The following is a 71,120-nucleotide window of genomic DNA, read 5'->3' on the forward strand; positions in this document are numbered from 1 at the left end:
CTGTCTCCTCTCTGTCTCTGTTTCCTCTCTGTCTCTGTCTCCTCTCTGCCTCTGTTTCCTCTCTGTCTCTGTCTCCTCTCTCCTCTCTGTCTCTGTCTCCTCTCTGTCTCTGTTTCCTCTCTGTCTCTGTTTCCTCTCTGTCTCTGTCTCCTCTCTGTCTCTGTTTCCTCTCTGTCTCTGTCTCCTCTCTGTCTCCTCTCTGTCTCTGTTTCCTCTCTGTCTCCTCTCTGTCTCCTCTCTGTCTCTGTCTCCTCTCTGTCTCTGTCGCCTCTCTGTCTCTGTTTCCTCTCTGTTTCTGTCTCCTCTCTGTCTCTGTTTCCTCTCTGTCTCCTCTCTGTCTCCTCTCTGTCTCTGTCTCCTCTCTGTCTCTGTCGCCTCTCTGTCTCTGTTTCCTCTCTGTTTCTGTCTCCTCTCTGTCTCTGTCTCCTCTCTGTCTCCTCTCTGTCTCCTCTCTGTCTCTGTCTCCTCTCTGTCTCTGTCGCCTCTCTGTCTCTGTTTCCTCTCTGTTTCTGTCTCCTCTCTGTCTCCTCTCTGTCTCTGTCTCCTCTCTGTGGTTCTCAGGAAGGTGCGTATGAACATTCACACCAACAACCAGGTGACCCGGATATACAACGTCATCGGGAGGTTACGAGGGGCCGTGGAGCCAGGTACCACTTCCCACAACCTTCTCTGAATGTTCTAGTAAGGGCCTGTTGACCGGGTTTATGGAAGCCAGGGGAGAGGACAATGGGAGACAGTTCAGAGCTGTCTGTACATCTGGAGCTTCCTCTACACAACTCAACACCAACAACTATCATCACTGTTTCGTTTCAAATACCTGGCACAACACTTGATTCACAACAGAATTAGGAGCACAGTAGATGGTGATTGTGACCCCTCTCCCCCCTCCTCTCTCCGTTGTTGGCAGACCGCTATGTGATCCTGGGGGGCCACCGGGATGCCTGGGTGTTCGGGGGGATCGACCCGGTAACGGGAGCTGCCGTGGTGCACGAGAGTGTGAGGAGCGCCGGGAAACTGCTCAGAAAAGGTGTGTGTGTGGGGGGATCAGATTAACACACACATGCATTTAAAAACACACACACACAAACCACTATGTACTGAGACAAGTCTTTATGACTACAGCTGCATCATAAAAACATAAAACAGCAGACACAGGTGTAATCTGCATGCAAAACTCTGTAAGGATGACTGTTCCCATGCTGTAGCAGACTGGAGTAGTTCTCTGTATTGTTCTAGAATGTTCCCATGCTGTAGCAGTCTGGAGTAGTTATCTGTATTGTTCTAGAATGTTCTCATACTGTAGCAGTCTGGAGTAGTTCTCTGTATTGTTCTAGAATGTTCCCATGCTGTAGCAGTCTGGAGTAGTTCTCTGTATTGTTCTAGAATGTTCCCATGCTGTAGCAGTCTGGAGTAGTTCTCTGTATTGTTCTAGAATGTTCTCATACTGTAGCAGTCTGGAGTAGTTCTCTGTATTGTTCTAGAATGTTCCCATGCTGTAGCAGTCTGGAGTAGTTCTCTGTATTGTTCTAGAATGTTCCCATGCTGTAGCAGTCTGGAGTAGTTCTCTGTATCGTTCTAGAATGTTCCCATGCTGTAGCAGTCTGGAGTAGTTCTCTGTATTGTTCTTGAATGTTCCCATGCTGTAGCAGTCTGGAGTAGTTCTCTGTATTGTTCTAGAATGTTCCCATGCTGTAGCAGTCTGGAGTAGTTCTCTGTATCGTTCTAGAATGTTCCCATGCTGTAGCAGTCTGGAGTAGTTATCTGTATTGTTGTAGAATGTTCTCATACTGTAGCAGTCTGGAGTAGTTATCTGTATTGTTCTAGAATGTTCCCATGCTGTAGCAGTCTGGAGAAGTTCTCTGTATTGTTCTAGAATGTTCTCATACTGTAGCAGTCTGGAGAAGTTCTCTGTATTGTTCTAGAATGTTCCCATGCTGTAGCAGTCTGGAGTAGTTCTCTGTATTGTTCTAGAATGTTCCCATGCTGTAGCAATCTGGAGTAGTTCTCTGTATTGTTCTAGAATGTTCTATCAGGTCTGTTTCCTCATATTATGTTTGACTCTGAGAAGTGCTGTATATTTAGAGGTTCAATGCATTTGGCCCAGTGTGTTTTCTCTGGACTTTCTGTGTGTGTGTGTGTGTGTGTGTGTGTGTGTGTGTGTGTGTGTGTGTGTGTGTGTGTGTGTGTGTGTGTGTGTGTGTGTGTGTGTGTGTGTGTGTGTGTGTGTACTATAGGCTGGAGGCCCAGGAGGTCCATAGTATTTGCCAGTTGGGATGCAGAGGAGTTTGGACTGCTGGGATCAACAGAGTGGGCTGAGGTACTACACACATTATGTGAGGTTGTGGTGAGGGAAACGTGTACTGTAGTACTCTGTTAACAGAGAGGACTGAACTCTAATCTAAATGTCTATCCTGTCTCTAACTCCTTGACAGGAAAACGCCAAAGTGCTGCAGGAGAGAGCAGTGGCTTACATCAATGCAGACTCAGCGATAGAGGGTGAGTTGGTGTGTGTGTGTGTTGGGGGGGGGGGGGGTTGTCATGTGAAAATGACACTCAGGTGTGTGTGTGTGTTTCTTTGTGTGTTGCAGGTATGTACACATTGAGGATAGACTGCACTCCCTCTCTCCACACCTTGGTGTACGACGTCACCAAACAGGTCAACTTGAATCAACTGTCTATCAACTGTCTATTAACTGTCTATCAACTGTCTATCAACTGTCTATTTCGGGATTTCACTGTGGCGCGCTGCTTTCCAAGAAGTAGCATTGTAGTTTTTGAACTTTTGAACACTTTTTGAATGGTGATGTCTTCACTGTTCCTCTACAATGTAGAAAATAGTAAAAATAAAGAAAAACCCTGGAATGAGTAGGTGTGTCCAAACTTGACTGGTACTGTAGATATTAAATGACTGCGTTTTCATGAATTTGATCAAGCCCATTCAAAAGATTAGGGGACATGATACAGAAGTAAACAGAAGAGGTGGTTATTTCACAGGGTGTAGACCAACATAGTTCCAGACTAATACCTCTCTGTGTAGGTGTCCAGTCCAGAGGAGGGAGAGGAGGGGTTGTCTCTGTATGAGAGCTGGCACAAGCGTGACAACTGGACAGATGACCGCGATGCACCCCGGTCAGACCCATTACCAACCACAACAGACTTACCACTCTGATCACATGCACTTTTATTGATTGATTTTATTTACATTTTACATTTTTGTCATTTAGCAGATGCTCTTATCCAGACTGACTTATTTGGTGTATAAAAAATAATAATTATGAACCAACCTTTTGTACCTTTTGTTGTTTTCTCTCTTTCCCTCCCTCCCTCCCTCCCTCCCTCCCTCCCTCCCTCCCTCCCTCCAGGATCAGTAAGCTGGGTTCAGGCAGTGACTTTGAGGCGTATTTTATCCGACTGGGCATCGCAGCAGGCAGGGCCCGATACACCAAGAACAGGGTGAGAGGGACATTGTTCTGGGGGGCGGACGGGTGAACCTGGAGACAGGAGCACATTGCAGATGTCCTTTTGATGCAATACAATAGCCCACCACCACCACCAATATGGGGGTCATCATTGGGCATTTGAAGTAGGTGTGTGTATTCTACTTTGTAGAAGACAGAGCGGTACAGCAGCTACCCAGTGTATCACAGTGTGTATGAGACCTTTGAGTTGGTGGAGAGGTTCTACGACCCTTCCTTCCGGAGGCTCAGAGCCGTAGCTCAGGTCAGGGGAGGCCTCATCTTCCTATTGGCTGATTCCCAGCTCCTCCCCCTGGATGCCAGCCAATACGCTGGCTCTCTGACAAAGTACGCCCACACCATCGCTCAGCTGGGACAGAAACACCCAGATGCTCTTGTGAAATACGGGGTATCATTCGGTAAGAGAAAACACACATACGTTTACATACAAAGACACTCATTCTGAATCCCCCATCACCTACAAAGTGTCATTTGTTTTTGTCCAGATTCTCTGTTCTCTGCGGTGGAGAACTTCACTGTGGCTGCTAGGGACTTTCATGAGCGTCTCAACACTCTGGACAGGACAGAGTAAGAGAGAGCGTGTGTGTGTGTGTGTGTGTGTGCTTTCTAGCGTGTCTTCATAGGTTGTGTTTATTGTTGTGGAAGTGTGTTAACAGGTGTGTTCTCCCTACTCTCTCAGCCCTATACAGGTACGCATGGTCAATGACCAGCTAATGTACCTGGAGAGATCCTTCGTGGACCCGCTAGGTTTACCTGGCCGACCATTCTACAGGTGAGAGCCAGATACAGCACATACTCAGTGTTGTGTAATGTCTTCATGATCAGTTTAGAATCAGATTTTATTTTCTCTCACCCTCTTCCCTCTCTTCAGACATGTGATCTTTGCTCCCAGCAGTCATAATAAATATGCTGGCGAGTCCTTCCCTGGCATTTATGATGCGCTGTTTGACATCGAGCGTACAGCCAATCCCAAACAGGCGTGGGATGAAGTGAGGCGACAGATCAGCATCGCTGCGTTTACCGTCCAGGCTGCCGCCATGACACTCACACCCCCTGCCTAAAAAAAGATCTCACACACACACACACACACACACACACACCACACACACACACACACACACACACACACACACACACACACACACACACACACACACACACACACACACAGCACCTGAGAAAGACACACCAGCCCTGCCTTACACTCCGTGCTTTACCTGAGCCAGTAGTCTGAAGCCACATCCTCTCCCATCGCTATCTGGCTGCTTTTAGTAAAACTGCACCATTTTGAAAATAAAAACAGACTTTTAATTAAGTAATGGTTTGTGAACTTCATCCCTCTGGTATAAAGATAGCCCATCCTGAGCAGTGTAATTACAGTGTAGGTGCAGAGTTTTATTAAGTTTGTGTGATAGCACATTGTGTGATAGCAAAGAGTGAAACTAAATCACAGATTTCAGACGTGCTGTAAAACAACCCAAAACAAAGACAGTAAAAGCACGACCATGATGAATGCTAAGGTCAGAGAACATCGTTTGACCAGTTGAATTCGCTGGAAGGCAGCTGATATCAATAAAATGCCACACACAGTCTCAAATGCACTTAACGAAGAACAGGAGGACTGATCTGTGTGTGTGTGTGTGTGTGTGTGTGTGTGTGTGTGTGTGTGTGTGTGTGTGTGTGTGTGTGCTCGAGAACTGCTGACATTCTGACTCGCTGTACCTAATTGCTCATTAGCTACAGATCCTGATGAGGGTTTCTATGGTGATACCTGCCTGAATCTCTTTTCAATTGAGAAGATAGAGGAGGTAGTAGGAAGACCTGATGGTTATTGCCCTCAGACAGTGTTTCAGTGAGAAGATAGAGGAGGTAGTAGGAAGACCTGATGGTTATTGCCCTCAGGCAGTGTTTCAGTGAGAAGATAGAGGAGGTAGTAGGAAGACCTGATGGTTATTGCCCTCAGACAGTGTTTCAGTGAGAAGATAGAGGAGGTAGTAGGAAGACCTGATGGTTATTGCCCTCAGACAGTGTTTCAGTGAGAAGATAGAGGAGGTAGTAGGAAGACCTGATGGTTATTGCCCTCAGGCAGTGTTTCAGTGAGAAGATAGAGGAGGTAGTAGGAAGACCTGATGGTTATTGCCCTCAGACAGTGTTTCAGTGAGAAGATAGAGGAGGTAGTAGGAAGACCTGATGGTTATTGCCCTCAGACAGTGTTTCAGTGAGAAGATAGAGGAGGTAGTAGGAAGACCTGATGGTTATTGCCCTCAGACAGTGTTTCAGTGAGAAGATAGAGGAGGTAGTAGGAAGACCTGATGGTTATTGCCCTCAGACAGTGTTTCAGTGCAGTGAAGTCTCTGCATTCTGAGTAGAATGGCATCGGTGTCATTAGTAGCCAGTGGAATTCTACAGCTAAATACAGAAAGCCTGTGTACATACGACATACATACTGCTATCAGCCTACCATCAACAGGGTACAGGTCCATTCAAACATATGGGAGCAGCATGTACCATGTGCTAGATTTCATTCTCTGTCTGGTTCTATGCATTCCACTTTCCATTCTCCTTCCCCCTCTCAGTGTGCGTGTCTGTGGGAGAGGGAAGGTCCAGATGGGCCCAGGTGATTGGCTCCTCCTTCCTCATGGAGATCTCCACCTTAACAGCCATCATGTTCACCACGCTGCTACTCTAGTATATCACCTAGGAGACATGAGAGGGAGATCAATTATATGAATACCACAGAGATCCTATGAAATTACTTAGTAACTTAATAAGAGATTACTTAGAGATCTAATTGGTACTTTTTTACCCCCTTTTCTTTCCAATTTGGTGATTACGGTCTGGTCTCATCGCCGCAACTCCCCAACGGGCTCGGGAGAGGTGAAGGTCAAGTCGTGCGTCCTCCGAAACATGACCCACCAAGCCGCACTTCTTAACACCCGCTCGCTTAACCCGAAAGCCAGCTGCACCAATGTGTCGGAGAAAACACCGTTCAACTGACGACCGCAGTCAGCCTGCAGGCACCTGGCCCACCACAAGGAGTCGCTAGAGCATGACGAGCCAAGTAAAGCCCCCCCCAGAGGCCTGTGTTTGGTGTGTACCGTGGTGCTGTTGGACTCTGCATAGCTGAGCTCTGGTAGAGAGTTCTTGGCATAGATAGAGAAGATGGCCTGGCTGCCAGTCTGGTGCCAATAAAACCTACACGGTACCACCTTCATCCCCATGGAGAGAGGGAGAGGGAGACAGACACAGAGAGAGAGATGGAGTGAAGAGAAAACGAAAAGCAGAGTTGAGAGAGAGAGGGAGAGAGAGAGCAGAAGACAGAGGGAGCCATCGGCACTTCTGATTGTATGTACCTAAGGCTGTCTGACTCAGTGCCTGAGCTAAACTCTGAAGGGGGTCCTGAATTTATCCTGTGGTGCAGCCCTCCTGGGCCAGGAAAACAGTAAAAAAGGCTGATGTCTTCCTCCTACAGCAGCTCCAGAACTTCATCCTGACAGACAGGGGACAGTACAGAACAGAGGCCAACAACCGTCATTGATCACACATCTATCCAGACAAACTAGACAGGAGGAGGACATATTGGCATCAGAATATCAAGTGTTTTTGGGTCTCACCACTCGTGGATGTTGGGGACTCCAGGGTGGTTGTTTACACTTCCCCTCGTTACTTCCTGGACCAGAGAAAGACTGCAACCGAGAGAAACCAGGATACACACCATAAACAATAGATCACACTAAAAAGATAATCAAACTCCTCTAAACATCTAGTCATCTCATCCCTCTACCACTGAGCTACTCTCTGAACCTTGACTGGTAACCTCCTGGTAACCTCTACACACTGGGAAATGTGGAGAATATGAACAGGAGCAGCCTCCATTCTTACAGGATGTGCCAATATTCACATCCTCCCGCCCGAGATAGAGAGAGAGAGAGCCTATGAGCCACCCACCTCTCAATCCTATCAGAGCCAGGTTAAAAGTCCATTATTACAGCAGCATACCTGTGTTCTCAAGCTGGCTGCTCTCTGCCTGCTGGAGTATCTCCAGAGCCTGTCTAAGAGAGGAGAACACCTTCTGCTGAAGTCTGACCAGGGGCTCCTCACCACTGAAACACAGACACCTTAGCTTTCTTGGGAACAGGAACAATGGTGGCCCTCTTGAAGCATGTGGGAACAGCAGACTGGGATAGGGATTGATTGAATATGTCCGTAAACACACCAGCCAGTACAGAACAGGTCTGCACATGCTCTGATGACGTGGCTAGGGATGCCGTCTGGGCCGGCAGCCTTGCGAGGGTTAACACGTTTAAATGTTTTACTCACGTTGGCTGCGGTGAAGGGAGAGCCCGCAGGTTTTGGTAGCGGGCCGTGTCGGTGGCACTGTATTGTCCCCAAAGCGAGCAAAGAAGTTGTTTCGTTTGTCTGGGAGCAAGACATCGGGGTCCGCAACGGGGCTGGTTTTCTTTTTGTACTCTGTGATTGACTGTAGACCCTGCCACATACCTCTCGGGTCTGAGCCGTTGAGTTGCGACTCTACTTTGTCTCTATACTGACGCTTAGCTTGTTTGATTGCCTTGCTGAGGGAATAGCTACACTGTTTGTATTCGGTCATGTTTCCGGTCACCTTGCTCTGATTAAAAGCAGTGGTTCATGCTTTCAGTTTTGCGCGAATGCTGCCATCAATCCACGGTTTCTGGTTGGGGAAGGTTATAATAGTCGCCGTAGGTACAACATCACCGATGCACTTGCTAATAAACTTGCTCACCGAATCAGCGTATACATCAATGTTGTTGTTCGGCGCGATCCGGAACATATCACAGTCCACGTGATCGAAGCAATCTTGAAGCTTGGAATCAGATTAGTCGGACCAGCGTTGAACAGACCTGAGCATGGGTGTTTCCTGTTTTAGTTTCTGTCTATAGGCTGGGAGCAAAAAAAAATGGAGTCGTGGTCAGATTTGCCGGAAGGAGGGAGGGCTTTGTATGCATCACGGAAGTTAGAGTAACAATGATCCAGAATTTTTCCAGCCCAGGTCGCGCATTCGATATGCTGATAGAATTTAGGGAGCCTTGTTTTCAGATTAGCCTTGTTAAAATCCCCACCTACAATAAATGCAGCCTCAGGATATGTGGTTTCCAGTTTACAAAGAGTCCAATGAAGTTCTTTCAGGGCCGTCGAGGTGTCTGCTTGGGGGGGGTATACATGACTGTGATTATAATCGAAGAGAATTCTAGGTCAGGTGAACAAAATGACTTGTTGTTATGATCACACCACGACTCGTTAATCATAAGGCATACACCCCGCCCTTCTTCTTACCAAAGAGATGTTTGTTTCTGTCAGCGCGATGCGTGAAGAAACCAGGTGGCTGTACCGACTCTGATAACGTATCCCGAGTGAGCCATGTTTCCGTGAAACAGAGAGTGTTACAATCTCTGATGTCTCGCTGGAAGGCAACCCTTGCTCGGATTTCGTCCACCTTGTTGTCAAGAGACTGGACATTGGCGAGTAGTATACTCGGGAGCGGTGGGCGATGTGCCCGTCTACGGAGCCTGACCAGAAGACCGCTCCGTCTGCCCCTTCTGCGGCGCCGTTGTTTTGGGTCGCCTGCTGGGATCCGATCCATTGTCCTGGATGGTGGACCAAACAGAGGATCCGCTTCGGGAAAGTCGTATTCCTGGTCGTAATGTTGGTAAGTTGACGTTGCTCTTATATCCAATAGTTCCTCCCGGCTGTATGTAATAAGACTTAAGATTTCCTGGGGAAACAATGTAAGAAATAATACATAAAAAAACTAAATACTGCGTAGTTTCCTAAGAACGCGAAGCGAGGCGGCTATCTCTGTCGGCGCCGGAAGACAGTCGCCCCGTAGCACTCACTTCCATCATCATGAAGTGCTTTGAGAGACTAGTCAAGGATCATATCATCTCCACCCTACCTGACAACCTGAACCCACTGCAATTTGCTTACCGCCCCAATAGGTCCACAGACGACGCAATCACACTGCACACTGCCCTAACCCATCTGGACAAGAGGAATACCTATGTAAGAATGCTGTTCATCGACTACAGCTCAGAGTTTAACACCATAGTACCCTCCAAACTCGTCATTAAGCTCGACACCCTGGGTCTCGAACCCGCCCTGTGCAACTGGGTCCTAGACTTTCTGACGGGACGCCCCCAGGTGGTGAGGGTAGGAAACAACATCTCCACCCCGCTGATCCTCAACACTGGGGCCCCACAAGGGTGCGTTCTCAGCCCTCTCCTGTACTCCCTGTTCACCCATGACTGCATGGCCATGCACGCCTCCAACTCAGTCATCAAGTTTGCAGATGACACAACAGTGGTAGGCTTGATTAACAACAACCACGAGACAACCTACAGGGAGGAGGTGAGGACCCTCGGAGTGTGGTGTCAGGTAAATAACCTCACACTCAACGTCAACAAAACAAATGAGATGAACGTGGACTTCAGGAAACAGCAGAGGGAGCACCCCCCTATCCACATTGACGGGACAGTAGTGGAGAAGGTGGAAAGTTTTAAGTTCCTCGGCGTACACATCACTGACAAACTGAAATGGTCCACCCACACAGACAGTGTGGTGAAGAAGGTGCAACAGCGCCTCTTCAACTTCAGGAGGCTGAATAAATTTGGCTTGTCACCAAAAATAGTCAAAAAAATTTACAGAGAGCATCCTGTCGGGCTGTATCACCGCCTGGTACGTAAACTGCTCCTCCTACAACCACAAGGCTCTCCAGAGGGTGGTGCGGTCTGCACAACACATCACCGGGGGCAAACTTCCTGCCCTCCAGGACACCTACACCCCCTGATGTCACAGGAAGGCCAAAAAGATCATCAAGGACAACAACCACCCGAGCCACTGCCTGTTCACCCCGCTATCATCTTGAAGGCGAGGTCAGTACAGGTGCATCAAAGCTGGGACCGAGAGACTGAAAAACAGCTTCTATCTCAAGGCCATCAGACTGTTAAACAGCCATCACTAACATTGAGTGGCTGCTGCCAACATACTGACTCAAATCTATAGCCACTTTAATAATTAAAAATTGGATGTAATAAATGTATCACTAGTCACTTTAAACAATGCCACTTTATATAATGTTTACATACCCTGCATTACTCATCTCATATGTATATACTGTACTCTATACCATCTATTGCATCTTGCCTATGCCATTCGGCCATCGCTCATCCATATATTTATATGTACATATTCTTATTCATTCCTTTACACTTGTGTGTAAAAGGTAGTTGTTGTAAAATTGTTAATTACTTGTTAGATATTACTGCATGGTCGGAACTAGAAGCACAAGCATTTGGCTACACTCGTATTAACATCTGCTAACCATGTGTATGTGACCAATACAATTTGATTTGACACACACGCGTGATCACTAAGGATAAATACAAACTGTGTGTGTATATGCGTGGGTTTGTGTGTGTTACCTCGGTCTATGTATCAGCTCCAGTGGTTTAGGAGCCTGGATGACACAGGGGTCACCCCGAGGCTTTATCTCCATTCTCTGTCCTCCCCTCTGAGCTCTTCACTTCTGGCCTGATCGGCTCTGCTGGCTTCTCTCTGTTATGGATACCTCTGCTGCAGCCCTGAGGAGAGAAACAACCTTCTAACTTCTCTCTGTTATGGATACCTCTGCTGCAGCCCTGAGGAGAGAAACAACCTTCTAACTTCTCTCTGTTATGGATACCTCTGCTGCAGCCCTGAGGAGAGAAACAACCTTCTAACTTTAGCATATCCACATTTCATCTCCACTTCTAACTTTAGCATAGGAAACTTTAGAAGGGCCTCTACTCTTCTATCTCAGAGAGGGATGCCAAGAGTGTGCAAAGCTGTCATCAAGGCAAAGGGTGGTTACTTTGAAGAATCTAAAATCAAAAATATATTTTGATTTGTTTAACACTTTTTTGGTTACTACATGATTCCATATGTGTTATTTCATAGTTTTGATGTCTGCAATGTAGAAAATAGTAAAAATAAAGAAAAACCCTTGAATGAGTAGGTGTGTCCAAACTGTTGACTGGTGCTGTATGTAGCGTTGTACTGTAACCCACTAGACTGGGTTTTCTATCTTCTTCTCCACTGACTCACATCTCATGCACAATTCTATAAAACATACATTATTACATAAACTCCCTTGTCAATTTTGCACAAAATCATTAACAATGGTACATTACAAATGAAATTGTATTTGTCACAGGGCCCGAATACAACAGTGAAATGCTTACTTACAAGCCCTTAACCAACAATGCAGTTTTAAGAAAATACCTACAAAAAAATGAAAAAATAAAGAGATAAGAATAACAAACAATTAAAGAGCAGCAGTAAATAACAAATCACGTTTTATTGGTCACATACACACGGTTAGCAGATGTTAATGCGAATGTAGTGAAATGCTTGTGCTAGTTCTGACCGTGCAGTAATATCTAACAAGTAATCTAACAATTTCACAACTACCTTTTACACACAAGTGTAATGGAATGAATAAGATTATGTACATATAAATATATGGATGAGCGATGGCCGAACGGCATAGGCAAGATGCAGTAGATGGTATAGAGTACAGTATATACATATGAGATGAGTAATGTAGGGTATGTAAACATTATATAAAGTGGCATTGTTTAAAGTGACTAGTGATACATTTATTACATCCAATTTTTTATTATTAAAGTGGCTCGAGATAGCGGGGTTATATACAGGGGTACTATATAGGGGAACTGGTACAGAGTCAATGTGCGGCGGCACAGGTGTTGAGGTAATTGAGGTAATATGTACCTGTAGGTAGAGTTATTGAAGTGACTATGCATAGATAAGAGAGTAGCAGCAGCGTAGAAAGGGGGGGGGGGGGGGGGGACAATGCAAATAGTCTGTGTAGCCATTTGATTAGATGTTCAGGAGTCTTATGGCTTGGGGGTAGAAGCTGTCTAGAAGCCCCTTGGACCTAGACTTGGCGCTCCGGTACCGCTTTCCGTGCGGTAGCAGAGAGAACAGTCTATGACTAGGGTGGCTGGAGTCTTGTTGTTACCTAACCTTACAACCTGGGGGCGGTCCGTCAGGACGTCCAGGATCCAGTTGCAGAGGGAGGTGTTTAGTCCCAGGGTCCTTAGCATAGTGATGAGCCTTGAGGGCACTATGGTGTTGAACGCTGAGCTATAGTCAATGAATAGCATTCTCACATAGGTATTCCTTTTGTCCAGGTGTGAAAGGGCAGTGTGGAGTGCAATAGAGATTGCATCATCTGTGGATCTGTTGGTGTGGTATGCAAATTGGAGTGGGTGTAGGGTTTCTGGGTTAATGGTGTTGATGTGAGCCATGACCAGCCTTTCAAAGCATTTCATGGCTACAGACGTGAGTGCTATTGGTCAGTAGTCATTTAGTCAGGTTAACTTAGTGTTCTTGTGCACAGGGACTATGTTGGTCTGCTTGAAACATGTTGGTATTACAGACAGACAGGGAGAGGTTGAAAATGTCAGTGAAGACACTTGCCAGTTGGTCAGCGCATGCTCGGAGTACACATCCTGGTAATCCGTCTGGCGCTGCGACCTTGTGAATGTTGACCTGTTTAAAGGTCTAACTCACATCGGCTGCGGAGAGCGTGATCACACAGTCATCCGGAACAGCTGATGCTCTCATGCATGTTTCAGTGTTACTTGCCTCGAAGCGAGCATAGAAGTTATTTTGCTCACCTGGTAGGCTCGTGTCACTGGTCAGCTCTCGGCTGTGCTTCCCTTGGTAGTCTGTAATAGTTTGCAAGCCCTGTCACATCCAACGAGCTTTGGAGCCTGTGTAGTACGATTCGATCTTAGACCTGTATTGACGCTTTACCTGTTTGACGGTTCGTTGGAGGGCATAGCGGGATTTCTTATAAGCGTCTGGGTTAGAGTTCCGCTCCTTTAAAGCGGCAGCTCTACCATTTAGGTCAGTGCGAATGTTGCCTGTAATCCATAGCTTCTGGTTGGGGTATGTACGTACAGTCACTGTGGGGACGACGTCCTCAATGCACTTATTGATGAAGCCAGTGACTGATGTGGTGTACTCCTCAATGCCATCGGAGGAATCCCGGAACATATTCCAGTCTGTGCTAGCAAAACTGTCCTGTAGTTTAGCATCTGCTTCATCTGAGCACTTTTTTATAGACCGAGTCACTGGTGCTTCCTGCTTTAATTTGTGCTTGTTAGCAGGAATCAGGAGGATAGAATTATGGTCAGATTTGCCAAATGGAGCGCGAGGGAGAGCTTTGTACGCGTCTCTGTGTGTGGAGTAAAGGTGGTCTAAGAATTTTTTTCCCCCTCTGGTTGCACATTTAACATGCTGATAGAAATTTGGTCAAACTGATTTAAGTTTCCCTGCATTAAAGTCCACGGCCACTAGGAGCACCACCTCTGGATGAGCGTTTTCCTGTTTGCTAATGGCGGCATGCAGCTCATTGAGCGCGGTTTTAGTGCCAGCATCGGTCTGTGGTGGTATGTAGACAGCTACGAAAAATACAGATGAAAACTCTCTAGGTAGATAGTGTGGTCTACAGCTTATCATGAGATACTCTACCTCAGGTGAGACTTCCTTAGATATCGTGCACCAGCTGTTGTTTACATATATGGATAGGCCCCCTGGCCCGTGTCTTACCAGAGGCTGCTGTTCTTTCCTGCCGATAGCGTATAACCTGCCAGCTGTATGTTCTTAATGCCGTCGTTCAGCCACGACTCTGTGAAACATAAGATATAACAGTTTTTAATGTCCCGTTGGTAGGATATACGTGCTTTCATTTCGTCCCACTTATTTTGCAGCGATTGAACGTTAGCTAGCAGGACGGAAGGCAAAGGCAGATTAGCCACTCGTCACCTGATCCTCACAAGGCACCCTGATCTTTTTCCGTGAAATCTCAGTTTCCTTCTCCAGAAAATGATGGGGATCTGGGCCTGGTCAGGTGGCTGTAGTATATCACTCCCATCCGACTCATTGAGTTAAAACTCTTTGTCTAATCTGAGGTGATTAATCGCAGTTCTGATGTCCAGAAACATTTTTAAAATGCAACATCCTTGCCAACTTCTTCCAGGGTCAAAGGTTCATTGGAGGTGAGGCTGTTTTGAAGAGCACGTGGTAAGTCTTCACTCACTCTTCATATGTTAGCAATTTGATATTAATTTGGTAATTTAATGCGAAGCTTTGAAACCCGTCACTGGTGTTATACAGTTTACAGTATGGGGAAAGGAAATATGATTGAAATAATTATCCAATAAGACCTTGTCAGCAGATTCGTCACTGGTGTTACTGTTCCTGCTGGTAACACCAGCAGGAAACATGAAACATATGAAACATAACATCTCTATTAGAACTATAGAACCATAACATCTCTAATAGAACCATAACATCTCTATTAGAACCATAGAAACATTACATCTCTATTAGAACTATAGAACCATAACATCTCTAATAGAACCATAACATCTCTATTAGAACCATAGAAACATTACATCTCTATTAGAACTATAGAACCATAACATCTCTAATAGAACCATAACATCTCTATTAGAACCATAGAAACATTACATCTCTATTAGAACCATAACATCTCTAATAGAACCATAACATCTCTATTAGAACCATAGAAACATTACATCTCTATTAGAACCATAGAACCATAACATCTCTAATAGAACCATAACATCTCTATTAGAACCATAGAAACATTACATCTCTATTAGAACCATAACATCTCTATTAGAACCATAGAAACATTACATCTCTATTAGAACCATAGAAACATTACATCTCTATTAGAACCATAACATCTCTAATAGAACCATAACATCTCTATTAGAACCATAGAAACATTACATCTCTATTAGAACCATAGAACCATAACATCTCTAATAGAACCATAACATCTCTATTAGAACCATAGAAACATTACATCTCTATTAGAACCATAACATCTCTATTAGAACCATAGAAACATTACATCTCTATTAGAACCATAGAAACATTACATCTCTATTAGAACCATAGAAACATTACATCTCTATTAGAACTATAGAAACATTACATCTCTATTAGAACCATAGAACCATTACATCTCTATTAGAACCATAGAACCATTACATCTCTATTAGAACCATAGAAACATTACATCTCTATTAGAACCATAGAAACATTACATCTCTATTAGAACCATAGAAACATTACATCTCTATTAGAACCATAGAAACATAACATCTCTATTAGAACTATAGAAACATAACATCTCTATTAGAACTATAGAACTATAGAAACATAGCATCTAACATCTAACGTTCAAATAGAGATGTTATGTTCCTATACTGTGTGCTAATAGAGATGTGTTTGTACGACAATGTGTTAGGAAATACATTTTTGTCAATAGGCTTCATCTTTGAGGAATAACCCTGATTTTATTGTTCATATGAAATCAAATCTATTTATAAAGCCCTTCTTACCTCAGCTGATATCTCAAAGTGCTGTACAGAAACCCAGCCTAAAACCCCAAAACAGCAAGCAATGCAGGTGTAGAAGCACAGTGGCTAGGAACATCTCCCTAGAAAGGCCAGAACCTAGGAAGAAACCTAGAGAGGAACCAGGCTATGAGGGGTGATCAGTCCTCTTCTGGCTGTGCCGGGTGGAGATTATAACAGTACATGGCCACAATGTTCAAATGTTCATAGATGACCAGCAGGGTCAAATAATAATAATCAACATGTTATAAAATCATTTGAATTTTCATATAATAATGTTTATCTGTATCTACCCAACTGCTGCTGCATTCATTAGTAAACATTTTAAGAATATGATAATCCAATTTTGATGACTCAACCTCAATTATTTCTGATGTTAAAACAAAACATGTGGTAGAAATATACAAATGTCACACAATAGAACTTTACACATACCGGTTTAAAATAAATTATTTATAATCAAAAGAATTTCTTCATATTAGCATAGACTTCGTCTGATTATATATGCAAATTCAATTGTGAAATTACATTCAGGAAAGCCTGAATTGTCATCTAAAAAATATAGGTAACACCAGTGACAAAAAGGCAAAAAATATTAAAATACATTAAGCTGGCATTTATGTTGATTTATAATGGTAAAGGGTTAACTTGGCAAAATATTAGTAAAAAAATTTAAGTCATGTTGGCTTTTTAAAATCCATAATTTCCGCAGAATTACCCAAATAACCTATGGGGCCCTACTAAAGAAATGTGAAATTTGAAATGAAATAAGTTTGCTAATACGGGTGATTGTTCATGGGACAATTGATAGCTGCAACATTTAAGTAGTGGTAAAGGTTAGGGCTGTCCGAGCAAAAAATTTTTTTACTTGACCGAAAGTCATATTATTTCGACCAATCGATTGCTCAACATTTAAACGTGTATTTTTCCATTTATACACACCATGTGTTTTAATAAAATCAACTATATGCATTGAGCTTGTCTGATGCTTTAAGCTTACAGGTTGATGCCTCAAGAGGGCGCCAGAGATCTAGATAACCAGAAGAAAAAAACCTGACCCAACTATTCTCCTCCAGAAGATTCTGCCATTACTCTCCTAAAGTTGCCGGTAATAGGCTACATGAGGAGTCTGCAACCTTTCTCATGTGGAATGCCAATTTATCTCACCATTTCTACCGATCTGCGTGCCAGTTATGGTTTTCAAATGCACATTTTCGTGGAATGGTTTCATTTAATTTATAAGGTCTTATCACAAAATCATTGTCATGTGGTTAACAAATTTCATCCAAATCTAAATTAAAATGATAAACCTAAAAAGTAACTTCAATTGCCATTGCCAACAATGTAAAAATAGCCTGCATAAAGCCAACAAATTACAACATTGCAACCTGCAGGTAGAAAATATCCTGATTTAAAAAAAAAAAATGAAAAAATCCTATAAATCACATTGGCTACACATGGCCTGTCTGCAACAAACTTTAAACATTGTATCAATTACAGTTTTTCCAATTGCTAACACACTAAAATGACATGAACAGCACAATTTTTTAAACTGACACACAGAGAGCAAAACCTCTTCTCAAGTCTCCAAAAGTCTAAACACATTTTCTGCTTTACACACATTTTGCAATTGAAAACGGCACTTTTTAAATGCACTGCACATGGTTCTCTGCATAAGACACAACAATCTGACATAAAGTCACGTTTGCCATTTCAAAACACTGCCATTCAAAATGACACTACATGAGCTAATTGGCCAATACATGTGCCACCTGGCCAAACACCTCAATGGTTAATTGTTACCACTTCAATCAGGAAGTAAGCACTATGAAAAGACCACAGGTGAGCACCTTTTGTTTTACAACAACGGAAGCCGTTGCAGAGAGAGGAAGAGGAAGAGAGAGGGTGAGAATGAGAGGGGGAGGAAGAGTGAGAGGTAGGGGTAGAGCTGGTAGATGAGTTCATGGCCAAAGAAGACAACTTTCAAATGAAATCAGAGCAACCTTAGTTGATCATGTTATCAACCATGGGCTGACAATGCGAGAGGCTGGACAGAGTGCAGCCCAACTTGAGCCGTTTTACTGTCGCCTGTGTCATCAGGACATGTAGACTGGAGTACAGGTATGTAACCAACATTTCTTTCACACTATGTAGTACACCCCATGTCATAGTGTATCAGTTGGGTGACACCTGTTTACTTCATGAATGGCTGATGTCATACACTAACTGCACAAATTTCCTGTAGAATTTACTCTACTGTGGGGGAAATATCTTTAGGCTGCATTGTCCAAGCCATATATTTTTGTTTTTCTAAAGGACTGAGAGACGCAACGATGGTGGAGGAAGGGGCCAAATGTTCACCGGGGTACAGGAAGCTGCCATTATAAACTTGGTTTTGGAAAATAATGAAATCAGATTACGAGAAATTCAAAGCCACATCATCCAAGACAACACCATATTCAACAACATTCAACGAGTCAGTCTGTCCACATTGGCTCGCATTCTCAAGTGAAACCAAATCCGAATGAGACAACTTTAAGGTGCCGTTTGAGAGAAACTCTCAAAGAAACAAAGAGGTCAGACGAGCATATGTGGATGTAAGTACAATATTGACTGCAGTACACTACACGCAACATTGTTTCCCAGTGTACTGGATAACACCATATTGACTGCTTTTGTTCTTTGTTTTCAGGGAGTACTGGAAATGGATGCTCATGCAATCCCACATGAGTTCATCTTTATAGATGAGGCTGGGTTCAACCTAGCAAAGACCAGAAGAAGGGGGAGAAACGTCATTGGCCACAGAGCCATTATAGATGTTCCTGGCCAACGTGGTGGGAACATCACAATGTGCGCTGCCATCTCCAATACGCATGGTTGGTCATGCCAACCTTGGACCATACAACACAGCCCATATTCTCCCATTTCTGGACAGACTCCACAACATTCTCATACCAGCAGAGCGTATGAATGATGCAGACCATCAAGAACCCGGTACGTTGTAGTATGGGATGTGAGCTTTCATCGTGCAGCTCCAGTCCAAAACGGGTTTGCTGACCACCCACCATTTCTCGCGCAATACCTCCCACCATACTCACCATTTCTGAACCCCATAGAAGAGTTATTTTCGGCATGGCGGTGGAAGGTATACGACCGGCAGCCCTTTGTGCGCATGCCTCTTGTGCAGGCTATGGAAGAGGCATGTGATGAGATAGATGTGGGTGTGATTCAGGGATGGATAAGGCACTCAAGGTGCTTCTTCCCTCGATGTCTGGCAAGGGAAGATATTACCTGTGATGTGGACGAGGCGTTGTGGCCAGACCCAGCTGTGCAGCAAGATGCTGCCTAATTATTTTTCTTGCCTCTTTTCTATAGATTTTATCTGCACATTTTTTCTTCAATTTTCTTTTTCAGTTTAGTTTTTTTTTTTTTTTTTGCATATTTTTGTTCAGTCCAATGTAAATATATCTGCTGTGCATACGTTGCACTGACTTGTTTGGTGAAAAATAAATGTTTCAACAGCATGTGTGTGTGTCTGCAAATATTTCTGTGCATCTGAAGAATTTATTTTAGTATTATGGCAAAGCATACTAAAGATAAGTGCTTTTCATTATGCCCAACAGTGTGTAGTTAGACAAAAATCTGGTAATATGAATGAAGTGTGCCATTTCGTGCAAACGTTTGATTTTCATAATGCTATATGTAGTTTTGGTTGCAGTGCTTCATTTTGCAGGATATGAGGTATTTTGCAGTTTGGGGGTGTGGATTGTGTTGATAATTTTGCAAACTTGGCTGGTTTTGTGTTTTAGCAATTGGGAAAAACTAATGGGTCTGGCCCAAAGCTTGCACTAGTGAGCTTGGGACAGACACATCTGTAGGCTATTTGCTCAAGGGATAAGAAGCAGAGCTTGACTTGGGCAGGAGCTCACCTCAAATGTTCTACTGCTTCAGCTCCTGTTCCTCTTAATAAATATCAGCTCAAAAGTATTGTGGAGCTCCTGCACCTAAATATACACAGTACTGACACCCAAAATGAGTACCGGAACCTATTTCAGTCCAAGTCAAGCACTGATGAGAAGCCTATTTTTATGACATTCCCACTGGATCAGAGCATTTTTCCTGTCACGCTGAGTGGTTATCGAAAGGGCGAGAGCTGGAAAGATTTTTCAAATACATTGAGGAATTATTGTAATTGTCAATGGATGTAAAAACAATTTTTTGCTTGCCGTTTGAGGTGACGAAAACATGAGAAGCTTCACAGGTCATTAGTGGTGGTGCATTAAGCCAATCAGAAATACAATCAGATCCCCAAATGAGCACATTTATATGCCTACATTTGCACGCAGGCCATGTAGTCTATAGGCCTACTTCTATGTATAAATCAGGCCACGGAGCCTATAGGCCTACTTCTATGTATAAATCAGGCCACGGAGCCTATAGGCCCACTTCTATGTGTAAATCAGGCCACGGAGTCTATAGGCCAGGCCCACTTCTATGTGTAAATCAGGCCACGTAGCCTATAGGCCTACTTCTATGCGTGCCCGTCCTTACTCAAAATTGACAGGAGCGCTCCAAACAAAAGACAATGACAAAATTGAATTAACAAAACTCATAAATGGACTGAAATAAACCCCCCAAAAATTCTCACAAGTGTAGCATAGGTTGTGCACTCTGTAAACAATGTGTCCACTCCGACAATGAGAACAGGACTAGCGGAATAATATTCAATGCATTAAAATAATTACTGTAATCAAAGTAACAAACATTGTGGATTAGAAATCATAGGAATTAACAGTAAACATACTGCTGGTGATATGGGGAAGTGATATACACTAACAATCAAACCCAAACAATTCACACAATGAAGTTATGAAACAATGAATGTGCACAAATTGGCAGGAGAGAAGTGCATTGTGGAGAGAGAAGTGCATTGTCCATCTGGGTGCATGGTCAATCTGACGTCTGCATTGGCCATGCAGCATTTACGGTGATACGGCCTCGGCAGAAGTCAGGGCGAGAACGGCCTCGGCAGAAGTCAGGGCGAGAACGGCCTCGGCAGAAGTCAGGGCGAGAACGGCCTCGGCAGAAGTCAGGGCGAGAACGGCCTCGGCAGAAGTCAGGGCGAGAACGGCCTCGGCAGAAGTCAGGGCGAGAACGGCCTCGGCAGAAGTCAGGGCGAGAACGGCCTCGGCAGAAGTCAGGGCGAGAACGGCCTCGGCAGAAGTCAGGGCGAGAACGGCCTCGGCAGAAGTCAGGGCGAGAACGGCCTCGGCAGAAGTCAGGGCGAGAACGGCCTCGGCAGAAGTCAGGGCGAGAACGGCCTCAGCAGAAGTCAGGGCGAGAACGGCCTCAGCAGAATGCAGGGTAAGAACGGCCTCAGCAGAAGTCAGGGCGAGAACGGCCTCAGCAGAATGCAGGGTAAGAACGGCCTCGGCAGAAGTCAGGAATTCATACTCCTTGCGGAGTAGTGCAGAGCTGTTGTCAAGGGAGTGTGTTTATACAGGATGTACCACCCTCACCTACCGTCAACCAATCATGTCATCGTGGAGCTATACAGAGCCCTCCACATTGTTACAACATTTGGGAAGGGCATAGTGAAGCGGTATAGAGCTCGATTTGGCCTCTGGAGGCTCCACCACCTTTTTGAATCAAGCATAAATGGGCTTTTGGTCTAGGCCTCAGCAATGGATTAGTTCACTGGGATAGGTGCAAATATATATATATATATATATATATATATATATATATTACTGCTCAACGAAAACAAATCTCAGTCTACAACAGCTTAACAACCAAATAGTCGACTAATTGGGGTCAGCCATGCTAAGCGTAATCTAAAGAAATAACTGGTGCACATGAATAAACAGGGTTCAATTCATCATTATCAGATTATCCATATCACAATAACTGTCTGAATTATGTTTTTTCCTATCTCCCAGCTCTACTGTACACCTTTCACCCCAATACCCAAACCACAAAACACACACACAGACATGTCATTTAAACACTCATAAAGGTGTGCACATATAAACACTCCCTTTCCATCAAGTGTGTTAATTAAAGGAATAATGAAAATGTTAACTAAATACCTGATTCTTCTTGTACTACGACTGAAAGTATAACTGGCTAGTGTCAGTGATGGAGAAGCAATACATGACAGATTCTGTAGCTAGGGTCCCTACTGTCTGCATCCGTCCTCCAGTGTGTCATGTTGTTCAGTAGAGGATGAACAGGCTGTATGGCCACACAAGTCTAACAAGCACCGTGGTCCTCATCTTGACTGCTAGTTAATGGCTTATACATTAGTCCTTACAGACTCAGCACAGTCACGGAGTTTGTTCAGACACAATGATTAACTCTTTCTGGTAAGACACATTTGTGATTTATGCCTTCTCTTTCTCTCGGTCTGTCTGCTAGTTGGATGAGACACACTGAATGTTCAGCGTTTTGGCTTCAGCGGGGCACTGAGACTACACCAATACTTTAGTCACATTACCTTTCATTTTACAACACAGAGTTCAGTGCATCAGAGACAAATGATCAAACATGTTTGCTAACAGCAGGAGACTGTTCAGTCCTCAGACGTTTCCAGCTCCCTGAGGCATTCGCTAAGGTTGGTCTGTCTCTCTGACCCTGCGCTGTCCTTCCTCTTGGTCAGCAGCCTGACCACGTCCTCCAGACCTTTCAGTAGAGGGGCGTTATGGGGGAACAGCATCCCTCGGAGCAGGCCGTCATTGAGCGTCGTGGACAAGCCGCACAGGAAGCGCAGGAACAGGTCGTACTGGCCGACAGGAGCACTGAGGTAACGGTCAACGGCTTTGCGGTACATGTCCACCAGAGTGTGCTCCTTGAACAGCTTGGAGACGCGGTGGGACTGGTCTAGAACGTTCCGCTCCTCCAGACGGAAGGTGAGCCATACATAATGTGCAGCCATGAACTCCTGATGATAAGAACACATTCATTATGAATAATACATCTGTCAGTCTCAATAATGATACCTCAAATCAAGAGAAGTAAAGTCATGTGACAGGAAGTCCAACCCACCAGGAAGCTCAGGTGTGTGAAGCAGAAGACCCGCTTGTCTTTGGCATTCGCCCTGGGAAGCTCAGTGCACAGACCCGAATACCAGGCCACCTCCTTCACCAGCAGACTGTGCTCATTCAGGTCCTCTTCATAGAACACAGAGCGGTTACTATCCAACAGCTTCAGAGCCAGGCGACCCAGCTTCAACATGAACACTTTGTCCATTTCCGTCCATTTCTGCTTATAGGAATAATACAGTAATAATATATTTGTATTTCTTCCAGGTTCAAAAGATACCTTACACAGTAAACACACCAACGTCATATGACATCATAACGTGGAAAACACTCTTAACAAAAATCTAACTCCTGGGACCAGACCCTGAGACTTTCTAGAGACGTTTAGCATCGGGGAAAAAATGTCTAAGTCTATACTGTACGTAAGACCTAGTACACAACTAGCAGGTAAGATGAGTAAGCCAACATTAGGGAGGAGGTCCTCTGTAGCTCAGCTGGTAGAAAATTGGTGCTTGCAATGCCAGGATTGTGGGTAAAATTCCCAGGGCCACCATTCATAAAATGTATACACCCGTGGCTAAGTAACTTTGGATAAAAGCGTCTGCCAAATGGCATACAGTGCCTTCGGTAAGTATTCAGAGCTCTTGGCTTTTTCCACATTTTGTTACGTTACAGCATTATTCTAAAATTGATTAAACCGTTTTTTTCCCCCTCATCAATCTACACACAATGCCCCATAATGACAAAGCAAAAACAGGTTTAGAAATGTTTGCTAATTTATTAAAAATAAAAAACTGAAATGTCACATTTACATAAGTATTCAGATCCTTCACTCAGTACATTGTTCAAGCACTTTTGGCAGTTAGAGTCTTCTTGGGTATGACACTACAAGCTTGGCACATCTGTATTTGGGGAGTTTCTCCCATTCTTCTCTGTAGATCCTCTCAAGCTCTGTCAGGTTGGATGGGGAGCGTCGCTGCACAGCTATTTTCAGGTCTCTCCAGAGCTGTTCGATCGGGTTGAAGTCGGGGCTCTGGCACATTCAGAGACCTGTGTGCTTAGGGTCGTTGTCCTGCTGGAAGGTGAACCTTCGCCCCAGTCGGAGGTCCTGAGCAGGTTTTCCTTCAAGGATCTCTCTCTACTTTGCACCATTCATCTTTGCCTCAACCCTGACTAGTCTCCCGGTCCTTGCCACTGAACATCCCCACAGCATGATGCTGCCACCACCATGCTTCACCGTAGGGATGGTGCCAGTTTTCAGACGTGACGATAGGCATTCAGGCCAAAGAGTTTAATCTTGGTTTCATGAGATCAGAGAATCTTGTTTCTCATGGTCCGAGAGTCCCTTAGGTACCTTTTGGCAAACTCCAAGTGGGCTGTCATGTGCCTTTTACTGAGTGGCGGCTTCTGTCTGGCCACTACCATAAAGCCTGATTGGTGGAGTGCTGTAGAGATGGTTGTCCTTCTGGAAGGTTCTCCCACCTCCACAGAGGAACTCTAGAGCTCTGTCAGAGTGACCATTGGGTTCTTGGTCACCTCCCTGACCTTGTCACTTCTCCCCCAATTTCTCAGTTTGACCAGGCAGCCAGCTCTAGGAAGAGTCTCGGTGGTTCCAAATGTATTTAAGAATGATGGAGGCCACTGTGTTCTTGGGGACCTTCAATGCTGCAGAATTTGGTACCCTTCCCCAGATCTGTGCTTCAACAATCCTGTCTCTAAGCTCAATTCCTTACACCTCATGGCTTGGTTTTTGCTCTGACATGCACTGTCAACTTTGGGACCTTATAGACAGGTGAGTGCCTTTCCAAATCATGTCCAATGAATTGAATTTACCACAGGTGGACTCCAATCATGTTGTAGAAACATCTCAAGGATGATGAATGGAAACTGGATGCAGCGAGTCTCCTAGCGAAGGGGCTGAATACTTAAGTAAAAAAGCTAGCGTTATTAAGAAATGTGCAAAAATTTCTAACCCTGTTTTCGCTTTGTCATTATGGGGTATTGTGTGTAGATGGCTGAGGATTTTTATTTATTTAATCCATTTTAGAATTAAGAATGTAATGTAACAAAATGTGGAAAACATTAAGGGGTCTGAATACTTTCCGAAGGCACTGTATATATTCTATTATTAGGAGGGTGGATCAGACCTGTGAGTTGGGGTTTTGCCCGTAGTATTTCTCCAGCTTGCGGTTGTTCTGGATGATCATGTAGTGGATGAAGAAGGATGTAATCTTGGGGGGCTTGTCTCCGTAGTCATCGTGGTTACGGAAACCCCTCTCATACACCATGGCAACCATCCAGCAGCAGAAGGGAATATGACACAGGGTGTAGATAGTGGGGGAGTGCTTGGTGTGTCTGATGATCTTAGCAGCCAGAGACTTGTCCGAGTAACGCATGGTCAGATAGTTATCCTTCTGCTCGTCACTGTAAAACAATGAACAGACAAACTAATAAACAGCAATAAAAGTCAATGGTTAGCATTTTATATCAGTGTTAAGTTTCACTCAGCCTCACAGTGCTTATCATTGTGTTGCAACAACTCAGGATGTTAGAGGGTTAGTTACTCCAGGAAAACAAACACTATCCTAACTCCCCATACCACCCTCTAAACACCACACACACCTGTAGCCCTGTATCTCAGTGACACGGTGGATGTACTCAGGAGGTATCTGATTGGTAGCTGCACGTCTCCCAGTCAGCCACAAGAGGGCCTGCGGCAGCAGAGAGCCTCGGATCAGATTTACCAACAGGGAGTCCAGGGGAATAACAGCCTCAATGTCAGTTACAACAGGAGTGTTCTGGAGGAGAGGAGGGAGAAGGAGACATATCTTATAGGTACTGTACAGAGCAGTTCCATAGCCAAACACCTCATCTCAGCCCTGTCAGAGTGTGAGCACCTTGAAATCGAGATTTCCTTGGTAGATGTCGATCCCGTCCATGACAAACAGCACCTTGCAGTCTGGCTGCTCCAGAAAGTCCATGGAGCGTGTCTCGTTGTGATACGTCTGCAGTAGCTCCAACATACTGATGTCTTTCTTCTCAACTATGTTCCGCTCCCTCAGCGACTGCATCTCCCGGAACGGAAACGGGAACACAAACTGAATGTCGAAATTAGCCCGACCCTCTGCCCAATCCAGCATGAACTTCTGGACCGCCACAGAGTTTCCGATTCCGGGCACCCCCGTGGTCAGAACGCATCGTACTGGAAACCCATTCATGGACCGGAGACGGAAAATGTTATTCCCACCAATCATGCTGTCTGGGGAGGCAACCTGGGGCGGGTTGGGGGGGTCGGACCGGACCTCGTGCAACGGATTGACCCCGCCGTGACCTTGGGTGGAGATTTGGGGTTCAACGTAGACGTACTTCAGGTATAGATGATGGCCCGCCCGGGGTACACCCTCAAAGATACAGTTGTGTCTCCGGATCAGACCACACTTCAACTCATACTGGATCACAGCTAAAGAGGGGGGAAGACAGAGAGAGGGATGGAAGAGGGGGAAGACAGACAGAGAGAAGGATGGAAGAGGGGGGAAGACAGAGAGAGGGATGGAAGAGGGGGAAGACAGACAGAGAGAGGGATGGAAGAGGGGGGAGACAGAGAGAGAGAGGGATGGAAGAGGGGGGAGACAGACAGACAGAGAGGGATGGAAGAGGGGGGAGACAGACAGAGAGGGATGGAAGAGGGGGGAGACAGACAGAGAGAGGGATGGAAGAGGGGGGAGACAGACAGAGAGAGGGATGGAAGAGGGGGGAGACAGACAGAGAGAGGGATGGAAGAGGGGGGGAGACAGAGAGAGGGATGGAAGAGGGGGGAGACAGAGAGAGAGAGGGATGGAAGAGGGGGGAGACAGACAGAGAGGGATGGAAGAGGGGGGAGACAGACAGAGAGAGGGATGGAAGAGGGGGGAGACAGACAGAGAGAGGGATGGAAGAGGGGGGAGACAGAGAGAGAGGGATGGAAGAGGGGGGAGACAGAGAGAGGGATGGAAGAGGGGGGAGACAGAGAGAGGGATGGAAGAGGGGGAAGACAGAGAGAGAGAGGGATGGAAGAGGGGGAAGACAGACAGAGGGATGGAAGAGGGGGAAGACAGACAGAGGGATGGAAGAGGGGGAAGACAGACAGAGAGAGGGATGGAAGAGGGGGGAGACAGACAGAGAGAGGGATGGAAGAGGGGGGAGACAGACAGAGAGAGGGATGGAAGAGGGGGGAGACAGACAGAGAGAGGGATGGAAGAGGGGGGAGACAGAGAGAGAGGGATGGAAGAGGGGGGAGACAGAGAGAGGGATGGAAGAGGGGGAAGACAGACAGAGGGATGGAAGAGGGGGAAGACAGACAGAGAGAGGGATGGAAGAGGGGGGAGACAGACAGAGAGAGGGATGGAAGAGGGGGGAGACAGACAGAGAGAGGGATGGAAGAGGGGGGAGACAGAGAGAGAGGGATGGAAGAGGGGGGAGACAGAGAGAGAGGGATGGAAGAGGGGGAAGACAGAGAGAGAGAGAGGGATGGAAGAGGGGGGAGACAGACAGAGAGAGGGATGGAAGAGGGGGGAGACAGACAGAGAGAGGGATGGAAGAGGGGGGAGACAGACAGAGAGAGGGATGGAAGAGGGGGGAGACAGAGAGAGGGATGGAAGAGGGGGGAGACAGAGAGAGAGGGATGGAAGAGGGGGGAGACAGAGAGAGAGGGATGGAAGAGGGGGGAGACAGAGAGAGGGATGGAAGAGGGGGGAGACAGAGAGAGGGATGGAAGAGGGGGAAGACAGACAGAGGGATGGAAGAGGGGGAAGACAGAGAGAGGGATGGAAGAGGGGGAAGACAGAGAGAGGGATGGAAGAGGGGGAAGACAGAGAGAGGGATGGAAGAGGGGGAAGACAGAGAGAGGGATGGAAGAGAGGACATAAATAGAGATTGGTTGGAGGGAGTGAGAACAGTGACTGAGTACAGATACTTCCTCAGTCACAGGTCTGGTGCAGACCTGGGTTTAAATACTGTCTCAGGTACAGTGCATTCGGAAAGTATTCAGACCATTTGACTTTTTCCACATGTGACGTTACAGCCTTATTTTAAAAAGTATATTTTTTTTAAATCTCAATCTACACACAATATACCATAATGACAAAGCTAAAACATGTATTTAGAATTTTTTGCAAATGTATAAAAAATACCTTATTTACATAAGTATTCAGACCCTTTGCTATGAGACTCCAAACTGAGCTCAGGTGCATCCTGTTTCCATTGATCATCCTTGAGATGTTCCTACAACTTCATTGGAGTCCACCTGTGGTAAATTCAATTGATTGGACATTGATTTGGAAAGGCACACACCTGTCTATATAAGGTCCCACAGTTGATAGTGTATGTCAAAGCCATGAAGTCCAAGGAATTGTCTGTAGAGCTCTGAGACAGGATTGTGTCGAGGCACAGATCTGGGGAAGGGTAAGAAGAAATGTCTGCAGCATTGAAGGTCCCCAACAACACAGTGGCCTCCATCACTCTTAAATGGAAGAAGTTTGGAACCCCCAAGACTCTTCCTAGAGCTGGCCACCCGGCCAAACTGAGCAATCAGGGGAGAATGGCCTTGGTCAGGGAGGTGACCAAGAACCCAATGGTCACCCTGACAGAGCTCCACTCCTCAGTAAAAAGCACATGACAGCCCGCTTGGAGTTTGATAAAAGGCACTTAAAGGACTCTCAGACCATGAGAAACAAGATTCTCTGGTCTCATGAAACCAAGATTGAACTGTTTGGCCTGAATGCCAAGCACCACGTCTGGAGGAAAACTGGCACCATCCCTACGGTGAAGCATGGTGGTGGCAGCATCATGCTGTGGGGATGTTTTTCAGCGGCAGGGACTGGGAGACTAGTCAGGATTGAGGGTAAGATGAACAGAGCAAATTACAGATTCTGGATGAAAACCTGCTCCAGGGCGCTCAGGACCTCAGACTGGGGTGAAGGTTCACCTTCCAACAGGATAACGACCCTAAGCAAACAACCAAGACAATGCAGGAGTGGCTTTGGGACAAGTCTCAATGTCCTTGAGTGGCCCAGTCAGAGCCCGGACTTGAACCCGAATAAACATCTCTGGAGAGACCTGAGAATAGCTGTACAGCGGCGCTCCCAGTCCAACCAGACATAACTTGAGAGGAACTGCAGAGAAGAATGGGAGAAGCTCCCCAAATACAGCTGTACCAAGCTTGTAGCGTTGTTGCCAAAGGTGCTTCAACAAAGTACTGGATAAAGGGTCTGAATACTTACGTAAATGTTTTTTTTTGTAATACATTTGCAGAAATGTATACAAACCCGTTTTTGCTTTGTCATTATTGGGTATTGTGTGTAGATTGATGAGGGGGAAAAAAACTATTTAATCAATTTTATAATAAGGCTGTAACTTAACAAATTGTGGTAAGAGTCAAGGGGTCTGAAAACTTTCAGAATGCACTGTTTTTTAAATTACTTTTCAATACAAGTATTCCCATAAACAAATTGTTTTTTTTCTTCAGATAAAGGTTCATGTATTTGGAAATAAACTTGGAAAGTATTTGAAAATACTCATACACCGACTCAGACACTCCCATGCATTTAACCCAGGTATTTGAAAATAGTACTTGAAATAAGTCTTAAATACTTTCAAATACAATTTGATTAACTTTTTTCTCTTTTTTTACAATTAAAATAAAAAGTACTTGTTTTGGGCTGTGTATTTGAAAATCCTCAAATGCACAGATAAGTGTGCTCGTCTTTACTATTGATGGCCTGATTCATCCTACCCCCGCAAAACTATGTCAACTTTCCTCCACATCTAAATGTGATGAGTTTGCAGTATATTTCAGAGATAAGATGGCAAACATTAAGCTGGGTATCAGTCAAGCAAGGCCTCATGAGAAGTTTCATATGTGCCATAGCCTACAACACAAAGGCACTATGGAGTTATGTTCCCTGGTTGACACAGACATGCTCAGGAAAGTGACGTCACAATTCAAGCCTTCTACTGGTCTTCTCGATCCTATCCCCACCACCTTCAAATACAGTTTTTAATTGCATATCTGAAGAAGTACAAGCTATTGCTAAATCACTCCCTGTTCACAGGCATTTTCCACACTGCACTAAAAGTTGAAACCCATTCTGAAGAAAAGTAATCTAGATTCTTCAGCTCTTAGCAATGTTTTGGTCAATCTACAACCTTCCATTGTTTAGCAAAAATTGGTTTTCAAACAGGAAAATTAAAATGCCAACTGTATTTTTGAAAAATTCAAATCTGGTTTAGGTGCCCACCAAAGCACAGAGAACGCCTTAGTTAAAGCGGTAAAATGATCTTAGAGCCAACACAGATGCCAAACAGCTCTCTGTCTTTGTACTCTTGGATTTTGTACTCTTGGATTTAAGTAATTCGACACTTGACCCTGATGTCCTTCTGGACAGACTGGGGAGGTGGGTTGGCCTCTTCGGTCCACTTCTAAATTGGTTTAGGACCTATTTAACGGGTGGAGAGTTCGTCACCCTTGGTGAAAATACATATCACATGGGTTCCAGAGTGGAGCAGTGGTCTAAGACACTGCATCTCAGTGCTAGAGGCGTCACTACAGTCCCTGGTTCCATTCCTGGCTGTATCACAACCGGCCGTGTTTGGGGGTCCCATAGGGCGGTGCACAATTGGCCCAGCTATAACCCCTGAAGGAAGTTAGTCCCTTAGCCCTGTGAGTTGTCCCCCCCCATCATCTCTCTCTGTTCCTCAGGACTCTAACATGTGGTTTGTTTACTTAGGAAAATAATATTTTAAGCTTTGTGTTATACTTGACAATTTTTTAATTGTATGTGGAGGCATCACCGACTGGAGCACCTTTAATTATGTATTGAAAAAAATTGTCCCTTAAATTCAGTAGGACATCTGCTAGAGGCGTAACTACAGACCCTGGTTCAATTCCAGGGCCTGGGCACAATTGGCCCAGCGTCGTCCGGGTTAGGGTTTGTCCGGGGAAGGCTGTCATTGTACATAAGAATTTGTTCTCAACTGACTTGCCTAGTTAAATAAAGAGTAAAATAACATGTGGCATTCGACAAGGTTTGATTATGGGTCCGGTACTGTTCAGTTTATGTTACCACTTGGCACATTTTAACCACCAGGTTAAAACCACCACCAGGTTAAAACCACCACCAGGTTAAAACCACCACCAGGTTAAACCACCATGTTAAAAACACCAAAATAGCTTTTTACCACCTGAGGAACATAGAAACGGCAGCACCTTGGCAATCTCAGGCTGATACAGAGAGATTCATCCATGCTTTTATTAAAAGCAGACTTGACTACTGTAATGCACTCCTGTCTCATCTACCCAAGAAAGCCATCAACTGCAAAACATGCAGAATGCTGCAGCACGGGTACTGACCCGAGCACACATTATACCGGTTTTAAAGATCTCTGCACTGGCTGCCTGTGAGTTTTACAATTAGGTTAAAGATGTTATTGGTTTTTAAATCAATCCACAATTGTGCACCCCAACACATGAGTTATGTACCCAGTAGGTCCCTCAGGTCCTCTGGCACTGGCCTTTTCAATATCACAAAGCCTAGGACCAAGAGGCATGGAGAGACAGCCTTTAGTTACTATGCCCCCAGCCTTTAGTTACTATGCCCCCAGCCTCTGGAATAGTCTACCAGAGAACCTGAGGGGGACCAAGAGGCATGGAGAAGCAGCCTTTAGTTACGATGCCCCCAGCCTCTGTAATAGTCTACCAGAGAACCTGAGGGGGACCAAGAAGCATGGAGAGACAGCCTTTAGTTACTACGCCCCCAGCCTCTGGAATAGTCTACCAGAGAACCTGAGGGGGACCAAGAGGCATGGAGAGACAGCCTTTAGTTACGATGCCCCCAGCCTTTAGTTACTATGCCCCCAGCCTCTGGAATAGTCTACCAGAGAACCTGAGGGGGACCAAGAGGCATGGAGAGACAGCCTTTAGTTACTACGCCCCCAGCCTCTGGAATAGTCTACCAGAGAACCTGAGGGGGACCAAGAGGCATGGAGAGACAGCCTTTAGTTACGATGCCCCCAGCCTCTGGAATAGTCTACCAGAGAACCTGAGGGGGACCAAGAGGCATGGAGAGACAGCCTTTAGTTACTACGCCCCCAGCCTCTGGAATAGTCTACCAGAGAACCTGAGGGGGACCAAGAGGCATGGAGAGACAGCCTTTAGTTACTACGCCCCCAGCCTCTGGAATAGTCTGCCAGAGAACCTGAGGGGGACCAAGAGTCATGGAGAGACAGCCTTTAGTTTCTACGCCCCCAGCCTCTGGAATAGTCTACCAGAGAACCTGAGGGGGACCAAGAGGCATGGAGAGACAGCCTTTAGTTACTATGCCCCCAGCCTCTGGAATAGTCTACCAGAGAACCTGAGGGGGACCAAGAGGCATGGAGAGACAGCCTTTAGTTACTACGCCCCCAGCCTCTGGAATAGTCTACCAGAGAACCTGAGGGGGACCAAGAGGCATGGAGAGACAGCCTTTAGTTACGATGCCCCCAGCCTCTGGAATAGTCTACCAGAGAACCTGAGGGGGACCAAGAGGCATGGAGAGACAGCCTTTAGTTACGATGCCCCCAGCCTCTGGAATAGTCTACCAGAGAACCTGAGGGGGGACGAAACTGTTGACATTTTTAAAATAGATCTTGAAACACATTTTTAGCTTTGCTTTTCCTGAGCAATGCTTTTTAGTCATTGAACCCAGATCTGGTGTGGTCAGTGAAAACCAGTTCTGGTTGTTACCTCTCTTGCACTTCTTCTCCAGTTCCTGGGCCAGCTCAGGTTTCTTCATGCTCTCCAGCATGCGGATCGCCTCCCGCAGGCCTTGCAGTTTACCTGACACATAATAATAACAATCAACATCATCATCATCATCAGAAACCAAAAGCACATTATAAATACATTACACATGTATTACCATGGTACCGCCTCAAATGACAACCTATTCCTGATGTAGTTGCTTCTTTTGTAGTAAGCAGTGCACTAACAGGGTGTGATTGTAGTAAGCAGTGCACTAACAGGGTGTGATTATAGTAAGCAGTGCACTAACAGGGTGTGATTGTAGTAAGCAGTGCACTAACAGGGTGTGATTATAGTAAGCAGTGCACTAACAGGGTGTGATTATAGTAAGCAGTGCACTAACAGGGTGTGATTGTAGTAAGCAGTGAACTAACAGGGTGTGATTATAGTAAGCAGTGCACTAACAGGGTGTGATTATAGTAAGCAGTGCACTAACAGGGTGTGATTGTAGTAAGCAGTGCACTAACAGGGTGTGATTGTAGTAAGCAGTACACTAACAGGGTGTGATTGTAGTAAGCAGTACACTAACAGGGTGTGATTATAGTAAGCAGTGCACTAACAGGGTGTGATTATAGTAAGCAGTGCACTAACAGGGTGTGATTGTAGTAAGCAGTACACTAACAGGGTGTGATTGTAGTAAGCAGTACACTAACAGGGTGTGATTATAGTAAGCAGTGCACTAACAGGGTGTGATTGTAGTAAGCAGTGCACTAACAGGGTGTGATTATAGTAAGCAGTGCACTAACAGGGTGTGATTGTAGTAAGCAGTGCACTAACAGGGTGTGATTATAGTAAGCAGTGCACTAACAGGGTGTGATTATAGTAAGCAGTGCACTAACAGGGTGTGATTGTAGTAAGCAGTGAACTAACAGGGTGTGATTATAGTAAGCAGTGCACTAACAGGGTGTGATTATAGTAAGCAGTGCACTAACAGGGTGTGATTGTAGTAAGCAGTGCACTAACAGGGTGTGATTGTAGTAAGCAGTACACTAACAGGGTGTGATTGTAGTAAGCAGTACACTAACAGGGTGTGATTATAGTAAGCAGTGCACTAACAGGGTGTGATTATAGTAAGCAGTGCACTAACAGGGTGTGATTGTAGTAAGCAGTGCACTAACAGGGTGTGATTGTAGTAAGCAGTACACTAACAGGGTGTGATTATAGTAAGCAGTGCACTAACAGGGTGTGATTGTAGTAAGCAGTGCACTAACAGGGTGTGATTGTAGTAAGCAGTGCACTAACAGGGTGTGATTGTAGTAAGCAGTGCACTAACAGGGTGTGATTGTAGTAAGCAGTGCACTAACAGGGTGTGATTGTAGTAAGCAGTGCACTAACAGGGTGTGATTGTAGTAAGCAGTGCACTAACAGGGTGTGATTGTAGTAAGCAGTGAACTAACAGGGAGTGATTGTAGTACGCAGTGCACTAACAGGGAGTGATTGTAGTACGCAGTGCACTAACAGGGTGTGATTGTAGTAAGCAGTACACTAACAGGGTGTGATTGTAGTAAGCAGTGAACTAACAGGGTGTGATTGTAGTAAGCAGTACACTAACAGGGTGTGATTGTAGTAAGCAGTACACTAACAGGGTGTGATTGTAGTAAGCAGTGCACTAACAGGGTGTGATTGTAGTAAGCAGTGCACTAACAGGGTGTGATTGTAGTAAGCAGTGCACTAACAGGGTGTGATTGTAGTAAGCAGTGCACTAACAGGGTGTGATTGTAGTAAGCAGTGAACTAACAGGGTGTGATTGTAGTAAGCAGTGAACTAACAGGGTGTGATTGTAGTAAGCAGTGAACTAACAGGGTGTGATTGTAGTAAGCAGTGAACTAACAGGGTGTGATTGTAGTAAGCAGTGAACTAACAGGGTGTGATTGTAGTAAGCAGTACACTAACAGGGTGTGATTGTAGTAAGCAGTGAACTAACAGGGTGTGATTGTAGTAAGCAGTACACTAACAGGGTGTGATTGTAGTAAGCAGTGAACTAACAGGGTGTGATTGTAGTAAGCAGTGAACTAACAGGGTGTGATTGTAGTAAGCAGTGCACTGACAGGGTGTGATTATAGTAAGCAGTGAACTAACAGGGTGTGATTATAGTAAGCAGTGAACTAACAGGGTGTGATTGTAGTAAGCAGTACACTAACAGGGTGTGATTGTAGTAAGCAGTACACTAACAGGGTGTGATTGTAGTAAGCAGTGAACTAACAGGGTGTGATTGTAGTAAGCAGTGAACTAACAGGGTGTGATTGTAGTAAGCAGTGAACTAACAGGGTGTGATTGTAGTAAGCAGTGAACTAACAGGGTGTGATTATAGTAAGCAGTGAACTAACAGGGTGTGATTGTAGTAAGCAGTACACTAACAGGGTGTGATTGTAGTAAGCAGTACACTAACAGGGTGTGATTGTAGTAAGCAGTACACTAACAGGGTGTGATTGTAGTAAGCAGTACACTAACAGGGTGTGATTGTAGTAAGCAGTGAACTAACAGGGTGTGATTGTAGTAAGCAGTACACTAAAAGGGTGTGATTGTAGTAAGCAGTGAACTAACAGGGTGTGATTGTAGTAAGCAGTACACTAACAGGGTGTGATTGTAGTAAGCAGTACACTAACAGGGTGTGATTATAGTAAGCAGTACACTAACAGGGTGTGATTGTAGTCAGCAGTGAACTAACAGGGTGTGATTGTAGTAAGCAGTACACTAACAGGGTGTGATTGTAGTAAGCAGTGAACTAACAGCGTGTGATTGTAGTAAGCAGTACACTAACAGGGTGTGATTGTAGTAAGCAGTGAACTAACAGGGTGTGATTGTAGTAAGCAGTGAACTAACAGGGTGTGATTGTAGTAAGCAGTGAACTAACAGGGTGTGATTGTAGTAAGCAGTACACTAACAGGGTGTGATTGTAGTAAGCAGTGAACTAACAGGGTGTGATTATAGTAAGCAGTGAACTAACAGGGTGTGATTGTAGTAAGCAGTACACTAACAGGGTGTGATTGTAGTAAGCAGTACACTAACAGGGTGTGATTGTAGTAAGCAGTACACTAACAGGGTGTGATTGTAGTAAGCAGTGAACTAACAGGGTGTGATTGTAGTAAGCAGTGCACTAACAGGGTGTGATTGTAGTAAGCAGTGCACTAACAGGGTGTGATTGTAGTAAGCAGTGCACTAACAGGGTGTGATTGTAGTAAGCAGTGCACTAACAGGGTGTGATTGTAGTTAAGCAGTGCACTAACAGGGTGTGATTGTAGTAAGCAGTGCACTAACAGGGTGTGATTGTAGTCAGCAGTGCACTAACAGGGTGTGATTGTAGTAAGCAGTGCACTAACAGGGTGTGATTGTATTAAGCAGTGCACTAACAGGGTGTGATTGTAGTAAGCAGTGCACTAACAGGGTGTGATTGTAGTAAGCAGTGCACTAACAGGGTGTGATTGTAGTAAGCAGTGCACTAACAGGGTGTGATTGTAGTAAGCAGTGAACTAACAGGGTGTGATTGTAGTAAGCAGTGAACTAACAGGGTGTGATTGTAGTAAGCAGTGAACTAACAGGGTGTGATTGTAGTAAGCAGTGAACTAACAGGGTGTGATTGTAGTAAGCAGTGAACTAACAGGGTGTGATTGTAGTAAGCAGTGAACTAACAGGGTGTGATTGTAGTAAGCAGTGAACTAACAGGGTGTGATTGTAGTAAGCAGTGAACTAACAGGGTGTGATTGTAGTAAGCAGTACACTAACAGGGTGTGATTGTAGTAAGCAGTGAACTAACAGGGTGTGATTGTAGTAAGCAGTGAACTAACAGGGTGTGATTGTAGTAAGCAGTGCACTAACAGGGTGTGATTATAGTAAGCAGTGAACTAACAGGGTGTGATTATAGTAAGCAGTGAACTAACAGGGTGTGATTGTAGTAAGCAGTACACTAACAGGGTGTGATTGTAGTAAGCAGTACACTAACAGGGTGTGATTGTAGTAAGCAGTGAACTAACAGGGTGTGATTGTAGTAAGCAGTGAACTAACAGGGTGTGATTATAGTAAGCAGTGAACTAACAGGGTGTGATTGTAGTAAGCAGTACACTAACAGGGTGTGATTGTAGTAAGCAGTACACTAACAGGGTGTGATTGTAGTAAGCAGTACACTAACAGGGTGTGATTGTAGTAAGCAGTACACTAACAGGGTGTGATTGTAGTAAGCAGTGAACTAACAGGGTGTGATTGTAGTAAGCAGTACACTAAAAGGGTGTGATTGTAGTAAGCAGTGAACTAACAGGGTGTGATTGTAGTAAGCAGTACACTAACAGGGTGTGATTGTAGTAAGCAGTACACTAACAGGGTGTGATTATAGTAAGCAGTACACTAACAGGGTGTGATTGTAGTCAGCAGTACACTAACAGGGTGTGATTGTAGTAAGCAGTGCACTAACAGGGTGTGATTGTAGTAAGCAGTACACTAACAGGGTGTGATTGTAGTAAGCAGTGAACTAACAGGGTGTGATTGTAGTAAGCAGTGAACTAACAGGGTGTGATTGTAGTAAGCAGTGAACTAACAGGGTGTGATTGTAGTAAGGAGTGAACTAACAGGGTGTGATTGTAGTAAGCAGTACACTAACAGGGTGTGATTGTAGTAAGCAGTACACTAACAGGGTGTGATTGTAGTAAGCAGTACACTAACAGGGTGTGATTGTAGTAAGCAGTACACTAACAGGGTGTGATTATAGTACGCAGTGCACTAACAGGGTGTGATTGTAGTAAGCGGTGAACTAACAGGGTGTGATTGTAGTAAGCAGTACACTAACAGGGTGTGATTGTAGTAAGCAGTACACTAACAGGGTGTGATTATAGTAAGCAGTACACTAACAGGGTGTGATTGTAGTAAGCAGTGAACTAACAGGGTGTGATTGTAGTAAGCAGTGAACTAACAGGGTGTGATTGTAGTAAGCAGTACACTAACAGGGTGTGATTGTAGTAAGCAGTGAACTAACAGGGTGTGATTGTAGTAAGCAGTGAACTAACAGGGTGTGATTGTAGTAAGCAGTGAACTAACAGGGTGTGATTGTAGTAAGCAGTGCACTAACAGGGTGTGATTGTAGTAAGCAGTACACTAACAGGGTGTGATTGTAGTAAGCAGTGAACTAACAGGGTGTGATTGTAGTAAGCAGTGAACTAACAGAGTGTGATTGTAGTAAGCAGTGAACTAACAGGGTGTGATTGTAGTAAGCAGTGAACTAACAGGGTGTGATTGTAGTAAGCAGTGAACTAACAGGGTGTGATTATAGTAAGCAGTACACTAACAGGGTGTGATTGTAGTCAGCAGTGAACTAACAGGGTGTGATTGTAGTCAGCAGTGAACTAACAGGGTGTGATTGTAGTAAGCAGTGAACTAACAGGGTGTGATTGTAGTAAGCAGTACACTAACAGGGAGTGATTGTAGTAAGCAGTACACAAACAGGGTGTGATTATAGTAAGCAGTACACTAACAGGGTGTGATTGTAGTAAGCAGTGCACTAACAGGGTGTGATTGTAGTAAGCAGTGCACTAACAGGGTGTGATTGTAGTAAGCAGTACACTAACAGGGTGTGATTGTAGTAAGCAGTGAACTAACAGGGTGTGATTGTAGTCAGCAGTGAACTAACAGGGTGTGATTATAGTAAGCAGTACACTAACAGGGTGTGATTGTAGTAAGCAGTACACTAACAGGGTGTGATTATAGTAAGCAGTGAACTAACAGGGTGTGATTGTAGTAAGCAGTACACTAACAGGGTGTGATTGTAGTAAGCAGTGCACTAACAGGGTGTGATTGTAGTAAGCAGTGAACTAACAGGGTGTGATTGTAGTAAGCAGTGAACTAACAGGGTGTGATTGTAGTAAGCAGTGAACTAACAGGGTGTGATTGTAGTAAGCAGTACACTAACAGGGTGTGATTGTAGTAAGCAGTACACTAACAGGGTGTGATTGTAGTAAGCAGTACACTAACAGGGTGTGATTATAGTAAGCAGTGCACTAACAGGGTGTGATTGTAGTAAGCAGTGCACTAACAGGGTGTGATTGTAGTAAGCAGTGCACTAACAGGGTGTGATTGTAGTAAGCAGTGCACTAACAGGGTGTGATTGTAGTAAGCAGTGCACTAACAGGGTGTGATTGTAGTAAGCAGTGCACTAGCAGGGTGTGATTGTAGTAAGCAGTGCACTAACAGGGTGTGATTGTAGTAAGCAGTGCACTAACAGGGTGTGATTGTAGTAAGCAGTGAACTAACAGGGAGTGATTGTAGTACGCAGTGCACTAACAGGGAGTGATTGTAGTACGCAGTGCACTAACAGGGTGTGATTGTAGTAAGCAGTACACTAACAGGGTGTGATTGTAGTAAGCAGTGAACTAACAGGGTGTGATTGTAGTAAGCAGTACACTAACAGGGTGTGATTGTAGTAAGCAGTACACTAACAGGGTGTGATTGTAGTAAGCAGTGCACTAACAGGGTGTGATTGTAGTAAGCAGTGCACTAACAGGGTGTGATTGTAGTAAGCAGTGCACTAACAGGGTGTGATTGTAGTAAGCAGTGAACTAACAGGGTGTGATTGTAGTAAGCAGTGAACTAACAGGGTGTGATTGTAGTAAGCAGTGAACTAACAGGGTGTGATTGTAGTAAGCAGTGAACTAACAGGGTGTGATTGTAGTAAGCAGTGAACTAACAGGGTGTGATTGTAGTAAGCAGTGAACTAACAGGGTGTGATTGTAGTAAGCAGTGAACTAACAGGGTGTGATTGTAGTAAGCAGTGAACTAACAGGGTGTGATTGTAGTAAGCAGTGAACTAACAGGGTGTGATTGTAGTAAGCAGTACACTAACAGGGTGTGATTGTAGTAAGCAGTGAACTAACAGGGTGTGATTGTAGTAAGCAGTACACTAACAGGGTGTGATTGTAGTAAGCAGTGAACTAACAGGGTGTGATTGTAGTAAGCAGTGAACTAACAGGGTGTGATTGTAGTAAGCAGTGCACTGACAGGGTGTGATTATAGTAAGCAGTGAACTAACAGGGTGTGATTATAGTAAGCAGTGAACTAACAGGGTGTGATTGTAGTAAGCAGTACACTAACAGGGTGTGATTGTAGTAAGCAGTACACTAACAGGGTGTGATTGTAGTAAGCAGTGAACTAACAGGGTGTGATTGTAGTAAGCAGTGAACTAACAGGGTGTGATTGTAGTAAGCAGTGAACTAACAGGGTGTGATTATAGTAAGCAGTGAACTAACAGGGTGTGATTGTAGTAAGCAGTACACTAACAGGGTGTGATTGTAGTAAGCAGTACACTAACAGGGTGTGATTGTAGTAAGCAGTACACTAACAGGGTGTGATTGTAGTAAGCAGTACACTAACAGGGTGTGATTGTAGTAAGCAGTGAACTAACAGGGTGTGATTGTAGTAAGCAGTACACTAAAAGGGTGTGATTGTAGTAAGCAGTGAACTAACAGGGTGTGATTGTAGTAAGCAGTACACTAACAGGGTGTGATTGTAGTAAGCAGTACACTAACAGGGTGTGATTATAGTAAGCAGTACACTAACAGGGTGTGATTGTAGTCAGCAGTGAACTAACAGGGTGTGATTGTAGTAAGCAGTACACTAACAGGGTGTGATTGTAGTAAGCAGTGAACTAACAGCGTGTGATTGTAGTAAGCAGTACACTAACAGGGTGTGATTGTAGTAAGCAGTGAACTAACAGGGTGTGATTGTAGTAAGCAGTGAACTAACAGGGTGTGATTGTAGTAAGCAGTGAACTAACAGGGTGTGATTGTAGTAAGCAGTACACTAACAGGGTGTGATTGTAGTAAGCAGTGAACTAACAGGGTGTGATTATAGTAAGCAGTGAACTAACAGGGTGTGATTGTAGTAAGCAGTACACTAACAGGGTGTGATTGTAGTAAGCAGTGAACTAACAGGGTGTGATTGTAGTAAGCAGTGAACTAACAGGGTGTGATTGTAGTAAGCAGTGAACTAACAGGGTGTGATTGTAGTAAGCAGTGAACTAACAGGGTGTGATTGTAGTAAGCAGTGAACTAACAGGGTGTGATTGTAGTAAGCAGTACACTAACAGGGTGTGATTGTAGTAAGCAGTGAACTAACAGGGTGTGATTGTAGTAAGCAGTGAACTAACAGGGTGTGATTGTAGTAAGCAGTGCACTAACAGGGTGTGATTATAGTAAGCAGTGAACTAACAGGGTGTGATTATAGTAAGCAGTGAACTAACAGGGTGTGATTGTAGTAAGCAGTACACTAACAGGGTGTGATTGTAGTAAGCAGTACACTAACAGGGTGTGATTGTAGTAAGCAGTGAACTAACAGGGTGTGATTGTAGTAAGCAGTGAACTAACAGGGTGTGATTATAGTAAGCAGTGAACTAACAGGGTGTGATTGTAGTAAGCAGTACACTAACAGGGTGTGATTGTAGTAAGCAGTACACTAACAGGGTGTGATTGTAGTAAGCAGTACACTAACAGGGTGTGATTGTAGTAAGCAGTACACTAACAGGGTGTGATTGTAGTAAGCAGTGAACTAACAGGGTGTGATTGTAGTAAGCAGTACACTAAAAGGGTGTGATTGTAGTAAGCAGTGAACTAACAGGGTGTGATTGTAGTAAGCAGTACACTAACAGGGTGTGATTGTAGTAAGCAGTACACTAACAGGGTGTGATTATAGTAAGCAGTACACTAACAGGGTGTGATTGTAGTCAGCAGTACACTAACAGGGTGTGATTGTAGTAAGCAGTGAACTAACAGCGTGTGATTGTAGTAAGCAGTGAACTAACAGCGTGTGATTGGAGTAAGCAGTACACTAACAGGGTGTGATTGTAGTAAGCAGTGAACTAACAGGGTGTGATTGTAGTAAGCAGTGAACTAACAGGGTGTGATTGTAGTAAGCAGTGAACTAACAGGGTGTGATTGTAGTAAGCAGTACACTAACAGGGTGTGATTGTAGTAAGCAGTGAACTAACAGCGTGTGATTGTAGTAAGCAGTACACTAACAGGGTGTGATTGTAGTAAGCAGTGAACTAACAGGGTGTGATTGTAGTAAGCAGTGAACTAACAGGGTGTGATTGTAGTAAGCAGTGAACTAACAGGGTGTGATTGTAGTAAGCAGTACACTAACAGGGTGTGATTGTAGTAAGCAGTGAACTAACAGGGTGTGATTATAGTAAGCAGTACACTAACAGGGTGTGATTGTAGTAAGCAGTGAACTAACAGGGTGTGATTGTAGTAAGCAGTGAACTAACAGGGTGTGATTGTAGTAAGCAGTACACTAACAGGGTGTGATTGTAGTAAGCAGTGAACTAACAGGGTGTGATTATAGTAAGCAGTACACTAACAGGGTGTGATTGTAGTAAGCAGTGAACTAACAGGGTGTGATTGTAGTAAGCAGTGAACTAACAGGGTGTAATTGTAGTAAGCAGTACACTAACAGGGTGTGATTGTAGTAAGCAGTACACTAACAGGGAGTGATTGTAGTAAGCAGTGAACTAACAGGGTGTGATTATAGTAAGCAGTACACTAAAAGGGTGTGATTGTAGTAAGCAGTGAACTAACAGGGTGTGATTGTAGTAAGCAGTGAACTAACAGGGTGTGATTGTAGTAAGCAGTGAACTAACAGGGTGTGATTGTAGTAAGCAGTGAACTAACAGGGAGTGATTGTAGTAAGCAGTGCACTAACAGGGTGTGATTGTAGTAAGCAGTACACTAACAGGGTGTGATTGTAGTAAGCAGTGCACTAACAGGGTGTGATTGTAGTAAGCAGTACACTAACAGGGTGTGATTGTAGTAAGCAGTGAACTAACAGGGTGTGATTGTAGTAAGCAGTGAACTAACAGGGTGTGATTGTAGTAAGCAGTGAACTAACAGGGTGTGATTGTAGTAAGCAGTGAACTAACAGGGTGTGATTGTAGTAAGCAGTACACTAACAGGGTGTGATTGTAGTAAGCAGTACACTAACAGGGTGTGATTGTAGTAAGCAGTACACTAACAGGGTGTGATTGTAGTAAGCAGTACACTAACAGGGTGTGATTGTAGTAAGCAGTACACTAACAGGGTGTGATTATAGTAAGCAGTGCACTAACAGGGTGTGATTGTAGTAAGCAGTGAACTAACAGGGTGTGATTGTAGTAAGCAGTACACTAACAGGGTGTGATTGTAGTAAGCAGTACACTAACAGGGTGTGATTATAGTAAGCAGTACACTAACAGGGTGTGATTGTAGTAAGCAGTGAACTAACAGGGTGTGATTGTAGTAAGCAGTGAACTAACAGGGTGTGATTGTAGTAAGCAGTACACTAACAGGGTGTGATTGTAGTAAGCAGTGAACTAACAGGGTGTGATTGTAGTAAGCAGTGAACTAACAGGGTGTGATTGTAGTAAGCAGTGCACTAACAGGGTGTGATTGTAGTAAGCAGTACACTAACAGGGTGTGATTGTAGTAAGCAGTGAACTAACAGGGTGTGATTGTAGTAAGCAGTGAACTAACAGGGTGTGATTGTAGTAAGCAGTGAACTAACAGGGTGTGATTGTAGTAAGCAGTGAACTAACAGGGTGTGATTGTAGTAAGCAGTGAACTAACAGGGTGTGATTATAGTAAGCAGTACACTAACAGGGTGTGATTGTAGTAAGCAGTGAACTAACAGGGTGTGATTGTAGTCAGCAGTGAACTAACAGGGTGTGATTGTAGTAAGCAGTGAACTAACAGGGTGTGATTGTAGTAAGCAGTACACTAACAGGGAGTGATTGTAGTAAGCAGTACACAAACAGGGTGTGATTATAGTAAGCAGTACACTAACAGGGTGTGATTGTAGTAAGCAGTGCACTAACAGGGTGTGATTGTAGTAAGCAGTGCACTAACAGGGTGTGATTGTAGTAAGCAGTACACTAACAGGGTGTGATTGTAGTAAGCAGTGAACTAACAGGGTGTGATTGTAGTCAGCAGTGAACTAACAGGGTGTGATTATAGTAAGCAGTACACTAACAGGGTGTGATTGTAGTAAGCAGTACACTAACAGGGTGTGATTATAGTAAGCAGTACACTAACAGGGTGTGATTGTAGTAAGCAGTACACTAACAGGGTGTGATTGTAGTAAGCAGTGCACTAACAGGGTGTGATTGTAGTAAGCAGTGAACTAACAGGGTATGATTGTAGTAAGCAGTGAACTAACAGGGTGTGATTGTAGTAAGCAGTGAACTAACAGGGTGTGATTGTAGTAAGCAGTACACTAACAGGGTGTGATTGTAGTAAGCAGTACACTAACAGGGTGTGATTGTAGTAAGCAGTACACTAACAGGGTGTGATTGTAGTAAGCAGTACACTAACAGGGTGTGATTATAGTAAGCAGTGCACTAACAGGGTGTGATTGTAGTAAGCAGTGAACTAACAGGGTGTGATTGTAGTAAGCAGTACACTAACAGGGTGTGATTGTAGTAAGCAGTACACTAACAGGGTGTGATTATAGTAAGCAGTACACTAACAGGGTGTGATTGTAGTAAGCAGTGAACTAACAGGGTGTGATTGTAGTAAGCAGTGAACTAACAGGGTGTGATTGTAGTAAGCAGTACACTAACAGGGTGTGATTGTAGTAAGCAGTACACTAACAGGGTGTGATTGTAGTAAGCAGTGAACTAACAGGGTGTGATTGTAGTAAGCAGTGAACTAACAGCGTGTGATTATAAATTTGTGGTAGTCTTTACCGAAACGCTCCAGCATCTTATCCACTATGTCCAGCGTATCGCTGTCCTCCAGGTCAGCCATGGTGAAGGAGGGGTGGCGCCCACATAGATAGCGCTTAAACAGGTGTAACTCAGGACCACCCAGGGATGTCAGAGAACTCTGCATGGACTACAGAGAGGAAGGGGAGGAGAGTTCACATACATACTCTCATAGCAAGAGAATCACAGATCAGACATTTACATTGGTGAAAATATGCTCACACACTTTGAATATGTAGGGCAGGTCGAATTCAGGGTGCAGCTTGCCTGGCTGCTGCTCGTCATCACCCTCTTCCTGCGATTCGTCCTCATGCTCGACGGGGGGCGGGGGCTCAGGGGAGTCTACCTGGATGGGGCTGCTCTCATCCCTTTTTTCCTCCTCCTCACATCTACAGACAAAGAGAATTTACCTGATAAGCAACTGTGTGTGTGTGTGTGTGTGGTGTGTGTGTGTGTGTGGTGTGTGTGTGTGTGTGTGGTGTGTGTGTGTGTGTGGTGTGTGTGGTGTGTGTGTGTCTGTATGTGGTGTGTGTGTCTGTATGTGTGTGTGTGTGTCTGTATGTGTGTGTGTCTGTATGTGGTGTATATGTGTCTGTATGTGTGTGTGTGTGTCTGTATGTGGGACCTCTCTGTGATGAAGGTTCTCTCCTGGGGGTGCTTGCTGACAGACTGCTGGTGTGTGTGTATATGTGTCTGTATGTGTGTGTGTCTGTATGTGGGACCTCTCTGTGATGAAGGTTCTCTCCTGGGGGTGCTTGCTGACAGACTGCTGGTGTGTGTGTATATGTGTCTGTATGTGTGTGTGTCTGTATGTGTGACCTCTCTGTGATGAAGGTTCTCTCCTGGGGGTGCTTGCTGACAGACTGCTGGTGTGTGTGTATATGTGTCTGTATGTGTGTGTGTCTGTATGTGGGACCTCTCTGTGATGAAGGTTCTCTCCTGGGGGTGCTTGCTGACAGACTGCTGGTGTGTGTGTATATGTGTCTGTATGTGTGTGTGTCTGTATGTGGGACCTCTCTGTGATGAAGGTTCTCTCCTGGGGGTGCTTGCTGACAGACTGCTGGTGTGTGTGTATATGTGTCTGTATGTGTGTGTGTCTGTATGTGGGACCTCTCTGTGATGAAGGTTCTCTCCTGGGGGTGCTTGCTGACAGACTGCTGGTGTGTGTGTATATGTGTCTGTATGTGTGTGTGTCTGTATGTGGGACCTCTCTGTGATGAAGGTTCTCTCCTGGGGGTGCTTGCTGACAGACTGCTGGTGTGTGTGTATATGTGTCTGTATGTGTGTGTGTCTGTATGTGGGACCTCTCTGTGATGAAGGTTCTCTCCTGGGGGTGCTTGCTGACAGACTGCTGGTGTGTGTGTATATGTGTCTGTATGTGTGTGTGTCTGTATGTGGGACCTCTCTGTGATGAAGGTTCTCTCCTGGGGGTGCTTGCTGACAGACTGCTGGTGTGTGTGTATATGTGTCTGTATGTGTGTGTGTCTGTATGTGGGACCTCTCTGTGATGAAGGTTCTCTCCTGGGGGTGCTTGCTGACAGACTGCTGGTGTGTGTGTATATGTGTCTGTATGTGTGTGTGTCTGTATGTGGGACCTCTCTGTGATGAAGGTTCTCTCCTGGGGGTGCTTGCTGACAGACTGCTGGTGTGTGTGTATATGTGTCTGTATGTGTGTGTGTCTGTATGTGGGACCTCTCTGTGATGAAGGTTCTCTCCTGGGGGTGCTTGCTGACAGACTGCTGGTGTGTGATCTCAGTGAAGACTGTCTCTGGAGACACGTTGCGGTTCAGCAGGACCCTGGAGGAACAACAGTGTATTAGCACAACCTCAACAGCAGGACAGGAGAATGGATGGAAGATGCATGTCAAACCTTACAAAGTAACGTCATAGATTAGGGCAACATTGGGGAGAGCCAAGCCAACCAGGAAACAATCTGATAGTGTTATGTGGTCACCGTGTGAGTAATACCCAGTGATAGCATACAGTACCTTCCAACCCAAAACTATTCTTTCCACTTGACTTAAATAGATTTCTCACCCATCTACACACAACATCACATAATGACAAAGTAAACAAAAAATGCACATTTATTTCAAATGAAATACCTGATTTCCATCAGTATTCACACCCCGAGTCAATACATGTTAGAATCACCTTTGGAAGTGATTACAGCTGTGAGTCTTTCTGGGTAAGTCTAAGAGCTTTGCACATCTGGATTTTACAATATTTGCACATATTCTTTTTAGAATTCTTCAAGCTCTGTCAAGTTGGTTGTTGATCATTGCTAGACAGCCATTTAAGTCTTGCCATCGATTTTGTCCCAAACATAATGCTTTGTATTCAGGAAATTAAGTTAATTTCTTTGCCACATTTTTTGAAGTTTTACTTTAGAGCCTTATTGCAAACAGGATGCATGTTTAGGAATATGTTTATTCTGTACAGGCTGCCTTATTTTCACTCTGTCATGTAGGTTAGTATTGTGGAGTAACTACAATGTTGTTGATCCATCCTGTTTTCTATCAGTCATTAAACTCTGTAACTGTTTTAAAGTCACCATTGGCCTCATGGTGAAATCCCTTAGCGGTTTCCTACCTCTCCGGCAACTGAGTTAGGAAGGACGCCTGTCTCTTTGTAGTGACTGGGTGTATTGATACACCATCCAAAGTGTAATTAAGAACTTCACCATGATCAAAGGGATATTCAATGTCTGCTTTTTTTTTACCCATCTACCAATAGGTGCCCTTCTTTGCGAGGCATTGGAAAACATCCCTATGCTTTGTGGTTGAATCTGTGTTTGAAATTCACTGATCGACTGAGGGACCTTCCAGATAATTGTATTTGTGGGGATGAGGTGAGGTAGTCATTCAAGAATCATGTTAAACACCATGCTACTTATTATGTGAGCTAAGCACATTTTTACTCCTTAACTTATTTAGGCTTGCCATATCAAAAGGGATTGAATACTTATTGACTCAAGACATTCCAGCTTTTCATTTAATTAATTTGTAAACATTTCTAAAACATAATTTCACTTTGACATTATGGGGTATCGTGTGTAGGTCAGTGACACAAAAGCTCAATTTAATCAATTTTAAAAGGATAAGTTTTCTTGCCATTTACATCAAAAAGAGAGATTTGGCTGTAAAAAAAAAAAAAAAAAATTACTTATTTAAATTCAGGCTGTAACACCACATAATGTGGCAAAAGTCAAGGGGTGTGAAAACTTACTGAAGGCCCTGTAGGTAGTCAGTCAGGTTGGACAGGCAAGCTGTGTGTGTGTGTGTGTGTGTGTGTGTGTGTGTGTGTGTGTGTGTGTGTGTGTGTGTGTGTACCCTGTATATGTAGTGAAGGTGTGTAGTATCGATTTGCCAACTGAGCGCTGAGCCTCAGTGATGTTCTCGTCCTCTTCATCCTCTTCATCACTCTTCATGGAGCCATAGCTAGAGGGAGGTCTCTCCTGGTTACGGCTCCCCTGTAGGATCCTGACATCAAAAATAAAAACTAGTAACTTATTCCAAAACGTGTATTACTAGTTGTGTATGCTGTGGTTGGACCTGGAAAGATTCTATTCAAAACACCATCAGTTATGATAAGTCTGCTAACAACAAGTCTTCTCATGTTTCTCTGTCGCCGGCTGCCTAGCTATTTTAAAAAACATCAATTGAGATGACATGGAATATAGCTCAAATGACTAATTTGGTATTTGTCCAACAACACCGTAACACACTGACGTATATTCAACTGACGTTCCTCGTTCAGTCTTTCCGGAGGCCTAACAGACAGTGGTACCGGTCCACTCACCCCTCCACTTCTGAATCCGAGTCCATTTCGGTTCCCCCGATAGGCTCAAATCCCGAATCTCCTGTGAAGGGGGAGAGATTATTCTGGTGCCGTCGGTCAAATGAATGAAGTAGCAGGGAGTTGAAAAGAGTAGGTTGGCTGGCCTAAGGCCTAGTGTTAACGTTGCATTAGCTAACGTTACATACCAGGCGAGTTGTGACACTGGCATATCGACTTCCTGTACAGAATGTAAACAACGCCTATTGGGTGCGCATTTGAAAATGATCCCAAAACTATATAGGCAAGTACATTTAGAAAGTTATAATACCCCACTCACAACACTACTAACCTACCAGCTCTCTTACCTCCCACCTTTTCAAAATGTCGGACTTTATTTTCGCTTTCCACTTAAAAAGAGGATAGTTTCTAAACCCAGACGCGTAACATCGCGAGACTACCGGGCACGCTGAGAAATCAGATGAAACAGACCAGGCCTGGATATGGGGGTTGATTCCGCGTTTCAAGTGCTAGTCGGATCTAGGAAACTAGATGTCTGATTTGTTCATTCATTAAACGCGTCACGGTAAAATACAACAGGTTAGCAAGTCGGACATTTCTGAGTTTCCTAGTTCTGAATAACACTTGAACGTTGCAAGAGAAGTCAATGGGCGAATTCCAGCGGATCACTTTTTGTGAAGAAGCTGACAAACGTTGTTCCACCGCTTTTCAAATGTGTTGCATTATGGCTATAAAAAAAGTCGGACTTGCAACTATACTGAACATAAATATAAACACAAAGCTGAAGTAAAATATCAAATTTTTTCATACGCACAAAAAGCTTATTTCTCTCAAACGTTGTGCACAATTTTTTTTTTTTATGTAGTATGATCTAAAATAAGGAGCGGCGACAACGAGGTTCTAGCTCCAGCCTGTTTATTAACCTAACCCACGCTTGTCATACATAGGTACGGATACCCCCAAGGGACATTCTGCTACATCGTCCTCTCTCCCATGAACAAGACCTCAACGTGCATAACCACTGAAGCATAACTGAAATGCAATTTGGAAACCAGTATTATTCTCTAACATGCTACTTCACATCCTGAAACAGTATGAAAGCATTAAATCACACAGTATGAACATTAACTTAGGTACAGTCTCTTTTTGCTGGGTATGGTCCCCAACAGTATGTTTTCTCTTCACGTAACATAGTCTTTCAGCCACTCTGGTGGCTTCACATCCCTTTTTGGGCGCGCTTGTGGCTCTGTGAGCATTCTCTCTCCTTCACCCTCTTTTTGTGCATTTTCTGTGGCCTCAGTCTGTGTGGCTGGTAGATCTGGAAGAGCTCTGAGGTGTGTTTTGTTCCTTCGTACCTCTTCTGAGCCTGTGTCCACCACATAGGAGGGTGGGGCATCCTCTTTCCTCAGCACTATTGCTGGTGTCTTTGAGTTTGTAATCCACACACGTTGACCTTTGGTCAGCTCTGGCCTCTCCGTAGCACGGTGTCTCCTATTAAAGTCTCCAGTTTGCGTTTGTTTCAGCCGTTTGTCCCTCTCAGCGAAGGCCTTCCTGTTAGGCCATCGGGGTTTAAGCTGAGCCGGCGAGACAGGCAATGGGGAACGCAGCCTCCTGCCCATCAGGAGCTCAGCAGGCGACGGCCCATGATGCAGTGGTGTAACTCTGTAAGCTAACAGAGCCCTGTATGGATCCTTGTTCTTTTTCAGCAGTCCCTTGACTGTTTTCACAGCTCTCTCTGCCTCACCATTACTCTGTGCATGGTAGGGGCTACTGGTCACATGTGTGAAGTCATATTCTGCGGCAAAAGCAGAAAAGGAGCTTGCAGAGAACTGGGGAGCGTTATCTGTAACCAGGACCTCAGCAACCCCTTGCCTGGAAAATTTTTACTTTAATCCATTGATTAGACTTTAATCCAACACCAGCTGATGTGGTTATGGGTGTCTTTGCTATTTCAATGTATCTTGAATAGTAATCTACCACTAGCAGATAAGTGTCATTTTTCCAATAGAACATATCTGCCCCTACCTTTTGCCATGGTCATTTTGCCAACATTGGCTCCGGATGACAAGGTTGACATTTTGTACAGACCTCACACTGGGCCACCAGCTTGGCAATCTGAGTACTCAGACCAAGCCACCACACTGACTGTTGAGCCCTCAGTCTGCATTTGGTTATCCCCATGTGTCCATCATGCACTCTGTCTAGCATTTCTGGTTGTAGAGTCTCTGGGATAACTATCCGTTGTCCTTTCATGAGAAGGTCTCCATTACAGTGGAAGTCACTTTGGTGCACCCAATAGGGCTTCAGCAGCTGAGGCAGTTCCTCCTGCCTGGGCCATCCCCTTTTGCACTGCTGCACTATCTGTCGGCAGATGTGGTCTCGTTGTTGCTCCTCTGCAATCTGCTGCAGTTTGGTCTGAGATGCAGGTAGGCTGTCCCTTACTGCATTAATGGACACCTGTACCTCACCCTCTAGACATTGCTCCTCCTCTGATAATGGACGTTTAATTGGGGCCCTGGAGAGTGCATCTGCTGTGATCAGTGCCTTCCCTGGCACATACACCATCTTGTAGGTGAACCTCAGCAATCTGAGGCGGAAGCGCAGAACTCTGGGAGGCTAGTCGTCCTGTGCTTTTGTCCCTAACAGAGCCAACAGTGGTTTGTGGTCAGTCTCTGCTGTAAACTGCAGGCCAATAAGGTATTGGCTGAGCCTTTCACATGCCCATGTGATAGCCAACGCCTCCTTCTCCACTTGAGCATACCTTTGCTCTGTGTCGGATAAGGTTCGGGAGATGTATGCTATTGGACGCCACTCCATGTTGTCCTGCATCTGTGTGAGGACCGCCCCTAGCCCAAAGGATGATGCATCTGCTGATACTTTTGTCTTAGCGTGGGGACGGTACTGGGCCAGCACTCTCTGTGGGGCCAGCACTCTCTGTGGGGCCAGCACTCTCTGTGAGGCCAGGTCTCCTTTGATTTTGTCAAACGCCACCTGTTGCATGTGACCCCATGACCAGTCATTCTCTTTGGCTAGTAAGTCTCTCAGAGGTTTGGTTGTATCTGAGAACTGTGGGAGGAACTTACCCACATATGTGGCCATGCCTAAGAAGGTCCTGACTTCAGCCACATTCTGGGGTCTGGGCATACAGTGAGGGAAAAAAGTATTTGATCCCCTGCTGATTTTGTACGTTTGCCCACTGACAAAGAAATGATCTGTCTATAATTTTAATGATGGGTTTATTTGAACAGTGAGAGACAGAATAACAACAAAAAAATCCAGAAAAACGCATGTCAAAAATGTTATAAAATGATTTGCATTTTAATGAGGGAAATAAGTATTTGACCCCCTCTCAATCAGAAAGATTTCTGGCTCCCAGGTGTCTTTTATACAGGCAACGAGCTGAGATTAGGAGCACACTCTTAAAGGGAGTGCTCCTAATCTCAGCTTGTTACCTGTATAAAAGACACCTGTCCACAGAAGCACTGCACAGAAGCACTGCCATTTGCCTTGGCCGTGTGTTTTGAATTCACCGTGACAGAAAGCCCTCCAGACAGACATGCCCCTGCAACACAGCCCAGTGTTGAAGAACCAGCTGAGTGATAATCAGAACCGATTAAAAAAAAAAAACGGTTCAGATGAGACTGCTTTCCAACCAGCACCACAAGTTCCTAAACACACAGTAGCGCTGTAGTTATACACATGGTATACACATGGTCTGATATGGGGCGGGTCAAACAGTGTGTCCATTGTTGCTACAAATCATCTCGTACGCATATGATCATATGTTGCTTGTCTGGTGTAAGGAAGTAGTGCTCACCTTGCGTGTGCTGGTGGGAATCTTGCTGTTGTTAGTCCGTTGGGGACATCCTCTGTGCCTTCCCTCCCAGCTGCTGGTACTTCACACTCCCGGCCCCACTGCGGGGAGACTACACTGCTCCGGACCGTGGGACAAGCTCCGGACCGTGGGAGCTGGTGTTCCATGGAGACTTGCGTGAAGCTTGTCCTGGGGATTTACAGGCAGAGCTGAAAATCTTATTCAAGTCTCTCTGAAGGAAGCCACTCTTAGAGGCTGCCTTCTAGGGCTTGTTGTTAATGGTGAATGATATTGCCTGTCTCCGCACAGCCTGACAGACAGAGGATGGATGTTTTAGGCCTATTGTTTGGAGCATGCTAACAGATTTTTTTTATGTATTTATTTAACCTTTATTTAACTAGGGAAGTCAGTTAAGAACAAATGATTATTTACAATGACGACCTACCCCGGACAAACCCTAACCCGGACGACGCTGGGCCACTTGTGCAGCGCCCTATAGGACTCCCAATCACAGCCGGTTGTGATACAGCCTGGAATCGAACCAGGGTCTGTAGTGACGCCTCTAGCAGATGTCCTACTGAATTTAATTGAATTTAAGGGTCAATTTCTTTCAATACATACACTACCGTTAAAAAGTTTGGGGTCACTTAGAAATGTCACTGTTTTTTTTTTATATTTTTTTGGTCCATTAAAATCACATCGTTAATTGTTAATGCTGTAAATGACTATTGTAGCTGGAAACGGCAGATTTTTCATGGAATATCTACATAAGCATAGAATATGTCCTGTGTTCCAATGGCACGTTGTGTTAGCTAATCGAAGTTAATCATTTTAAAAGGCTAATTGATCATTAGAAAACCATTTTGCAATTATCTTAGCACAGATGAAAACTGTTGTTCTGATTAAAGAAGCATTAAAACTGGCCTTCTTTAGACTAGCTGAGTATCTGGACTATCAGCATTTGTGGGTTCGATTACAGGCTCAAAATGTCCACAAAAAAAACATTATTGTTCTGAGAAATTAAGGCTATTCCATGCGAGAAATTGCCAAGAAACTGAAGATCTCGTACAACGCTGTGTACTACTCCCTTCACTAACAGCGCAAACTGTCTCTAACCAGAATAGAAAGAGGAGTGGGAGGCCCCGGTGCACAACTAAGCAAGAGAACAAGTACATTAGAGTGTCTAGTTTGAGAAACAGACACCTCACAAGTCCTCAACTGGCAGTTTCATTAAATTGTACCCACAAAACACCAGTCTCAACGTCAACAGTGAAGAGGCGACTCCGGGATACTGGTCTTCTAGGCAGAGTTGCAAAGAAAAAGCCATATTTCAGACTAGCCAATAAAAATAATAGATTAAGATGGGCAAAAGAACACAGACACTAGACAGAGGAACTCTGCCTAGAAGGCCAGCATCCTGGTCTCCATCCTGGAGTTCTCGCTCATTGTGATGAAAATAAAAACAAGTGTCTTGCAACATAATAGCTAGCAAACTCTGTGTGGGTTTTAAGGGGTAAGTTAGCATAATAATGTTGCATGCATAGTAGCCAGAAGTCTAGTTCTTCATGAAGAAACATAGCTATGTCATTGTGTTGTGTATGCCCTGAAATGAGGCATATAGATGAAGTCAAGTGAAAATACATTGTTTGAGCATGGACAAAGTAGCTAGCGTTAGGCTAAGTGCAAAGACGATTCAGAGATACCTCTTTTAAACTAGCTGTTTTTTGTTACATTCAAATATTATATTTATTATCATACAGGTTAGCCAAAAGGCTGTGAAATCCTCTGGATTTATTATTGAAATGCCTCAGCTCAATGACAGGTATACCAGCAACAGTTCTTTCACATTGCTATGTGTGCAGGTGAAGGAAAGGAGACAAGGAAAGAAAGTCACTATTGAGATGCAATTCAGAGCATTGTACTTTTTACTCAACACTCTCTAATCCCTTTTCTGGCTGCGTCTCAATACAGTAATGGCATCCTTTCCTATTCTCAGTGCCACATCTCTCTCTCTCTCTCTCTCTCTCTCTCTCTCTCTCTCTCTCTCTCTCTCTCTCTCTCTCTCTCTCTCTCTCTCTCTCTCTCTCTCTCTCTCTCTCTCTCTCTCTCTCTCTCTCTCTCTCTCTCTCTCTCTCTCTCTCTCTCTCTCTCTCTTCTCTCTCTCTCTCTCTCTCTCAGAAACTCTGATGGAGGAGCTCAACCAGGGCTTGCAACCACTGAAGCAAAATGCAGAGAAGAAGTTCTGCAGCCGCTCGCTGCGTCTCAACAACATCACAGACTTGACATTAATAATACGGCTCACCTGGGTTCGACCTGTCCTTCAACGACATCTCACACATAGACCCAGTGTGTTGAGTTCACACAGTCACGCACACAGGGTGGCTCTGGACAAAAGTAGTGCACTATATAGGCCATATATTTCTGACAAGCCTCTCCCTGAATGGACACAGGTGGCAGGGTGGTAAAATTAACTTCTCTAGTACAGGTATTCATAAACTGGGGTATACGCAATCCCGTCGGTGGTACAGCAAACAAAAATGTGATTATCATTTAGAATTAATTTTTATTTTTATTTGTTACATTTAAAAAAATATATATATATATTCACATTTTCAAACAGTCCATTTATATTTTCCAACGGGGCTATACATTACAGTGAGTTTTTTTTTCTCACCTGAGTAGCCTCGTTTCACTGCCAAAAATAACATTAAACCTAATAAAATTAAACCTTCTTTGGAAACTGTGTTAACTAACCTCCAGACGAGCTTCACCGCCCAACAACACTCCTTCCATGGCCTCCAACTGCTCTTAAACGCTAGTAAAACTAAATGTATGCTCTTCAACCGATCGCTGCCCACACCTGCCCGCTCCTACCATCACTACTCTCAACGGTTGTGACTTAGAATATGTGGACAACTACAAATACCTAGGTGTCTGGCTAGACTGTAAACTCTCCTTCCAGACTCACATTAAGCATCTCCAATACAAAATTAAATCTAGAATCGGCTTCCTACTTCGCAAGGAGAGTTTCACACTCTCTGAGAAGCCTGGATACTAATGAACCTAGGATTAGGTTTTGGCGCTGCCAAATATACCCTCGTAAAACTATCCTACCGATCCTTGTAACCTGTATGCTCTCGTTGGCTGGCCCTTGCTTCATATTCGTCGCCAAACCCACTGGCTCCAGGTCATCTATAAGTCTTTGCTAGGTAAAGCCCCGCCTAATCTCAGCTCACTGGTCCCCATAGCAACACCCACCCGTAGCACGCGCTCCAGCAGGTATATTTCACTGGTCATCCCCAAAGCCAACTTCTCCTTTGGCCCCCTTTCCTTCCAGTTCTCTGCTGCCAATGACTGGAACGAAATGCAAAAATCACTGAAGCTGGAGTCTTATATCTCCCTCACTAACTTTAAGCATCAGCTGTCAGAGCAGCTTACCGATCACTGCACCTGTACACAGCCCATCTGTAAATAGCACACCCAACTACCTCAACCCCATATTTTATTGACAGTTGAAGTCAAAAGTTTACATGCAACTTAGCCAAATACATTTAAACTCAGTTTTTCACAATTCCTGACATTTAATCCTAGTAAAAATTACCTGTCTTAGGTCAGTTAGGATCACCACTTTATTTTAAGAATGTGAAATGTCAGAATAATAGTAGAGAGAATTATTTATTTCAGCTTTTATTTCTTCATCACATTCTCAGTGGGTCAGAAGTTTACATATACTCAATTAGTATTTGGTAGCATTGCCTTAACATTTTTTTTTACTTGGGTCAAACGTTTCGGATAGCCTTCCACAAGCTTCCCACAGTAAGTTGGGTGAGTTTTGGCCCATTCCCCCTGACAGAGCTGGTGTAACTGAGTCAGGTTTGTAGGCCTCCTTGCTCACACACACTTGTTCAGTTCTGCCCACAAATGTTCTATAGGATTGAGGTCAGGGCTTTGTGACGGCCACACCAATACCTTGACTTTGTTGTCCTTAAGCCATTTTGCCACAACTTTGGAAGTCTGCTTGGGGCCATTATATCCACATAATTTTGCTTCCTCATGATGCCATCTATTTTGTGAAGTGCACCAGTCCCACCTGCAGCAAAGCACCCCCACAACATGATGCTGCCACCCCCGTGCTTCATGGTTGGGATGGTGTTCTTCGGCTTGCAAGCCTCCCCATTTTCCTCCTAACATAACGATGGTCATTATAGCCAAACAGTTCTATTTTTGATTCATCAGACCAGAGGACATTTCTCCAAAAAGTACGATCTTTGTCCCCATGTGCAGTTGCACACCGTAGTCTGGCTTTTTTATGGTGGTTTTGGAGCAGTGGCTTCTCCTTGCTGAGCGGCCTTTCAGGTTATGTCGATATAGGACTCGTTTAACTGTGGATATAGATACTTTTGTACTGGTTTCCTCCAGCATCTTCACAAGGTCCTTTGCTGTTGTTCTGGGATTGATTTGCACTTTTTGCACACACTCACACACACACACTCGGGATCCCAATGACGTCCTATAAAGTCAGGCAAACATAAACAAACAGGCAACATCCTGCATGTGTAACGGCTGTCTGGAAGAGGGAACCAAGGTGCAGCAGAGGATGTGTTCATCATTAGAATTTTAATTCAATTAAACAAGAGAACACTACAAAATGAACAAAAACGACAGCAAACAGTCCTGTTAGGAAAATACTCAAAACAGAAACAATTACCCACAAAACCCAAAGGAAAAACATGCTCCTTATGTGTGACTCCCAATCAGCAGCGACGAGCTTCAGCTGTGCCTGATTGGGAGCCACACACATGGCCCAAAACAAAGGAATACCAAAACATAGAAAAAGGAACATAGAACGCCCACCCAATGTAACACCCTGGCCTAACCAAAATAAAGAACAAAAAACCCCTCTCTATGGCCAGGGCGTTACAGCATGTCAGTCCCACAGCCAGACAGAAGGAGAGATCAGGATGATAACCCATTAAACAAATAAATATAATGGAGGGGGGATTCTCAGAGCTGATAAACACCCCCTAATCCTACAGCAGAGAGATACATAGGGTATGTAAACTTCCGACTTCAACTGTATTTCTTTGCACCCCAGTATCTCTACTTGTACATTCATTTTCTGCACATCTATCACTCCAGTGTTTAATTGCTAAATTGTAATTACTTCACCACTATGGCCTATTAATTGCCTTACATCCCTTATCTTACTACATTTGCACACACTGTATATAGATTTTTCTATTGTGTTATTGACTGTACATTTGTTTATCCCATGTATAATATATATCCCTGTGTTGTTTGTGTCGCACTGCTTTGCTTTATCTTGGCCAGATCGCAGTTGTAAATGAGAACTTGTTCTCAACTGGCCTACCTGGTAAAATAAAGGTGAAATAAATAAATAGTGTTCAGCGAAATAACAGCACAATGTCAAATACAGGTAGCCTAGTCAAAAAATGAACATCCAATCACATTAACCGTTACTCTCTCACAGGAATTCCGCTAACGGTCCGTATGTAGCCAAACGTAGCTGCTGCTCATGTTGGTATCTGTACTGATGGTGCAAAAGCCATGACATGGAGACATATTGGAGTGGTAAGGCGTGTGCAAGCAGTTGCTCCCGACGCCACTTTGGTACACTGCTGCATCCACCTAGAGGCTCTTGCTGCCAAGGGAATGCCTGACAGCTTGAAAGACATTTTGGACACTACAGTGAAAATGGTTAACATTGTTAAAACAAGGCCCCTGAACTGTCGTGTATTTTCTGCACTATGCAGCACTATGGGCAGCGACCATGTAACGCTTTTACAACATACAGAAGTGCACTGGTTATCAAGGGGCAAAGTATTGACACGTTTTTTTTAAATTGAGAGACAATCTTAACGTTTTCTTTACTGACCATACTTTTCACTTGTCTGACGCTTGCATGATGATGAGTTTCTCATACGACTGGCATATCTGGGTGAGGTTTTTTCTCCCCTGAATGATTTGAATCTAGGATTACAGGGACTCTCCGCAACTATATTCAATGTGCGTGTAACGGTTGTCGTCGGATAAAGTGGACCAAAACGTAGCAGGAATATGTGCACTCATCTTCTTTTATTTGGTGAAGAAGGAGAACCAAAATAAACACGTACACAAAGAAAACACAACGACTAATCACAGGCTGGTAAGGCACAAGGCTATACACAGAACAGTGCCCAAAAACCCCCGGAATACATAAATCAAATACCCTACTAAACAAACCATCACCCCGAACCACATAAAACAAATACCCTCTGCCACGTCCTGACCAAACTACAATAACAAATAACCCCTATTACTGGTCAGGACGTGACAGTACCCCCCCCCCCCCCCAAAGGTGCAGACCCCGGATGCACCTCACACAAAAAAACAAAATACCCCAAAACAAACATAAATCCCCTAAACTAAAGGGACGGCACCTGTGCTACACCCCCCCTCCCCAACCCACCTATACTGGAGGTCGCTCAGGTTCTGGTCTACAGCCACCCAGACTGTAGGCATACTCGCTTGGTTCCGGACCGTAGGCAGACTCACTCTGTTCCAGGCCGTAGACACTCAGTTCCGAGCTGTAGGCAGACTCACACAGTTCGGAGTTATAGTCAGACTCGCTCGGTTCCGGACCGCAGGCAGACTCACTCGGTCCCGGACGGCAGGCAGACTCAATCGGTTCCGGACCGCAGGCAGACTCACTCGGTTCCGGACCGCAGGCAAACTCACTCGGTTCTGGATCGCAGGCAGACTCACTCGGTTCTGGATCGCAGGCAGACTCAATCGGTTCCGGACCGCAGGCAGACTCACTCGCTTCCGGACCGCAGGCAGACTCACTCGGTTCCGGACCGCAGGCAAACTCACTCGGTTCCGGATCGCAGGCAGACTCACTCGGTTCCGGACCGCAGGCAGACTCACTCTCCGAACTATGGGCCGTCTCACTTGGTTCTGCACAGTGGGCCGTCTCACTTGGTTCCGAACTGTAGGCCGTCTCACTCGGTTCTGCACAGTGGGCCGTCTCCCTTGGTTCCGAACTGTAGGCCGTCTCACTCGGTTCCGGGCTTAACACTCTTACCGGATACTCATGACGGGGTACTGTTGCCGGATACTCTGGACGGGGCACTGTCGTCAGATACTCTGGACGGGGCACTGTCGCCGGACACTCTGGACGGAGCACTGTCGTCGGACACTCTGGACGGGGCACTGTCGCCGGACACTCTGGACGGGGCACTGTTGCCGGATACTCTGGACTGGACACTGTTGCCGGATACTCTGGACTGGACACTGTTGCCGGATACTCTGGACGGGGTACTGTCGCCGGACACTCTGGACTGGACACTGTTGCCGGATACTCTGGACTGGACACTGTTGCCGGATACTCTGGACTGGACACTGTTGCCGGATACTCTGGACGTGGTACTGTTGCCGGATACTCTGGACTGGACACTGTTGCCGGATATTCTGGATGGGGTACTGTCGCCGGACACTCTGGACTGGACACTGTTGCCGGATACTCTGGACTGGACACTGTTGCCGGAAGCTCGAGACTGGACTGACGCACTGGAAGCCTGATGCATGGTACTGGATGTGCCAGTTTGGGGACACGCACTTCAGGGCTAGTGCGGGGAGCAGGAACGGGTTGAGTTGGACTGGGATTACGCACTGGAAGCCTGATGCGTGGTGCTGGTACTGGAGGTATCGGGCCGTGGAGGCGCACTGGCGGTCTCGATCGCACCTCCTGCACAACCCGTCCTGGCTGGGTGGAACTAGTAGCCCTGTACGAGCGGAGTGCTGGTACAGGGCGAACTGGGCTGTGCAGGGGCCTGATGGTTGTCGTGCGTAGAGCAGGCGTAGGGTAGCCTGGACCTAGGAGGCGCACTGGTGGCCAGATGCGCTGCGCAGGCATCCTCCTTCCAGGCTGGATGCCCACTCTAGCACGGCATCTGCGAGGGGCTGGGATCACTCGCACTGGACTGTGCGTGCGTATGGGCGAGATCGTGCGCACTTCCACATACCTCGGCGCTCTCCACTCCAAACGCTTCCCATAAAAAGCACGGGGAGCTTAGGTCTACTGCCTGGCCCAGCCAAACTACCCGTGTGCCCCCCCAAAAAAATTATTGGGGCTGCCTCTCCACCTATACCTGCTTCCCAGGCAGGTTGTCACAATGTTCCAGTAATTGTTCCCACGTCCAGTCAATCCTTGCCTCCAATACTTCCAGCGACCAGGATGCCATCTCCTCCCGAGCGTGCTGCTCCCTATAGTCCACCCATTGCTCCTTCCTCCGCTGCTTGGTCCTTGGTTGGTTGGAGATTCTGTCACGGGTGTCGTTGGGTAGAGATGACCAAAACGTAGCAGGAATATGTGCACTCATCTTCTTTTATTTGGTGAAGAAGGAGAACCAAAATAAACACGTACACAAAGAAAACACAACGATTAATCACAGGCTGGTAAGGCACAAGGCTATACACAGAACAGTGCCCAAAAACCCCCGGAATACATAAATCAAATACCCTACTAAACAAACCATCACCCCGAACCACATAAAACAAATACCCTCTGCCACGTCCTGACCAAACTACAATAACAAATAACCCCTATTACTGGTCAGGACGTGACAGTGCGGGACAAATTTGAGGCTATGATTAAGAAGTTGGAGCTCTTCTCTGTCTGCATTAACAAGGACAACACACAGGTCTTTCCATCATTGTATGATTGTTTGTGTGTAAATGAACTCAAGCTTACGGACAATGTCAAATGTGATATAGCGAAGCACCTGAGTTGGGTGCGCAATTCCGCAGGTACTTTCCCGAAACGGATGACACAAACAACTGGATTCGTTATCCCTTTCATGCCCTGACTCCAGTCCACTTACCGATATCTGAACAAGAGCCTCATCGAAATTGCAATAAGCGGTTCTGTGAAAATGTAATTTAATCAGAAGCCACTACCAGATATCTGGATTGGGCTGCGCTCAGAGTATCCTGCCTTGGCAAATCAGCTGTTAAGACACTGATGCCCTTTGCAACCACATACCTATGTGAGAGTTGATTCTCGGCCCTCACTAACATGAAAACTAAATACAGGCACAGACTGTGTGTGGAAAATTATTTAAGACTGAGACTCTCTCCAATACAACCCAACATTGCAGAGTTATGTGCATCCTTTCAAACACACCCTTCTCATTAACCTGTGGTGAGCTATTCACAATTTTCAATGAAAAAATACGTTTTTATATGTAAGATGGTTAAATAAAGAGCAAAATTATTGATTATTGTTATATTATTATTTGTGCTCTGGTCCCATGAGAGGTCTTTGTCACTTCCCACGAGCCGGGTTGTGACAAAAACTCTCATTCTTATGTTTAATAAATGTATTGTATAGTGTGTGTGTGTGTGGCAGGCCTACAATGATGGCAAAAAACAACATTTGAGAGTGTGCTGACCCTGGTGCTAGAGGGGTACAGCTGGAGGTTGAATGTTTGAAGGGGTACGGGACTATTAAAAAGTTTGGGAACCACTGATCTAGTACATTAGTAGTGATCACCCTACATTTAAGGGCCTAAAGCCTGTGTGTGTGTGTGGGTTAGTTTGGATGTGTGTGTGTGTGTGTGTGTGTGTGTGTGTGTGTGTGTGTGTGTGTGTGTGTGTGTGTGTGTGTACACTCTGTTTCCCAGGTCCTGGTAGAGCTGAAGGAACTGCGGGTGTTGTATCACCATGATAAAAACATCTGTAACCCTTCAGAGGTGCATAAGCTGGGCGCCCTGCCCTTCCTACACAGACTCACCCTGCACGGCAGCACAATGGAGAATGAGGGGAGTTACAGGTACAGACATTACATGAGAAAGGTGAGGACAAACCCAAATCTACACACACCCACATGCAAATATAGGCCGCCACTAAGCCCCCACATGGGAGGTGGGTTACAGGGGTGGTTAATTCCACTCATACTCTTCGTGTGATCTCCCAGTGCTATTTGAATTCTGTGTGTTCACCGAGGGCTATGTGGCTCTGAGCCCTATGTGTAACAGGTGCTGAGTTCGTTGCAGCTGCGTAGCATTCTGACAGGTGCTTAAAATGAGCAGAGAGATTAGGGTCTAGTTACACACCGACTCTCTGCCTGTCTGCATAGAAACACTAAACTCCTACTGAGTTTTGGGGCATTCTCCCTCTCTGTTCAGTGCTAAATTACTACCAGTTTACACTGTGTATAGTCACTGTATGTATAGATGTGTTCAGTTCTGGAGCCTTATGGTCAAGAGAAAACAGAAGTGTGTGTACCCGGACAAACACACAGTAATAAGAACGTGTGTATGTGATCACGGCTCTGCCTCACTTGTTGGACTTTTGCGCTGTAATGGGCCAGGATAGAATCATGGCCCAGGTCTGGCATCATCCCAGCAACCACAGCAAAACATCAGGAAGAACCAGGACAACTGGCTTGTCACCACAGAAACGGTGGGGGAGGTCCAATCATCATGCCAACCAACCAGAGTTCCAGAACCACAGGCTTACATCAAAAGACCATTATGACCTGACGCATCATGTAAATGTACAATAGAAATCTACTCATCAGAAACTTTGTCTGGTGTCTGTCGGGAGTTGGGGAAGAAGGAATAGTACATCTACATTAGATGTGACCTTGACGTGTATAATTATTGAACTGGACCATTGACCAGCCAGGCCCAACCAGGAATAGAGCCCTCTCACTCACTCTCCCCAATGCACACTTTTGTAGGTATTACTTTGTATTGAAATATGGATCTGAGAATTGACCCTTTACCACTGGTGGATCAGCAGGTATGAGATGTACTGGATAATCCCTATCATGGTAAAAGTCTTCATAGAAAGTTTAAAAAAAAATCATATCCATAACTTGGGGTGGCAGGTAGCCGTGGTTGGAGCGTTGGGCTAGTAACCGAAAGGTTGCAAGTTCAAATCCCCGAGGTGTCAAGGTACAAATCTGTTGTTCTGCACCTGAACAAGGCAGTTAACCCACTGTTCCTAGGCCATCATTGAAAGTAATTTGTTCTTAACTGACTTACCTAGTTAAATAAAGATAAAATACTTACACTACATAAGATGTGATAGTGTTCATTAGGTTTGTTGTAATGATACCCCACACATTTCTCTCTATACAGAACACCAGTCTTATTGTTGAAAGTCTTTAATGAATTCATTAATTGGGGGGGGGGGGGGAGAAACGTATTAACAGTATATCTTAATAAACCTTTTGGTACTAGCCTAAGAAATGAACAATGTTATCCAGGTACTATTGCACACTGAAGTAACAAAACAAACAAAACAAGCACACTGCAAAAAGTGGAAAATAAACACAGCCTTGCAGATCATCCCTTTAAAGACCCCAGAGAGGCACCCACACACACACACTCACCCCGGAGCATAAATACACTTAAAACATCAATAAATAATCACAATGCCTCTGATCATTTTCATTTAGGGGATACTCACAGGTTATGGTTGTTTATCTCAAACTGCCATGACAGCTTTCACTTCCTGGTTAATGTGAGTAACTCGTCACAATCTGTTTTGTTTAAAAATTCAAACAAACTTGGGTGTTAAGTTTTTTTTCTTTTATGTCATAAAAACTGGGCTGCTGTATCCTTAGTTTTGATTGGCTCCTAAAACAACTTCCTTGGAGCTTCAGCCAATCCTGACGGAAAGACTCTACAATGGGGAGGTGCATACAATCCATTTCTTGCTTCTGACGGAATCCCATAAATCTGTACATAGAAGGCATCAACACTTCACTGATTCATTTACATTACAAGCCCCCAAACCCTTCCCCCACATAGAACCACCCCCCCAAGCCCCAGTTCCACCCAGTGCCCACCCCCAGCTGTATTGTTTCTGTGAAGTCTAAAGATATGAATTCAAGGACTGCCACCTAAATTATTGAAGTGCTAAGCATGTTTCCCCCAGAAATCAGAGAAACCCATGTGGATTCCCACCTCTGTCCCCACCCCCCATTCACCCCTGCACTCTGCCAACATGAGCTGAACTCAAGAGAAGACTCATACGGGTCATATCAGCTTTGAACTTAGGTACTATAGTTGAACTAAGTCCCTCCTATTTTTAAACCTACCCAACCCAGTTGTCTTACATTAGGTCAATCTAAGGATTTTAACAAAGATAAGGAACACTATAGTGAGGGCTCTTTCTAGAAATTCATATTGATGACATGAGGGGTGGGATGTGTGTTTTGGGTGACTGGTCAACACAGTGTCAGAACAGCCTCCCCATGCTCACCGTAGTGGGTTGGCTGGCTGTGGACAGCTTTTTTTGCCCTGTTCCTGTGCTACATTTGGACATGCATAATCACCCTATTTTCCTAGCTGTGGTTAGTTAGTTAGTACATTACCGGAGCTGCATATCAGACGAGGTCAGCTACTCCTGAAAAACTCACAGCCAGGGCTAACGCCACCAGCAGCCTAGCCATGCAGCTAGCTAACCGTTTATTCAGTCAGACTCAGTCACTCTTCAAACAAGAAAATGTAAAATAACAAAAACAAACAGTGCCCTAACACCATTATACTGCCATAACATTTGACGGCTGGTGAAAGGAGGATGAATGGTGTCTTTGAAAGGTGGTTTGAGGGGTGCAGGGCAAGGTTGGTTAACCCTTTCAGCAGGGGAGGCCTGGTTGTCATAGTCCTCAGCAGGTTCCTGGTGGCATAGCTGGGTAGCACAGGGACTGGGACACATAGATGCAGTGTGGGCATTGGGGACAGGACGGGAGGAGTATTATAGAGGGCAGATCAGGGGATGGCAAATTGAACCACTAGTTCTTCTTTAGCGTCCACCTTGATCTGAGAGATTGCACTGTAAGCATAGGCAGCTATCTTGGACACCTGTCAAACAATTACAACAAATTAGGTTAACACGCATCAATCGGCTACATAATAGGTTTGTTGTTGCTCCAGAGCTGCCATACACTAACAGGTTTATGGACAGGGAAAGCACATGACTGTAATAGAAAGATGTCCTGATGAACATCTGAGAATGGCACTGTGTGTGTGTCTGTATTAGGGGTGTAACGATACAGGTATTCGTACATCAAAACATTCAGTACGGGGAACTCGGTTCGGTCCGCATTGTAAATACATAAACATTAAAAAACACTAGGCCTATAGGCTATGCCTACACAGTTGTATTGCTTGAGTAAATCTGAGCTGCGAAAAAAAAAAGTTACATTTCAGGCTATTCCGTTAAGACAATTTGAGCCCATGTGCACGTTGTAATGAACATTCTAATCTTAATTGACACATTTTATGAGGTGGAGCCAGGAGCTAGTTCTGTAAGATGGCAAGTAGTCAGGTGGATAAACCAGGAGGATTCTCAATCATCATTTCAAATCTTCAGTTTGGGAACATTTTGGTTTCCTAGTAGCTTACAACAGCGATGGACAGAGGAAGTATGTTCCCTCAAACATGTTGACATTTACACTGACATCACCGCAGTATTCCTACCACCTGACCAAGACGGAGATTCAAAACAACACTACAACTTTGTCTCCCCTCTGCATTCAAGCAGCTCTTTGCAGGTAGTAATGAGACTATATACAAGGAGAACCGGTACCGAGTCAGTGTGCAGGGGTACAAGGTAGTTGGAGTAAAAAGTACAGGTTGGGGTAAAAGTGACCAGACAACACCTGAGGTTGGTGGCCCCTTAATTGGGGAGGATGGGCTCGTGGTAATAACTGGAGTAGAATCAATGGAATTGTATCAAATACGTCAAACACATGGTTTCCATGTACCAAACCATGAAACGTTACACCCCTAGTGTGTGTGTGCATGTGTGTGCGCGAGCGTGCACCTGTTGTACATCCGAATATGGCACCAGATCACTAGCGAGCACTTGGTGTGGCTGGCTGGTGAGGGAAGGTAGAGGGAGGGGCTTCTTCTGAGACAGACTGTTACTCAGCAAGGCCAGTTTTGTACTGAAAACACAATAAAAGACAGGTTAGTGCTGAAACACATCAACAAGGCCAGTCAAAACCCACATACACATTAAGCAACTACCTCCACACACCCACCTATATTGCCGAGCTTTGTCCATGTACTCATGCTGCTCCATGCCTTGAGAGTCTGCAGCCGAGACATCGATGATGTTCCTAAGAAATGGAAAGACAGGCAGGTATTCAGCAGAATTCAATCCCAAATAAATAAACCCCATGATGGAGGAGAAAGAGAATGTTTGTGTCTTACAGGGCTGTCTTGGTAAGGATGGATGTGAGTAGGGCCTGTTCGTCTGTGCGGGCTGAGGGTACATTGGCGGAGCTCCATTCTGTGCCGTTGAGGGGCTTGCTGTCGGGGTTCGGGTGGGGGATCAGCGGCTTACGCTCGTCAGGGTCCTGAGGCACAACATGTGCATCGCGATCACAAACTATCACAACATCCTCGATCACTATCACAGGCTGTTCAGGTAACCAGATTCTGACCTTGCTTATTGCTAAAATGATTATGATACAACATCTGAACTGAAGTCTAAAACAAAGGGCGCCCTACATCCCCTATAATACTCATCCTCTGATTTGTTGCTTTGACAGAAAAGAATGAACCCAAACAAAAGTTACATAACCCTGATATAACGATACCGGTGTGTATATTTCAACAGTATTATACTGTGTTATAACAAGGTTAGCTAAGCAGTGGCAGGCTGTGTGTGTGTACAACAGTCATCTGATAAACAGTAATAATAGAATACAATCCCTGCCTCACATTTTTCCAAAGGAAAAATAAAACTTCCCTCCACCAAATTCCATTTTGGCCTATGTCACCACAACTGGATGGGAAATGTGAGATCATATGACATGCATCTGGGAGAAGTTGATTGGCTGGCAAATTCAACACGTTCCAACGGCTTGACCGAATGTGACCCTTTGAGGCCCAATTTACATAAGTGGTCACGTTTTACCGGCCCTGATTGATCATCATCATGATAGTTGAGAATTGAAACTAAGCTATTGTCTGCCCTGCAAGTAGATAGCTCCTGACGTACACATATGAACTGATTAACTAAGCTGAACTAGTAAACTAGATAATGTTTGTAATTGTCAACAAAAGGTTGTCACTATTTTGAAACGTCTCTTAACTAGCTAATGTTGTTAGGTGTGTTGGTCAACTTGCCAATCAGGGAACTAACGTTAGCTAAACTCCCTAGGCCCAATTTTTCTAGCACAGCTAGCAGTTGTCTCTGAAATATTATATATTTCTTAATTCCATTATTGTACGTTTAAATGTGTGTGCATTGTTGTGAATTGTTAGATATTACTGTACTGTTGGCGCTAGGAACACAAGCATTTCGCAATAATATCCGCTATATGTGTGCAATACATTTTGATTTGAAAGGACTGGCTAGCTATCTGCTGGGTCGTAGTTGGCTAACTTAAAAATAGTTTCATTTTAACGCGCAAAGAAGCACCATATTTTCACTTTTGACTCGTGGAATTCGTAACAACAAACTGTCTTGCAATGGCCTTATGACCCCAAAGAAATGAAATACATTTTGTTAAATAATATTTCACACCCTAGATAACCAACTAGCCTAGCATTAGCTACCTGCTCGGTGGTCTCGTTCTCGCTACTGTAACAACAACCCATGGCGTCCGCTGGGCGTTCGGCGGTCTGCCAGGTACGCGAACCCAATCTCCAACTACTCCACCCGGGAAACTATCGCTAGAATAAGAGAAACAGACCCTGTCTGAGTCCACAGGAAAGGAATCAAACTTCTTTCTGTGTTTCTCTTTCTCGCTGACCGCTTCTATCAGCTACTACTACAAACGAAGCCTATCACATGACAGCAGTTTTTGCGCAGCCAGGGCTCGGTAACAAACATATGACATCCGGCCAACGTGAAGATGCCATGGGGACAGATACCCTAATCACGTGACAGGGGGATTTTATTTTTTTAAAGACTTGCTAAAATAGTGAGCTTGCTGTTTTGACTGGGGAATAAAACCTGCAGAAAACAGACCGCGACGTAAGGAAAATGCATAACGAATAGATGGTAAAAATACATTGCTAGCACAGACTCGTTGTGGGCAGGTTCTGGGCAGACTGCTATGGGAAGATAAAACAACAGTCTTTCAGACGCCCCCCCCCCACCCGTTCTAATAACAAAGCCACTTTACAGCCCTCAATAACAGGGAGTCACACCACTGCATTTGATGTAAGAACCAGTTTGTTCTGCATGACTGGGTGAAGCCAGGCGCCCTCTCATTACACAATAGGCTACTACTAGGTTGCAACCCGCTACGCACTTCTCCTCCAGGACTGCTGAACAACCACCGCGCTGCTTTGTTTTTTTTATTCTGCACGTGTTGTCAGTATGGCTCAACTCAAGTTATCACTTTGCGTGTTGGTGTCTATTTCTTTCGCCTCGGTTTTGACCACAGACAGCTCCATTCAGTTTGCGTCCGAAAGCCTCAGTTCCTTATCGTTTCGCTCGGTGTGTAAGCCCATCCCCAGCACACTTTCTCTGTGCCACGGCGTCGGTTACGGGGATATGGCTGCCCAGCCTGCTGGCGCACGACTCGTTGAAAGAAGCCCAGCAACAGTCGGCCGCCTGGCTGCCGTTGGTCTCCAAACTCTGCCACCGGGATACCAAGAAGTTCTTGTGCTCGCTCTTCGCCCCGGTGTGCCTACCGGAGGGGCCACTGCCGTGGGCTGTGCGAGGCTGTGAGGGACGGTTGTCTCCCTGTGATGAGCGCGTTCGGGTTCCCGTGGCCCAAAATGTTCAACTGCACACAGTTCATCTCGCGGGGTCCATCTCTGTATTCAAGACACACATCATGCGCGGAAGGGAGAGGAAGAGGGTCACGAGGAGGCATCAGAGGGTTTGTGCCTATCATTATCATCATAGAAAGCTGATCTTCTGCAAACATGTTCCATGCTCTTTCACACACACACACACACACACACACACACACACACACACACACACACACACACACACACACATCCAAACTAACCCTGTTCTCCGTGGCATGTCTCTTGGTGTCCTCAGGAACAGTGATCTGTGACTCATGCATTCTGGCTGCTGAGGGGAGACAGACATCCAGAACAACTTCTGCAAGAGTCCATATGGTGAGTGATATGTGTATGGCATTGGTTACACTTTACACAAAGGTTTATAGAGGTCTATAACGTGTTTACATGTGTTTACAGACGTGCATTTCTGTGTTTTTTTCTCTCAGCCTTTAAACTGCCGTATCGGGAGTGTGTCTGTGGAGGGGGGTGACTGCAGGTTAGTCCCTCTGGGCCGGAGTCGCATCCTGAGGTGGGAGGGTGGAGGCACGGAGAGGGCTGAGGGCTGGGGGGGGGCAATGACCTACAGTGCCCTTTGGCTGCAGGAAGGGGGTACCTGCACCTGTCCTGCCCTGGAGGAGGCACATGGGGGAGAGGGGAAGGGGTCCGTGGCAGGGGTGTGGTACCTGGGCCTTGTGGACACACAGGAGGGCAGGTTGGTCCTCTCTAGGCTGGTGAGGGCTAGCTCAGTTGGTAGAGCATGGTGTTTGCAACGCCAGGGTTGTGGGTTCGATTCCCACGGGGGGCCAGCAAAAAAATGTATGAAATTGTATGAAATGTATGCATTCACTACTGTAAGTCGCTCTGGATAAGAGCGTCTGCTAAATGACGTAAATGTAAAGAACTCAAGAAGTTCATCAGGAGACTGCTCAAACAAGCCTGCTGATAATGTCATCAAACAAGCATAGAGAGACTTTCCAATTTGGCCAATTGGATGCGGATGAGAGGACACCACAGCCCTGTTACATTTCAGCCTCTAGGCCTAGACCTTATCCCTTTCATATTCATATCATCTAGCTCTGGAGAAGTCATGCCTTCATCATAGGGCTCCAGAGTGGCGCAGCGGTTTAAGACACTGCATCTCAGTGCAAGAGGTGTCACTACATTCCCTGGTTTGAATCCAGGCAGAATCACATCCGGACGTGATTGGGAGTCCCATAGGGTGGCGCACAATTGGTCCAGCGTCATCCGGGTTTGGCCGTCATTGTAAATAAAAATGTGTTCTTAACTGACTTTCCTAGATAAATAAAGGTTAAATAGAGGTTAAAAATAAAAAAAGAATTACGTATCTACCCAGTCTGCTCAGATCTATGAAGACCTGCTAGGCTGAAGAGAGACCATCACAGGACCAGTGTGTTTGTTTGGATCTATGTTCTGGGCACCTGTTACATATTAATTATTCAATTCTGAATATTATATATATATTTTTTAAATCAAATGTGAGAACATGATTATGATTTGAGTATTATTGGCTGATAGTAACACCAGAGACTGCTGTGTAACAGTGTCTAATAAACATTATTTTGAGCTGCAAATATTGCTGTCACTATTATTTTCTGTGCATGTGTGTTTTCTGGATCCTTCTGTTTGTAGGAAGAGAGAAACCTGATTCTAGACTCACTCCACACATGTGCCTGTACACCTGATCCACCCATGTCTGTCTGTCTCCCCCCCCCCCCCCCCCCCCCTACATCTCGAGTGTCTTGGGTCAACATATGAAGAACTTTCCCTGTAGCCTACCGGGGATGTGTTGCTGTATGTTAATTATGACGCAATAATTAGTCAATAATAATGTCATTGTGAGAAACAATGGCGTGGGGCTGGAGAGGGGTACTATGGCCACACCTGTTTTCTGTGAATAAAATAAACATGCCCCAGGCTATCAATGAATCATTCAGATGCCCAGCTTCCTTACTACCCACTCTGCCCTCACCTGTGGAGCTCTGACTACACACACACTAACCTTTCTGCATTTCTCCTATTTGACAAACGCTTCTCTGAGCAGATGTCTTGTTTTTGCTGTACGGTGGTTATGTGGGAGAGAATATTCTTTTTACAAGAGGTTTGTGTTATGGTAGGTTGAGTTGTAGTAGTTCAATGTAGCGTTGTTTGTCAGTGAGGTGAGGGAATCTCCTG

General features: G+C 44.9%; 3 protein-coding genes and 1 pseudogene across 7 annotated transcripts in view; 2 read left to right on the top strand and 2 right to left on the bottom strand.

The window, feature by feature from the left end:
• Positions 1-4,791, top strand: part of naalad2 (N-acetylated alpha-linked acidic dipeptidase 2) — a 7,717-nt gene extending 2,926 nt beyond the window's left edge. Inside the window, exons 4-14 of the mRNA XM_082966757.1 lie at positions 562-647; positions 908-1,027; positions 2,235-2,317; positions 2,433-2,496; positions 2,589-2,656; positions 3,038-3,129; positions 3,363-3,453; positions 3,610-3,874; positions 3,962-4,043; positions 4,156-4,248; positions 4,348-4,791. Coding sequence (XP_082822883.1) covers positions 562-647; positions 908-1,027; positions 2,235-2,317; positions 2,433-2,496; positions 2,589-2,656; positions 3,038-3,129; positions 3,363-3,453; positions 3,610-3,874; positions 3,962-4,043; positions 4,156-4,248; positions 4,348-4,537 — 1,234 coding nt within the window. The 3' untranslated portion in view covers positions 4,538-4,791. The remainder of the gene's footprint in view (positions 1-561; positions 648-907; positions 1,028-2,234; positions 2,318-2,432; positions 2,497-2,588; positions 2,657-3,037; positions 3,130-3,362; positions 3,454-3,609; positions 3,875-3,961; positions 4,044-4,155; positions 4,249-4,347) is intronic.
• Positions 4,792-20,567: 15,776 nt separating this feature from the next.
• Positions 20,568-49,196, bottom strand: nlrc3l (NLR family, CARD domain containing 3-like). 5 transcript variants are annotated; one of them, XM_014163458.3, is made up of 12 exons: positions 48,683-49,196; positions 48,339-48,399; positions 47,870-48,019; positions 46,230-46,334; positions 44,764-44,926; positions 44,520-44,667; positions 32,771-32,863; positions 25,911-26,473; positions 25,636-25,811; positions 25,161-25,437; positions 23,018-23,233; positions 20,568-22,913 (listed from the first exon to the last, which is right to left on the bottom strand). In XM_014163458.3, exons 2-12 carry the CDS (start codon positions 48,362-48,364, stop codon positions 22,545-22,547), a joined length of 2,286 nt encoding a protein of 761 aa, XP_014018933.1. In that variant the 5' UTR covers positions 48,365-48,399; positions 48,683-49,196; the 3' UTR covers positions 20,568-22,544. The 5 variants fall into 5 exon arrangements, with proteins under 5 accessions (XP_014018933.1, XP_014018934.1, XP_014018932.1 ...); XM_014163459.3 differs by having other exon boundaries at positions 48,671-49,196; XM_014163457.3 differs by having other exon boundaries at positions 48,524-49,196.
• Positions 49,197-64,591: 15,395 nt separating this feature from the next.
• On the bottom strand, positions 64,592-68,026 carry lamtor1 (late endosomal/lysosomal adaptor, MAPK and MTOR activator 1). The gene is made up of 5 exons (XM_014163455.3): positions 67,737-68,026; positions 66,384-66,529; positions 66,212-66,289; positions 65,992-66,115; positions 64,592-65,027 (listed from the first exon to the last, which is right to left on the bottom strand). Exons 1-5 carry the CDS (start codon positions 67,776-67,778, stop codon positions 64,935-64,937), a joined length of 483 nt encoding a protein of 160 aa, XP_014018930.1. The 5' UTR covers positions 67,779-68,026; the 3' UTR covers positions 64,592-64,934.
• Positions 68,027-68,062: 36 nt separating this feature from the next.
• On the top strand, positions 68,063-70,519 carry LOC106581408 (secreted frizzled-related protein 2-like; annotated as a pseudogene).
• Positions 70,520-71,120: the final 601 nt, after the last annotated feature.

Source organism: Salmo salar, chromosome 20 (genome assembly GCF_965601325.2).
Source record: "Salmo salar chromosome 20, fSalSal1, whole genome shotgun sequence".
NCBI classification, from domain to species: Eukaryota; Metazoa; Chordata; class Actinopteri; order Salmoniformes; family Salmonidae; genus Salmo; species Salmo salar.

Excerpts from the sequence above, each read along its gene's own strand:
- lamtor1 (XM_014163455.3), bottom strand. The coding sequence starts at position 67,778 with ATGGGTTGTTGTTACAGTAGCGAGAACGAGACCACCGAGCAG. Across the intron at positions 66,530-67,736 it reads AGAACGAGACCACCGAGCAG|GACCCTGACGAGCGTAAGCC; the intron begins GTAGCTAATGCT and ends GTTGTGCCTCAG. Across the intron at positions 65,028-65,991 it reads CATATTCGGATGTACAACAG|GTGTCCAAGATAGCTGCCTA; the intron begins GTGCACGCTCGC and ends ATTGTTTGACAG.
- nlrc3l (XM_014163458.3), bottom strand. The coding sequence starts at position 48,364 with ATGGACTCGGATTCAGAAGTGGAGGG. Across the intron at positions 25,812-25,910 it reads AAGGAAATCTCGATTTCAAG|AACACTCCTGTTGTAACTGA; the intron begins GTGCTCACACTC and ends CCTCTCCTCCAG. Across the intron at positions 25,438-25,635 it reads ACTGAGATACAGGGCTACAG|TGACGAGCAGAAGGATAACT; the intron begins GTGTGTGTGGTG and ends ATTGTTTTACAG.